A 62495-nucleotide genomic window follows, 5' to 3' on the forward strand; every position below is an offset into this window, starting at 1 on the left:
GAGGCACTCATTTTATTAAACAGCACATTCGTGCCTTTTGTAGATTGGCACTCAAGCACGCACACACACAAATGAACAAAATTAATTAAAATTCATTTCAGCATCTGGCTCAAGTTAAGCTCAGCTGGGTCAGGGCAGGTAGGGCCAGTTGCATCTTTCTCTAGCATCTGCTCGGCATCTGGCAGCCTAGTGGGGAGGAAAAGTAAAACATAAATTGGCTGCCATTAACCACACACAGGTGTAGACAATCATTCATTGCTCACTCATTTTCCCTTTCTCACTCTCTGATTCACAGCTGGCACTCAACCATGCCCCCTGCTGCCAAAACAGCAAATCCAAAAATCTATCACAATCATTTCTTTTTAAAATAGATCAAAGTTTATTATAATATGATTTCTTGTGTGTAAAATTACTTTATGATAGAAAAGAAGCCAAAAACATCAACACTAAAGTATATAATGAGCACATGACATGTACTGATGTTCTCATCAATGCCAATTAAGTGTGCAATGATGTTTTTTATGATATATTATGCACGGATGCAAGCAACACAACAATCTCTACTAAACAACATTGCTTTAACAAGTTAGTTCAGTCAGCAGGAACATATTAGGTGGATGCTCTGTCTTGCAAGTCATCAAAGTGTGACAGAGTAGAACAAATAATAGTTGGGGTGGGAAAAAATAGCTACATAGACCATGATAATATTATTCAAATTCAAATTTTATTTGTCACATACACAGTCATACACAGTACGATATGCAGTGAAATGCTTTGAAATTAAATCTATTATTAATAATAGGATATAACTAAATAACTTTTTGGTGGATCTGGGTTAGAGCTTTTGTTCCTGTCACTTATCATAGTCATTGATCAACATCGACATGCAATATAGTGAGAAATCTGGCATTAAAAAATTGGTTTTTGTGTATGGGTTTATTGTCATTTGTTTTACCACAGCACTGTTGAATTCTCATATCTGATCAGATAGAAATGTTAACAATTTTTTTTTAGTAACAGTGTGGCTCTGATGTGTTATCATTCATCAGAGAAAAGCATGCAATACCTGATATACAGTAGTCACATTTTTATACAAAGTGTCAGCACTTTGTATATTTTGTGTAAAACATCTCAGTATAACATATAGCACATACTGTAATATCATGTTGAAAGTTATCATATGGCATAATCTTTAATTATGATATGTGTTCTACTGTATGGGAAAAGTAAAGGTAGGAAAATACAATTGATTTTACTAGAGCTCTCATTATGTTGCTAATATAAAGACATTTTAGCAGCCTGTAAATCTGTCTCTTAAGTGTAATATGATAAGTTTTTATTTGGTTTATATTTATTTTGTAAAAACCTTTGTTTTTTTTTTGCTAGCTATCTTTCTTGACCAATATTAGAGATAAATAAAATAATTATGATTGTAAATAATTTTGTTTATTAGTATAGTTTATAAGTTTTTTTATTTATATATATTTTTTATTTTATTAGTTAATTAAGAAAGAAAAATTGTTTCAAAACTAATTCACACAAAACATGGTTACAGGTTCAATTATGCAATCGCTTTGAAACATAAAACTGGGTAATACATAGAAGACCTTTGACTTTCTAATCAGAAATTGTTAGAAAATTAATGTAAGTTTTTTTTTACATATTTATAACAGTGCAAGCTTACAGTATGTAAGTAGATGTGTCACACAATAAGCGGCTAACCAGCTAGCAAATTAGCTAGCAAACTTAGCACAACTTTGCTTATCTAGGAGAGTGTATAGAGACCCAAATGTATGTTGCTTCCTATTATTATAAGGCGGGTTAAAAAGGTTTTTAATGAAATAGTTCACATTAATAGAGGACAGTCACAGCTACTTTTCCTTTAATTTTCATGTACGCAACTCAAGTCCTCTAGCACCACCAACAGGGTGAACTTGACATTTTTTTTATACTTTAGAAAAACATTTTTTAATGATAAACACTTAAAGCACTTTCATGATAAACTGTAGGCTTGCTTGAAAATAAAGCTATTTCTCTAATTTTTGATATACAGGTTGCTTCATCCATAATGTAAAAATTAATTTAAAGGTAAGGCCACCAAAAGGAAGTAAGACAATTGTGTGACATATTATAAACTGTATGTAATACTTGTATGTATAAGTGAACATCTTTGTATGTGAGTAAATGACCATGTCGTAAGGATTAACAATTTCCCATTTTTTCCAACCTTTGTTCCTTCACCAAGCCTTAGAACCTGAAGGCAACTACATAGAGACAGATACAGCTCTTAAGTATGACTTCCGACCCAATGTAAAACTAAGCCAGCTGCCATTTTGTGGTGTTATAATGCAGGACAGTCATTGTGGATGGGATACCACAACATAAGAGGTCAAAAACCTGGATTCCTTTTGTTTTATACATTTTGTGGTTATCAGCATTCCAGCAGGAAGGCAAGTCTAATCCTGGTTCAAAGATGAGCCCCTGTTGGTGATAACTAGCGTATGTGTAGTGGCCATTTTATCTTAGGTAGCATAAACATGAAATAAACCTTGAGTACATTTACCACAATAAATTTCCAAAATACAAGATATACTTATGTTACATTTGCTAATTTAGAGTCGATGCAGAGGTTAAATTGTGCTTGGGCCATTGTTATGTTTTTATTAGCATTATTAAGATTGTCATGGTATGTTAAAAAAGGGTTCCTTAAAGCTTAAATTATGTACAGTAAATACTAAATACATTCAGTCAATCGTTACACAGCAAAGATTTAAGATTAAGAGATAAAGAGCAAGGAGGATGATAAATAGTTCAGAAACTGAAGTGTTTTACAGCAACATTAACCCTAAACTGATAATCTGCTTAAACAATGTCTCTGTTATTGAATAATAGTTTATTACATTTTATCTGATACAGTAGCTGTAAATATCACCATGTCATAAATCTGTTAGTACACTGTCCTCAATAGTGTTGTAGAAAAACAGCTAGAGCTTGATGAGCATCAGTAATGTTCAACGCGTAAAGTTTCTTAACATACACGGTTATTAGCGAGGGTGAATTTAGCTAGCAATTTATCATTATTTGGCCTGGCAGGAATGACTGCTAGACAAAAGGACACATGCTTAAATTCTGTATCATGTCACAGCAAATGCTCTACAGCCATCGTTTTTTTTTTTTTCACCTTTAAGTAGAAAACACACTACAATGGGGGAAAAACTCTCAGCAGAACAAAAAACATTAACTTTGAATACTACTTTTAGTTAGGAAAATTTCACATGCAAAATTACAATCTTTCGATAACATTTGGCACAATCCATGTGGTGTCAGGGACAGATGCAGCTGAAGGTCAGGCAATCAGCAAACAGCATTAAACGGAGCAAAGCAATGTTAGGAATCATTGTAGCAGAAAAAAGATCAAAAGCAGAATATCGGAAAACAAAGGCTTGGTATCAACTGGTAATAATTACACACAGCATGTATTGAGTTGAGAGTTTTTATGTGTGTGTGTGTGTGTGTGTGTGTAATTGAGTACATGTGTTTCGAATTAGTAGTCACGTTAACTGGAACATGTGTGATTGAAATGAGAGTGTACACTGTATGGTGCAATATTCTTTTAAAATTGCATTTCACTTAAGATTAACATTTAATTGTTTTCAGATTATGGGAATTTTTACACAAAACTTAATGCAAGATTGGCAGAATCAGTCATAAGAAACTTTTTTCCTCTGACATTAGTTGTACAGTGTTGGTATTTGAGATACTGTAGCCCTCCTGTCAGCTTAACCCATATTACTCTGCTCTTTTCATCAATAAGGTACTGTATTTCTGCCCAAAGATCTGTCACACTGTTTTTTCCACTAATCACGCACTACTTTGGATAGTGTGCATTCTAACCCTGAATTACATTTGGCCTAATTTTTTCCTTATAATTGAACAGGGCTAATATGCACCATGGTAGCGATGAACACAATACAGTTGCTGTGAGTCATACTGACATTACTTATGCAATGCATATAGAGAAAGAGGAACCCTTTTCAAGCTATTGAGCCGGATATATAATGTAAATACATTCCATTGTGTGAATTTGTGTGTGCTGTGGGTGTCAGTCAGATACTGCACAGCATATAGTGTAGAACCTAAGAGTCCTAATCATTTTTTAAATACAAACATCCCAGCTTTATATTAAAGACTACAGCCCTAAATAAACATGTAATCCTTCTCTTTTTGGTCTAAGGTTGTGATCTGAGATTTATAAGTGGACTTTATAATCAACTAAAACACTTTTCCTGTTATTTTGAATATTAGAACTTATAGCATACAATTATAGCAGGGATTGATTAATTATTATACTATTTGGTATCACCCACATGAAGATGAGTAACCTTTTGGGTCTGATTTTAAGGTTTCTTCCTTTTGACATCTCAGGGAGTTTTTCCTTTCCATCGTCGCCCTCGGCTTACTCATCAGGGACAAATAATTAATAATAATTTATACTTTTAATAATAATTGTTATTATAATTTATACTTTTTCATATGTTTTTCCTGTATCATGGAGTGATTTGAGGCTGGATGTTAACACAGTTATGGTTTCATTTAAAAACAAAAACACAAAACTATGACTTGTAAATTAAAAACCTTCTGAAATTAGCCTCAATATTAACCCAACTAGAAACACCAGATAAAAAAAAAAAACAGGAGACAGCACCTTGACCAGATGCTGACATAGAAGCACTTATAAATAAATAGAAGAATACAACTAAATTTAACTAAACAGTAAGAACAGGGAGTTTCAATAAGGAACAAGGACTACTGTAGGTAGACCTGGAGAACCCTAATACTGTAAATACATATGGTTGATTGTTGATAATTAGTCCTATTATAAAACTAAAACAAAATTTGAGGCAGTATAGTGATCAGCACTAGGGTTTTCATCTTGTTTTAGTTCTGTGTGCATGGAGTTTGTTGAGTTTGCACAGAACACATTCTCCCATGCTTCAAGGGTTTCCTCCAGGTACTCTTTCCTTTTAGGCATGACTGTGAGAGCTTGTATCCTGTAATGGGTTGGTACACTATCCACAAAGGTCCCGAACCCTCAAAAAGGTTTAAAGGCTTATGAAAAATGTATGAAAAAAGGATTGTTTTTGTGTCTGTGTTTTTAGTTTTACTTCACTATTGTTTGTGTGCATAGAGAATTGGAATGTACAGTAATTCAAGTAATTATCTGTTCTAAAATTACATTGTAATTAGATTACAGTGTTTTAGATTAGTGTCTGATAATGATCTTGGAGCATGTTGCTGCTCAGGTCTGTCCTGTTAGACCGATTGTTAAAACACTTAATAGCTCTAAAGGGCTAATCCTAGACTTTAGCCTTGGGATTTCCTTGTGCATTTGTGCGTACGGAACTATGCAGAGGAGAAAGGTGGGCTTTTAAAAAAGAGGGTCAATTGTATCCTGTATCCATGTTAGCAGTGATCCTGAGCCATCCTTTTGCCTCACTTCTGCATGGAGTTCTCATCACATGGAGACCACTCTACTGCTAATAGCTCCATGTGATCTTCCCATGGAAACACATGAATGCTGATGATCATGATTTGGAAACCATAAAAACGACATTGGACTGCATTTGATGTAAACAGTTTTACTATGATGGCCCAAGGCTTTATCAGTAAACAATTGGTAATCTCAACAAAGTGGACTTTATGTTAACTGAAATACATTTCCTGTCTTATAATTGCACATTTGCCCATATAGCACACAATTACAAAATGTGATTATTTGTGCTCGCACTAAGTAAGGAGTCACCCAAATGAGAACAGGATCCCTTATGAGTCTGTTTTCTCTCAAGCTTTATTCGTCATGTTGTCTTGGGAGTTTTTCTTTGCCACTGTTGTCACCAGCTTTCTCATTAGAGACCAATTTATAAAACTATACATTCATAAATCTCTTAAGTTTTTTTTTTTTTTTTTTAGATCCAGAATTATTCCTGTCTGCTTTGTGACAATGTCCATTGTTAAACATGCTAAAAAAAATAAAATTGAATTTGATACATTAATAAAGAACAATCTCAGCTACCTTCACATCAATTTTGTTGTACACTATTCCAGCTCAAAAATGCTATCAGTAGGGAAAATTTGGCTTGCCACAAGACAATCTAATTAAATTGTGATTATTTTCCCCCTTTATTCTTTTTCCAGGTTTAACGGACATTAATGTTGGTTTCAGTAATTTTCTTCCAGTATGATTTATTTCCAAAAGCTTTTTTTCTTTCTTTTTTTCTTTTTTTGCTTTTCTTCTCTACCTTTGTCCAACAATCACATATTTTTAATCACAGTACGTAGAGTGAGGCCACTAAATAGTTTTTTATTTTTAATACAGGGACAGTTTGTCCAAAGCAAGCAATTCAATGGGGAGCCCATTCTCAAATAGGAAATGAAAAGATACTGTATCTTAGCAAAGATGTGACTTTGTAGATATTTAAATGTTAATCTAAATGCACACCTAGTTAGGTAGCACTGTAAATAACACATTAGTTTATAATTAGCATCATTTATAATACATTTTAAAATGCTCAACATTTAATCTAGATTCTTGTTCTCCTGGGTTTACTTGCAGGAGTGATAATTATTTTTACCAAATTGGTGATTTCTAAAACAGAACATTATCCATTTTCAAAAACAAATAAAGTTGTTTATTTGATTATTCATATGTCTAAAAGTTCACAAATACATTGTGTGCAATACAGAAAATAAGATCATATTATGATCAATTTTTATCAAATTTAGTATGTCACTGACACACATCTGGTATGTTCGGATGTCCATATGGGGTGTCCTAGATTTTATTTTACTAAATAAATGCTCTATACTACATACAGTATACAGTATATCTGCAATGGCGTGATGTTTTCTGACCAAAGTGTATAGACGACTGTAGGACATCACCTTAAAGGCTTTAAGCTGCACTTTATGTAACAGGAAGTCAGAATTTTACATTACATCAAACTAAGTATCTTAGTTATTCTCCAGGGACCTTATTTAATTTAAGAAGAGAGAATCTAGAGGCCAAACAAATTTGTCAGTTTTTCAATTTTTTTAGTTTTCTATGGATTTTTTTTTTTGTCCATAAATTGCGAACATGTAGTTTAAGTCTGGGGGTGTGACTAATCTGTCTGTCATCGATTATTCGGACTTTTCACTTAAAAGTCATAAAATTAGCCAATTAATGCTATACCGCCCCCTGGTGATGACCCTTTACCCTGTGTCCCATACACACACACACACACACACACTCGCCTAATAGTCTTGATCATAAAGTATAAATGTAGAATTAAAATATATGATTAAATGTTATGTAAATCGATGTTATTTAAATTAAATATAAATGTAAAGCTTTTAATGATCTAGATTTTAATTAAACTTTTAATTTAATAAAATTATTCAACTTTAATTAAATATAAAAAAAAATATTACTAGATGAATTACTTCATTAAGACAAAATAACTTGGCCTAAAGAAGACATATAGTTTGTGCCAATGACAGCACATTTACACAGTCACTTCTAATGTCATTGCACTGGTTTCACATTTTGTACAATAAAATTCTTTATAATTTTATTTTCATACCATATTGAATATAATTTATTTAATTTTCTCCCTAGTCTATTTTTATTTTTATTTTGTACATACATACATACATACATACATACATCCTTTTTCTTTTTTTTTGCACAGTCTGGAGTTTGTTGCATTGCATTTCACTACTGTTGTACAACCATGTATGTGACAAATAAAAATCTTGAATCTTGAATCTTCACCTACTACGAACCTGGCTTAATAGCTTAAATTGATAATACCCATGCTGAGTCCTTCCTTTCATCTGCCCAATTTTCATGCCACACACTTCATTCTTAAATCTGGACAGAGTGTAATTACTCTTTTAAGCTAAACCATGTGTAAAATCTGGCATTTAAAACCCATCTCTGGTAGAAAAATGTAATGTGCTCTAATGTACACTCTAATGTACTGTAATGTACAGTAATTTTACATGGCTTGTGTTTCATGCTTTAAATTGACTCGGTATGTTTTTGTAAATTCTAAGAAATTATGCCTACTATCCTCTGCATATACTGTACCAGGACTTCTGTTTACAATACAGTATGCTCATATTGATCATCTTGTGAACTTTAATACTATTTGCCTTATTCGTTTACAGCTGTATACTTCAATGATTCATTTATTGCAGTCTAGCCTAGCCCAGAGGAAGGCAAGTTGCCGAGTGATGTATTTTGAATTTTTTTTTAAGAGCAGAAAGCCATTTTGTGTCAGTGGATATTGATGTAAAAAAAAAATAATAAATAAATAAATAAATAAATAAATATATATATATATATATATATATATATATATATATATGTTGTGCATTTTGAGATACTGTACTTTTCTATAGACATTTCTCATCAACAAGGCACTTCCACTGAAGAACTGCCACTTACTGACTTTATTTTATTATTTAATTTTTTTTGATGATCCCACCAAATAGTGGAATTTGTTGAGGGAAGTTCTCTTAACAGACATTCCCAGGGAACACACTTTAAGCACTGTGGAACGGAATGCAGCCACACCTTATGATCTCATTCTTTCATGAATAGCCAGCACCATTACCTAAAATTATCTTCATTTGTGAAGTGCCTGGTAGCTCCACAATGACCAACATTTTTTATAGTTTATATGGTTAGCCATTCACACTATATGTTAAAAAATTAGTTGCTCGGTAGCTTTCAAAAGACACAGCCACTGAAATCTACAGAGCTCAAAAAAAAAGCTGCGGAAGCAATAATTTTAGCTGACTTTGTAGCCATTTCCTTGTAAAATAACACCTCAGGCACTTTTACAGAGTTCTTTATGTTTTAGTCAATCGTTTTCCCTGGAGCACAGACTTTGTTAATATAATCAGATTTTTTTTTAAGAATTCATACTTTTTTATTTATCTTTCAGACATGGGGTAATACAATTTATTTATTATTATTAAAACTCTGTTGGTAGCAGTGCAACCCAAAGGGATTTCAGAGTATCTTAGTTCAAATTAGTTCATGATTTCAAATTTGTTAAAAAAAAGAAAATTTTGATAATTAAATTTAATTTAATCATGAAGGCCATATTGTGAATTGAATCGTGCATCGTTCCCCCCATATTATGTACAAAGGCTGTTGGTAGTGCCTATGTTACCCAACTACAGCTAACTTTGTTAAGGTGTGGAGGATAAAACTTTTTTATGTTGATTTTTCATGTCATGATTTTCCCTGATCTGTGGTCTACATATATTTTGTTACTTTACTGGTAGCCTAGTAATTAAATCAGATTTGAGTTCTTCAGCAACTCCTTTCTAATTAATATTTTGCAGGTATCTCTACAATTTAAACCAGATTTCCTTTTTTCTAAGGCTTGGACAGCAGCACATGAGCACTGTATTTTAAAACAGGTACATTTAACAAAAGTGTGTAACACAGTCACCTTTACATGACTATATGACTATTAATAAGACATTTGAAAGTGGTTATGGATGGTTAAGTGATGCTAATGCTAATATTTTTGAAGAGATTATCAGAATTATCTTTTAATAATTATCTTTAGGCAGCACAGTGCAGTCTACAGACATGCAGATTTAAATTGCCCATAGTATGTAAATGAGCATGTGAGTGTGTGTATGTTTGTGTGTCCTAATGAGTGAGTTAGTGAGTGAGAGTGAGTAATAAGCTTTTCTTTTAAAAAATTTAAGGCAATTATCAGACCAAAAAAGATACATAAAAAACGACAGGTTAGTTTTGTAGTTAGTCCATGGTCAGATAAGAAAAATAATGTAATATAAATGCATGTGTTTAGATAAATGTAAATGCAATAGAGAATCTGTTACAGGATCAAGGTGATTCATGTTTGGAAAACTAATCACTGTACTTATATTAACAACTGTGAAACTTAAGATGTCATGGGGTTATAAATGACGAAGGTGCGTAGGTTTAAAGAGGTCATAAGTGAACCGAGAGGAACTGTATGTTTGCTTTTGGGGATGTAGTTTTTTTCAGCTCTCATGCTCATTTTAATATTAGTTTAACACACTAGACGTCAAAAGTTTGGACACACCTTCTAATTATATGGTCTTTCCTCACTCACTCTGCTTTTTCCTGTATTCAGGTTTGTTGGGGGCCTGGACCCTATCCCAGGAGACTTAGGGCACGAGGCAATTAGTCTAATCTGCAGGTCTTTGGACTGTGGTAGGAAACCAGAGTACTCGGAGAAAACTCACTAAGCACGGAGAGAACATACAAACTCCATGCACACAGAGACGGGATCCAAGGCAAGGCAACAGTGCTAACCACTACACCACCAATGCCGCCTATGGTCTTTCCTGATATTTATAAATTTTACACTGTAAAACAATACTGAAGGCATCCAAAATATGCAATAATGTCCTTTGAACAGTTAATATTGAGATGTGTCTACTATTTATGCTCTGTAAAGCTTTCATAATGGCTCTAATCTGAGATGTTGTTAATTGGTAATTGTTTAAAGGCCAGTAACTCAACTTCTCCTCTGCAGCAGAGGTAAGGTATGGTCTTGTTTTCCTGGTATCGTCTTCATTCGAGCCAGTTTCAACATGGTGCATGATGGGTATCCAAATGCACTTGAAAATACTGTTCTTGCAAAAACTATTCCAGAATGTTGATATTACTTTTGTTATTTAATTAATGCCATAATTGTTATTTCATAGTATCTTATGCCATAATTGTTATTTAATAAATTAATTATTGCATAAATATTGTGTATTATCACAATACTACCATTCCCTTTCCCGGCAAAAAAAAACAAACAAAACATGATACTGCCATACCCATGCTTTAGAGTTAGGATGGTGTTCACTAAATTAAACGCCTGAGGCTTTTTCCTCCTCATATAGCACCGATCATTATGGCAAAACAGTTTCACTTTTTTTTATCTGACCAGACACCACTTTTCCAAAATGATGTTGCACAGGTTCAAATTTCAATCTGGCTTTTTATGCTGGTGTCAGATTTTTCTCTTAACAACCTTTAAGTCATTGTGATGTAGGATGCCTTTAGTGGTGAATGCACATATTTTGGTAACTGAGGCCTCTAACACCTTGACTACTTTCTTGTTGTTGCCTTGAGAGTTTAACTTTTTACACCCTAGTCCATGTATGAAAGCTTTAATGATGCCTCGTGTGATCCCAAAATTTTTACTCTCCTTACCGTATACAGATCCTTCTGGTACCTTAATTTGTTTGGAAATTGGTCTGGAGAAGGTACTATACTTGTGGGTGTTATATTTGTTCATATCTATAGGTTTTGGATAAGTTTTTTGGATAATGCCATGATGTCAAGGTAAAAAATGCAACATCTCTTAAGGTAAGACCATTGATGTACTTCGAGTTAAATTATGTACTTCGAGTTAAACCATTGATGTACTTTGCGTCAAATTCTAAAAATGAATCTTCTAAAAAATCAGTGCAGATGAGAATCATAGACAGAACATCAATTAAACTGACTGTTGTTATTGTTGTTGATGCTTAATGATGGCATGATGACTTAGTGGTTATCACTGTCACCTTGCGCCTCCAGGATTAGGGTTCAATTCCCGCCTCAGGGTCTGTGTGCATGGAGCTTGGATGTTTTCCTCGTAGGTTTCCTCTGAGTACTCTGGTTTCTTTCCACAGTCCAAAGACATACAGATTATTTGGCTTTTCCAAATTGCCCTCCATGTTGATGGATAGAATTACCATATACCACAAATTAAATTCTAATTAAAGTTTATTTGTCATGTACATAACTATACACAATATGATAGAAGTAAATTGCTTATATGACTGCCTATAACCTAAAAAAGGAAAGATGAAATAGAATAAGAAGGTAAGAAGAGATAAATTACACTAGAATTACAAATATACAATAAAATATGCTTCCTGGTGGCTTAGTTGTTATGCTGTCGCCTTGCACGTCCAGGTCCTGGGTTCAATTCACACGTCGGGTCTGTGTGCATGGAGTTTGCATGTTCTCTCTGTGCTTGGTGGGTTTTCTCCCACAGCACAAAAACATACAGATTGGGCTAAATGGCATTCCCAAATTGCCTGTATAGTGGTTGAATGTGCGTGTGAAGGTTGACCGACTGTCCTATCATGCTCATACAAAATACAGTAGTCACCATTGGCCTTCACAAGATATGGAATGAAGGAATGACAGCAGTAGTATGAGTGACCTATTATGGTCCATACTTATGAGTACCATGTGTGTTGTTTCATAGATTGTAAAAAAAAAAAAATGTATAAATCCATTTATGTATAAATGTATAAATCCATAGTATTGTTCTAGAATGTAGAAAATAAATCTGTCAAAATTTTTGATTGGTACTGTGAATAAATAAACAACAGGGTCAATAGTTTGAGAGAGGGTTTTTTGAGTACCTAGATTGAGTACCTAATATTATACAGCTAAATACTTGAACTTGGTGGTGACAATTATTGCAGTCGTGGCCCAATGCCAAGACGAGGAGGAGCCAAGAAGCGCTGGCGTTCCCGAAGCGACGGCGCGCAGGAGAGCAGAGAGACGCGAGCGAAGGCTGTTTCACACGACTCTCCGAGCGCTCCTCAGGGTTCCTCAACTCAATGCGACCGACTGCTACTCCGCACGAACTCTCCGAAGTCACAGGCTGTTTGGAAGCGAGCCAAGCTCGGAGCACTTTCTGACAGGTGTTTCGGTTCCACACACCCGGCGCTCAGAGGAGACTCGGAACTCAAATCATGTCCAACGGGAAAGATGCACCTGTTAGCGCAAAGTAAGTAGCAACAGCTGCTCGGGGGCTCGAGCTGCTCACGCGCTGCTGTGTACACGCGCTAACAGATCAGTATGTGGCGCCTGTCTTAATTAGCTCTGTTCTCCAGCGGAGTGACAATTATATTAAAAGTAATGGCTTTAAAGATGTCTATCGTGGAATGAAAACGCCTGATGTGACGGTTAACACTGGCCCAGTGGCATTATAGCTGCGACAGAGGTGTTAAAGTGCCTCCGCGGTGTAAAGTGCTGAGCTCGGGGTTTGGGGCTAATTCGGCTTTTTTTGTGTGAGTTTTGCAGTTTGTTCAGAATTTTCTTTTTCTACTCGGGTCAGTTTTCACACCCCCTCCTTCTTCTTCCTTCCTTGTTGTGTAATACAGTAGTTGAGTTCTCTCTCTCTGTCTGAGAGAAAGAGAGTGAGAGAGACAGTCGGCACTTTAATCCGAAGTGGAAAAAAAAGCTCTCTAAAGTATTGTTCTGTCTTTGTATTATTATTAGCACTGTCGCATTGCACCTCCAGGTTTAGGGTTCTACCCCCAACTTTTGTCTGTGCATGTAGTTTGCATGTTCACCCTTTGCTTGGTGGGTTCCTCCTGGTACTCCGGTGTGTGTGTGTGTGTGTGTGTGTGTCCTGTCCTTGCCACCCTTTCCAGGGTGTACCCCACTTTGTACCCCACCTTGTGCCTTAAAACTCCTGGAATAGGATTCAGGCCTCCTGTGATCCTGTACACATTATACATTACCATATCTTTATTATTATTATTATTATTATTATTATTATTATTAAGGCAGTATGGTGGGTAGCATGAGTATGCATGTTTTCCCCATGCTTGGTAGGTTTCCTCCTGGTACCCCAGTTTTTTTCCATAGTCCAAAAACATGCAGATTAGGCTAATTGGTGTTCCCAAATTGACCATAGTGTGTGTGCTCTGGTGTTGATTGGCAATCATGTCCTGGTACTTACCTTATACGCACCTTGTGCCCTAAATATCCTGGGATAGGCTCCAGGCCACCTGCCACCCTGTTTTGGATAATTAGTATAGAAGATAAATTATTAATAATAATAATAATAATCATCATCTTCTTTGTCTAGTAATTGTATAACCAGTAGTAGTTATTCCTCTATATATCCAAAAAAGGCTGCATTTAATAATACTCATAAATAATCCAATCTGTACACCTGCTCATTCATGTAGTAATGTCAACACAGCAGAGCAATGCATAAAATCATGGAGATACAGCCCTAAAGCTTTAGTTCATGTTCCAATTAAGCATCACACTAGGAAAGATGTGAGCTCAGTGACATTGATTAGGGCAAGACCGTTGGTTGCCAGGCAGGCAGTTTGAAGTACATCCCAACCAGCTAGTGGGAGATTAAGGAAAAAGAAAAAAACATTACCTGGTCTTTTTCCAGTCTTCAACGACCCAAACCCCCAATCCTTGTTCTGCTGTAGCTTTTCTGCTCACCACTGTTATAAAGTGTGTTTATTTAATTTATTTTAACCCTTTTATCAGCTCACGCCAATTGTGCCATTCTCCTCTGACCTTTATTCTTGTCTGATGAGATCTTCAGTTTTTTTGAATGCTGTAATCAGCCTGTCTGGCACCATCATCCAGTATAAAGTTGCTGAGATCATATTACCTCCCCAATTGTGGTATTTAAAGTGAATCAGAATGGGGATGCAAAAATAACTTTATTATTATTTGCACTTTTGACCCATACTGTATGCACTTGAACAGTAATTATCAGCTGTAGGCTGCTTACTCAAAACAAACATAAGACACCTGAGAGAAACAGAGAAAGAGAGAGATTGTGTACATGTGTGCTTGCATGCATCTGTGTGCGCATTTCAGAAAGCTCTACATCTGTCTACATTCCCACCATTTCCCAGCAATTCTGTGTGTGTGTGTCTATGTGCCAGTGTGTATATGTCAGTGTATACAAAGGCCTAAAATCTATAGCGATTAATTCTCTAAGAGTAAGTGTATGCTTTACGTGTGTGTTTCTGTGTGTGATGGTACAGGTCTTATATCAATTACAATCCCAATCTATGCTCTCTTACTATAGTAAATGTTTGCTCGCTCCAGTATTTACAAATAGTGTAAATCATTTTTTATTGAACCTCTTTCACTAATCACTAGCCACTTTCTTCTATTCCACTGGGGGCTTTTTATAGCCCCAGGTATATTCTGTCATAAGGCATAATTTATAATTAATAAAGGGCATGTTTCAAAGCGGAAGACATTGCTTATTAATTTTTCATCATCTTCTCACGCTCAGTGTTTTTATCAAATCCCAAATCTTCTTTCTGTAAAGAACAAAATGATTTAATAATTTGGTGCTGTTTTTATGTGCTTATCTTTACTCAGCTCCAAACGGACGTCCTTAAAGGCATGTCTTGAAGAGTGTATGGAGGCCATGGATCTGTTCCTTAACAACCACTTCAGTGAGAGTCTGGACAAACTGCAGCCACGGTGAGAGCACATAATTCTGTCTGTCTGACTTTAGCCTTTCACCTTCTTTACAGTTCTTTCAATCTTGCGTGCACTACACCCAGGTAAAAACATGATAGTCCAGCTGATCTTGATACAACAATCCATTTTGATTATGTGATTAATTAAAGTGAGCGAGAAAGAAGTGTTAAAACACAAAGATACCACTGCGATGATAATAAAGTGTGTTTAATCTTTTAAATGCCTAAAATGACTTATATACAGTTTAGGATTAACAGTGACATGGGTTTCTGCTGAAACGCTTCACTGTCTGTTTGATTATGTGCGTAATGCCAACTCCCTTGACCAGGATGTGAGGTGTTTACCCAGGTTCACACCCAAAGACACACACTCATGCAGAGACTGCATTGATCAGGAAATGAGAAAAGCTTCAATTCCATTCCAAGTTAGTTGGTATATTTGCCACTGATTTGTGCAGGATAAAAAGTTTTTAACAGCTGCATGTAACTGTTTACTTCTCTTTAAGAAATCCTGATTAATCTTAATGTGCTGTAACTGCAGATGACCGTGGGTTAGGCCACCTATTCCTTGAATTGATTATTGCACATTTGAGCAACTGGAGGCAGCCATTTTGACACTGTAGCATATCTAAGCTGTTAAATAATACTGGGTTCTCAAATGAGGGTTACATTTAACTACAGCAGCAATAACAACTGCTTTATATTTCAGTGCTTTTATTGCAAAAAATGAAATCTTTGACTGTAATAAAAGACCCAGCTAAAAATAATTTTCTCTAGTAGTATATTTGAGTAAATTAATATTCTAAAGCAAGCCTGTAAAAGATCTTGATTATTTTGAACAACCTGATACATGTTATATAATGGGAATATACAGTATTTACTATAAAGTACATTATTATACTATGTAGTAAAGTATTTTTTTATAGTATGTTTTAGAATTCTAATTCATTTATTATATAAAGGGAAATGTACATTTTCCATTTTTTCTTTTTCTAAATGCAAGGCTTGCTACAACGGAAACAGTTATATAACTTGCCTGGAAATATTTTTCTTTTCTGCATTAATCTGAATATTGTGGGCAGATGTGTTTTTTTTTTTTTTTTTTTTTGTGCCTTAACTTGCCATTGGAGTTGAGCATGTTAAGTTCAGTAGTAAAACGTGGAATGTTAAATGCATACAGTTCGACCGGGTTTATTTTAGCTTCACTGAGTAGGTTTGTGAATTTTCTGGATGAGAAGCTTCTGGATATTGGGTTGGTGAGACTTGGATTTCTGGGTGAAAGGAGCTTTCGGAACTTTGGACGCAGCAAACTTGTAGACCTCAATTTGAAATGAGTCTTGGAATGTTAGGAACTTCTGGGCCTTAGTGGGAGCTTATACAGCCTCATGATGGTAGGAGTTGTAACCTTCAGCACTATGGGAACTTGTGGGCCACAGTATTGTGGATATATTGTGGATCTTTGGTTAGTGGAAACTTGTTTTCAGCAGATTGTAAGCTGATTGTGGCCCTTAGGATTGTGGGAGCTTTTGGCCCTTATGATTGTGAAGCTTGTAGGTCTTGGATTGGTGGACATTTGTGGGCCTGAGGAAGTTGAAAATTTGTTGTCATCAGGGTAATCTTTGTCTGGATCTCCGGAAATAAAAGTTTATGAACATCAGGGGCTTGTGGGCCTCAGCTTAGTGGGAGCTTGTGGGTAACAGGATAACAGTAGGAAGAAAAATTCTGTATTTGAGGGAGGTATTTTGATGAAATGTACAAGTTTCTAGTGAGTCTTGCAAAGTAATAAAATTTAAGTTCTCTAGAATACATTTGCTGCATTTTAAGGGAAATAAATAAAAAAATATGCCATAGTGGGGCCAAAAGGAAAAATAAGGGACAAACCACTATAAACAAAGCAGAAACTATTAGGTCAGTGTGACAAATATTAGGTAGAGCAGGGTGTGATATGGATTTGAAAATTATGATGCACACAATGTTTCAAAAACAAAATTATAGTTGAGTCAATACAAGAACAGTATGGGTTAATTTTATATTTTATTTCATATCATAAAAAGGATAGAACGAAATCAATATACTGAACTATGCTGAGAATTGCTGCTTTCCAAATATAGCCTATTCTCAAGCTCTCAGGTTTCACCCAACCTGAGATGGTTTGATTCAATTGTTTGTCACCTTGCCTGAATGCAAGGTAAAGTTTCTCACCAATGTCTTTAAAACTTTTTTTCTCTCAGTGGAGTTGCCTCGAGGTCCTTCTCCCTCATCACTAATGCATCAAGAAGAAGGCATTTTGACATTAAAATAAATACTGCCACTTGTACAAATGAATAATGCATTTCAGTTTTTAAATGTAACATGACCAGAGATGACAGTAAATAAAGTACAAGAGACTATTTTCTTAAAAAAAATGTACTACCAAACCAAAAATAAAGGTTGCACACAATTAGTTTGATCACCTTACGCATTGATAACAGATTTATCAATGAATTTTCAACATTATGCAATGTCATATTTATTTCAATCAAAATTTGCATTAATTTTTGCCATTTACTTAATCACAAGGACATTAAGATTTTAAGCGATTGGATAACCTGGTAATTCAGTACATTTAGGTCATCAGCTGATTTAATTTTTTCCATCATGGGTTTAGACTTAGGATTGTTTCTACATAACAGTCCGAAGTCTAAACCCAACCAACTAAAGCAACTAGTGCACATTACCGCCACCAACTTGAGCAGTCAGCAGGAGAAAAAAAAAAAATACTGCTTTGTATGAGGCTCTTCTTCTTTTTTGTCTTTCGGCTGTTCCCTTTCAGGGGTCGCCACAGCGAATCATTTGCCTCCATCTAACCCTATCCTCTGCATCCTCTTTTCTTACACCAACTAACTTCATGTCCTCTCTCACTGCATCCATAAATCCCCTCTTTGGTCTTCCTCTAGACCTCCTGCCTGGCAGTTCCAACCTCAGCAACCTTCTACCGATATATTCACAATCTCTCCTCTGAACATGTCCAAACCACCTCAATCTGGCCTCTCTGACTTTATCTCCAAAACATCTAACGTGGGTTTTCCCTCTGATAAACTCATTCTTAATTCTATCCATCCTTGTCACTCCCAAAGAGAACCTCAACATCTTCAGCTCTGCTATCTCCAACTCTGCCTCCTGTCTTTTCTTCAGCGCCACTGTCTCTAAGCCGTAGAGCATCGCTGGTCTCACCACTGACCTGTACACCTTTCCTTTCATTCTCGCTGATACTCTTTTATCGCACAACACACCTGACACTTTTCTCCACCCATTCCAACCTGCCTGTACCCGCCTCTTCACCTCCTTTCCACACTCTCCGTTGCTCTGGACCGTTGACCCTAAGTACTTAAAATCCTGCACCTTCTTTACCTCTGCTCCCTATAGCCTCACCGTTCCTCTTGAGTTCCTCTCATTTACACACATGTATTCCGTCTTGCTGCGGCTAACCTTCATTCCTCTGCTTTCCAGAGCATACCTCCACCTCTCCAAATTTTCCTCCACCTGTTCCCTGCTCTCGCTACAAAGCACAATGTCATCTGCAAACATCATAGTCCATGGAGACTCCCGTCTTACCTCATCTGTCATCCTGTCCATCACCAGAGCAAACAAAAAGGGGCTTAGAGCCCTTGAACTCTTCTGTTACACCTACAGCACATCTTACGACAGTCTTACAGCTCTCATACTGTACATGTCCCGCACCACTCTAACATACTTCTCTGCCACTCCAGACTTCCTCATACAATACCACAGCTCCTCTATTGGCACCCTGTCATACGCTTTCTCTAAATCTAAAAAGACACAATGCAACTCCCTGTTACCTTCTCTGTACTTCTCCGCCAGCATCCTCAAAGCAAATACTGCATCTGATGTACTCTTTCTAGGCATAAAACCATATTGCTGCTCACAAATGCTCACCTCTGCCCTTAACCTAGCTTCCACTACTCTCTCCCACAGCTTCATTGTCTGGCTCATTAGCTTTATACCTCTATAATTGCCACAGCTTTGCACATCTCCCTTGTTCTTAAAAATCGGCACCAATACACTTCTCCTCCATTCCTCTGGAATCCTCTCACTCTCCAAGATCTTGTTAAACAAACTTGTCAAAAACTCTACTGCCACCTCTCCTAAGCACTTCCATACCTCCACAGGTATGTCATCAGGACCAACAGCCTTTCCACTCTTCATCCTCTTCAACTCCCTTCTCACCTCACTTCTACCAATATTTGCTACTTCCTGTTCCACAACAGTCACCTCTTCTACTCTTTGTTCTCTTTCGTTTTCCTCATTCATCAACTCCTTAAAGTACTCCTTCCATCTTCCCATCACCCTCCTGGCATCTGTCAGTACATTTCCCATCTCTATCTCTCTGCCTTGCCAACCTGTACAGAACCCCCCTCTCCCTCCTTACTGTCTAGCCTAGCATACAAGTCCTCATATGCTCTTTGTTTGGCCTTTGCCACCTCTACCTTCACCTTACTCTGCATCTCCCTGTACTCCTGTCTACTCTCTTCAGTCCTCTCAGTGTCCCACTTCTTCTTAGCTAGCCTCTTTCCCTGTATACACTCCTGGACTTCCTCATTCCACCACCATCTCCTTGTCCACTTTCCCCTTACCTGATGATACACCAAGTACCCTCCTACCTGTCTCCCTGATCACATTGGCTGTAGTTGTCCAGTCAACTGATAGCACCTCCTGACCATCCATAGCCTGTGTCAACTCCTCCCTAAAGACTTCACAACATTCTTCCTTTCTCAGCTTCCACCACTTTGTCCTCTGCTCTGCCTTTGTCCTCTTCGCCTTCCTCACCACCAGGGTTATTTTACACACTACCATTCTGTGTTGTCTGGCTACACTCTCCCCTACCAACACTTTGCAGTCACTGATCTCTTTCAGGTTACAACGTTGACACAAGATGTAGTCGACCTGAGTGCTTCTGCCTCCACTCTTATATGTCACCCTACTGTATGTTCCTGCCTCTTCTGGAAGAAAGTATTTACTACTGCCATTTCCATCCTCTTTGCAAAGTCCACCACCATCTGTCCTTCTACATTCCTGTCCTGAAGACCAAACCTGCCCATCACATTTTTATCACATCTGTTCCCTTCCCCAACATGTCCATTGAAGTCTGCACCAATCACCACTCTTTCACCTCTGGGGATGCTCTGCATCACTTCATCTAACTCACTCCAGAATTTCTCCTTCTCTTCTAACTCACATCCTACCTGTGGGGCATTACCACTAACAACATTGAACATTATCCCTTCAATTTCCAGCTTCAGACTCATCACCCTATATGATACTCTCTTTACCTCTAGAACATTCCTTACAAACTCCTCTTTTAGAATAACTCCTACTCCATTTCTATTCCTATCCACACCATGGTAAAACAATTTGAACCCTGATCCTAAGCTTCTAGCCTTGCTACCTTTCCACCTGGTCTCCTGGACACACAGTATATCCACCTTCCTCCTCTGCATCATATCAACTAACTCTCTTCCCTTCCCTGTCATGGTCCCAACATTCAAAGTCCCTACTATCACTCCTAAACTCTTGCCTTTCCTCTTCTCTCTCTGCTTTCGAACACGCCTTCCTCCTCTCCTTCTTAGACCAACAGTAGCCCAATTTCCACCAGCACCCTGTAGGTCAACAGCACCAGTGGCGATCGTTGTTAACCCGGGCCACGACCGATCCGGTATGGGAATTATATTCTTGATTCGCATCATTGATTTGGCAAATGTTTTACGTCGGATGCCCTTCCTGACACAACCCTCTGCATTTATCCAGACTTGGGACTGGCACAAGAAGACACTGGATTGCGCCCCCCCCCCCGTGGTTGCATTACTGCTTTGTATGAGGCATGGCATTTAAATAAACAAACAGAACCAAAAGAAGTTTCACAGCATTTCAGTGTTTATTAAATGCTTTAGTAAATTTAACTAATTAAAAACTGTAAGAAATATATCCACTTGAGACAAGTCACATAATAAATATTAAGCTGAATTTATGGTCTTCCTATGAGTCGCAGCTGAAATGATTTTTAGAAGAACTTCAGAATGTAACTGGACATACATCTATTGTTAACCCAGGACCTATCTTTAAAGATTTTGCGTTTTTGACCTTAACATCATAGGAATATCCTAGCAACTCATCCAAAATCCATGTAAACAAATATGATCCAACCCCCAGTCTAGTTCCTCCTTCAGATCAATTTCCAAACCACTAAAGATAACAGAAGGATCTTTAAAAGGTAAGGAGAGTAAAAATCTTGGGATCACACAGGGCACTATTAAAGCTTTTGTGTATGGACTAGTGTCTAAAAGGTTCAACTAGACCCCAAGGAATCAACAAAGGAACTACTTGAGGGGTCAAGAGCATTCTCATGACCAGAAGGGCTGTTGTGCTAGGAAAAAGCCTGCACTCTAACACCAGCATAAAAAGCCAGATTAAAGTTTTGGAGGCCTTTTGGAGGAGTGGTGTCTGGTCAAAAAAAAAAAAAAAAAATGAAACTATGCAGCCCAAATGATCAGTGCTATATGAGGAGGAAAAAGCTTGAGGCTTTTTATTCAGTGAACACCATCCTAACTTTAAAGCATGGGCATGACGGCATTATGTTCTAGGGTTGTTTTGCTGGGAAAGTGAATGGTAGTATTTTGATAATATGCAGTACCAGTCAAAAGTACCAAACACCTTTTAAATTAATATTTTTTTGTTTAGTGGTTTATTTTTTACACTCTAGACTGGAGATTTTAAAACCATAAAATAACACATATAGGATTAGATAATTAAGTTCTCATTCTACAGTATATCTGTATAATCTGTTTGGACTTGAAAGGTAAAAAAATGGTCTAATGGTGACATAATGTATGGTAACATGAAATGTGTGGTGTGTGTGTGTTTGTCTATGTGTGTGCACATGGGCGGTGTATGTAAACTCTTCGCCTCAATTGTATACTGCATAACAGTAAGCAGTGTGGGATTAGGTTGGTTTAAGTTGGGTGTGGGTGTGTGGGTTTGTTTATAATGCTATGTGATGTCATGTTGCAGATGCAAAGAGAGTATGTATCATGCTCTGATCTACGCTACAGTGTTAGAGATGCAGGCTATGATGACCTTTCAGCATGACGACATCGTAAACGCAGGAAACACAATGAAGAGTGCTCAGGACGTTTGCCAGAGGTACACACATGCATGCATACACTAACATGTAGACGTGTTATTTTGACCCTAAAATAGAGAGGTCAATCGATCCAAATGTACAAATGGTAGGATTTTTAAAGGCCTATTATGTAGAACTTTAGAAAACAACACTATGAGCTGAAACAGAACTGTTATTGTGTAATAGTAGTGATTTGCCTGTGTTTGCATGGGAATAAGGTACAGCTGTGTCTCAACAGCTTTAAATGGTGAACAGCTGATTATATCTGATCATTTCCTGCTTGATATAATGGATGTTGCCCTGTGGTCATGTGGAGGGTCTGTGTTTTTGTAACAGGTCCTGCTTCTGGAGAAAAATATTAGTTCTGATCCAGAGCATGGTGTATATTTTGCAATAAAAAGATTTCAAAGCCTCTTAACCAGTTTTATGTTTTCTTTCTCATCCTGTGCTGTAATCACATGGAAGATTGGCCACTGCATCTTCATGAATACTTTTCATGTCAGTAAAACCAAGCATGCATTTGTGTTGTCATTTATACTGTTCATTCAAAGGTAATGACCAGCGTCTTTGTTTGTGTCCCCTGTAGGTTTCGTAAGAGGTCTGGCAGTCTGTCAGCCAAAGCAGCAGGAGATGAACTGTCAGAGGGTAAGTATTATGAGTCTCTTTACATTTCTGAAAGTGTTGGAAATCTTGCAAAAGATCTATAATAATACCCTTCTATAAAGGCTGCACATTTAATGCTACATATTATATGTAATAAAATCTTCTATGTGTTTTCCGTTAAAATTAAAAAAGTTTTGTAAGATTTTTAATGCTTAAACTCAAAGTCCACTTTTGCTTGTGTATGCATGTTTATAGAGGAGCTCCATGCTGAGGCGTGTTATGCCGAATGCTTGATACAAAGAGCTGCTCTCACATTTTTACAGGTTGGTAGAGAGAGATTACAAGCAGTACCCTCCCTGCATACACAAACAGTCATATTACACATACTGTACACCGTTCCACTGAGAACTTCTCCTACACTCATTCATTCACATACTCACTATCAGGATTTCTATTTTTAGTTTATAAAAAGGACACCATACATATTCTGTTCCAAGGTTTTTTTTTAGTATGTACATTTTTTAAAAATGTAATTTAAGGTTCATGAACCCACCTTCTGCACACCTACATAGTAGTAAATCTTTAACAATTACACTCATTATTGATATTTTTTACATGATGAACTGGTGATGGTGCACATGGCCCATTTTTACTTTTCTGCTATTTGCTTACAGGACGAAAACATGGTGAGTTTCATTAAAGGAGGAATCAAAGTACGCAATAGCTACCTCATATACAAGTAAGTAGGCTTGCGTTTGACCTAATTATTTGGTATGCTTTTGACCTAATTATTCGGGTGTTTGCAACGCACCCAATAGGGAAAAGGGTTAAACTGGACTCATCACACCACATGATTCTTTTTCATCGCCCCAAAGTCTAATATTTATATCTATATATTCCTAGCAAATTCTAGCATTTTTTTTCTTATGGTCACACACCTGAGTTCTTATTACATTATGTCCATATGGAAATGCTCTCACTTTCACTATAAAACATAGCTGTTTTATTACTGTTAATTTTTTTTTACCATGCAACTTCAAGTGTTTAAGTGATCTCCATTCATGATTTGTTCCACAAATTAACTGTTCAGCACAATCCTTCCAGGCAAGCACGGGCACACATAATCAAAGGGGGCTTGAGCACTTGTCCTTTTTCTTTCTCGAGAAAACTCTAGTACAGGCAAAATTTTGGTTTATGGCATAGATAAAAACATGGAGGTATTTCTTTAAACCTTTTTTTAAGACAGGAGAACAGCTATTTTTAGTACTAATAAAACAGTATTAACTGCAGTTTGGGTAAAGCTTCTTACTTGTACTGTCTGTAAACGATAGTGATTACTCATATTCATACCTAGAAAATTTCTTAGGGTTGAAACATATTTATATCCTTTTATGGATCCCAATTCAGACAAGCCCAAAGTACACTGATCAATCATAGGAAATTATCATGCTGTTATTCCACACACAGGGAACTCCACTCCTTTATTGAGTCACATAGCTCCTTCAAAGGACCAAATCACAAGCACCTGGAGGGAGGGGTGGCGTTTGGAATAGGCGCTTTCAACTTGGTATGTTCCACTAGTTTCTTTGAGCAATTTATAAATAATTAAATGACTTGTAAAACTGACTTTCCCAGTCTTTCTCGCTCATTATTTCAGACACTTTCCTTGTTCCCTCCACGGATTCTTAAGGTTTTAGAGTTTGCTGGATTTTCTGGGGATAAGGTAACACATTTACAAACCTCTTAATGGCACTGTGTGTATGACTTAATGGAAATCTTTTACACTTTTTTTTATTTTAAAGATGTTATGCTTCATAATGCCTTCATTTATTTATATTGTATGTATATTGTATAATATAGAAACATCTGTACATATGCACATTTGTGCAGCTATTCAATCAGTTAATCATTTGTCACCAGCATAAAAAAATTAAAAATAAAAGCAAATACAGATCAAATCAGCTTCAGTTAATGTTCAATTCAAACATCAGAATGGAGAAAAAATATGGTCTCTGTAAACATGATCAGACATGGGTCTTGGGCTGGTTTAAGTATTTCATAAACTGCTGATCATCAGGGACTTTCACCAAGAACGAGAATCTGAGGCATCATTGGCAAAGACTCACAGAAACTGGACAAAGAAGTATTCTGGAAACTCTAAAGACTGGTATTTGTAAAGATCCCTGAAGATAAACAGAATATAAAATAATAAAAACAGCCTATTTGATAATAACGTCCATAACATGCACAAAGTCCCAGAGATCACACTATATACTATAGTATATAAGTAATGGAGCCTATCCCAGGAGGCTTAGGGCACGAGGCAGGATACACCCTGGACAGGGTGCCAATCCATCGCAGGGCACACACACATACAGTACACACACTCACGCACCACACACTACGGGCAATTTGGGAGTGCCAATTAGCCTAACCTAACCTGCATATCTTTGGACTGTGGGAGGAAACCGGAGTACCTAGAAGAAACCCACCAAGCAGAGGGAGACAATGCAAACTCCATGTTCACAGAGACAGGAATTGAGCCAGGCCGGGAATCGAACCCGGCCCCTGGAGGTGCAAGGCGAGAGTGCTAACCACTACACCACCCTGCTGCCATTCACAACGAAGAAATGATATTTCCAGGCGAATTTATGCAGAAATACAGAAAATTATAAAGCGGTTAACAAACCTGCTAGTGGGACTTGTGTATGATGTAATGAAAATCTTTTATACTTTTTTATTTTTATTTTATTTTTTTAAGATGCCCGTATTCATGTGTGTATGTGCCTGCATTCAGGAATATGGAATTTCCAAGCTGTACGAAGGGGCCACCTCCAACAACCTGCGTTCTATGCTATGTGCCCTACTGCTGCTCTGCTACTACACCTTCCTCTCATTTATTTTAGGTAACAGCAGTGCTTGTTTCTCATACCTGCTACAACAAGTACCCAAATTCTTTACTCATGAAAATATCTAATTACTACATCATGAAATTTTTTGCTCAAGTTAAGAAAGAGTATAGGGTTAGGAATATGAATAAATTGACCACTTTACCAAAAGTATTAGTAGAAGATTCACAAAAGGAAAAAAAAACATGTCTGACTAAGATCAAACACTGTTATTTAATTAAAGCTAAAATTGTGCCTCTTTCACCAAGGATAATTTAACATGCTTATTTCCAATGTCTTAAATATTAGCTGAAAAGGAAAATTAAGAACTGTATCTGGTCTAAACTTTTTGTTTCAGTGTGCTTCGGAGGTTACCATCGGTTGTTTATTGTTGGACAGTATGCCAGTATAATGTCTATCGGTCATTTGATTTAAACTATGGAAAGAATAGAAAAGTTTTGCTGTTGTTAAGGATAATCCTTTCCTTATTTTCAGTTTATGTTTTTATATAATGTCATGGTTTTAGGTCATGGTTGTCAACATATTATACATGTAGAAAAGAATTATACTATATATTTTGTTATATTAACAACCCTCAATGTTGTACATTTATGTTTGTATTACTTCTATATACATTTTGACTTATAGCCAAAATATTTAATAGAATACCATAAGATAAAATGAATCCTCAAAAAAAAATTTGGGGGTGTTTTAAAAGTGTTTTAAAGGGTTTAACTTTATTGTTGACCTTGGACCATGTAGAATAAATAAGCATATATGCAACATGTCAGGTGTAAAATTCGATGGTAACATTACAATAATAGCAGTGGAAGCCCAGGCCGTTGTTGCTCTGGGTTGCTGATTGGAGGCTCAGGGGTTGTCACTGTTGGGCCTCAGGCTTAAGGGCCTTGCCCAAAGATACCTAGATACAACTGGATACGGTCCCAAGCCTGGAGGAATTGGTGGCTTGCACCAGGAAGGGCATCCATCATGAAACGTGTGCCAATAATTCCTATGATCGGATGTGACGCCCCCTAGGAAAGGGAAATGACACTTGGTGAAAATAGTTGACCAAAAAGAAGAAAAGAAGGCACAGTTGTGTAGCAGAGAATGCTTAAATTAAAACAGCTATTTCTGTGCTATATGTGTATGTACTATATGTGCTCAGGTGACAAGGAAGCAATGATTGTATGTGTTATCCAGTAAATTGCACATAGAGATGTTGTCGTGGGGTTTTTTCTTCTGTGCAGGGACAGGTGAGGGAGATGTGGCTGATGCTGAGAAACTGCTAAAGCCATTTCGGTTACGATATCCACATGTAGGTGTCTCTCACTCATTAATTTGTAACTAGCTCTTTAAATTTTTGAGCAACATGCTATACTTTTAAAACCCATCCTCTTTCCACTACTTTTCTTCTCCAGGGGGCAATTTTTCTTTTCTTCGCGGGCAGAGTGGAGGAAATAAAAGGCAACATTGATGAGGTGAGTAAATTGAAGGTGGCTGCATGTAGGGAAAATGTTATTAAAATTATGTGCCGGGAAATTATTTCCCCTGAAGTTTTAACCTAATCAGATTCCCTCTGTTTTATGTGTTGTAGAGCTTTGTACATTTTCATAGTTGTATATCCTTTAGGTATAAATGTATTTGGGGAGGCGTTATAGTAATTGCTCCCAGTTATAGCAACCTTTATTTGAAATAATGTGATTAGCCGCGCTTATTTAAATTGAATCTGTAACAACACCATAAAGCTGCAAAGTCCATCGTTATCCAGAGACAAACCTAAATTTCAGCTGAGGACAAAAAGCAACTGATAACTAATAACACAATGTAAAGATTCTCACCTGAAAATCTTGTAAACAAATAAGTCAAGGCAAGTGAACTAAGGTTTTTAGGGTTCTATGGTATTATTGCATCACTATGTTTGTGTATTTTTCAGGCAGTATTGCTGTTTGAGGATGGCTGTAAAGCACAACAGGCATGGAAGCAATTTCACCACATGTGCTACTGGGAACTGATGTGGTGCTTCACTTACAAGAGGCACTGGAAGATGGCCTATTTTTACGCCGACCTACTTAGCCAGGAAAGCCGCTGGTCCAAGGTCAGCCACCAGCTCTTTCTAATGTTGCAGTTAAAATTCTAGGTATCATCTTTTTTTCAAAGACATGCTGTCTGAAGTGTATAGTTAAGTAGATATATGAGTGATGCGTGTCCATCGGTGACTGCTGTCCAGCAATCTCATCCAAAAGTGAAAATGAACACAGTTTGTTTAAAAAGCTAAATAACAAGCAGATTTTTACCTCAGGTGGAAATTAACTAAGTAAATTTACCTCATTGATTAGGTAAATATTTACTGTATCTGTATCTTACATGAGTAATTTTATCTATTATATACTTGTATCTATATCAATTGATACAAATATCAATATTTTATCAGAGGAAACATTTTACTTTTACTCCACATCATAGAGGACATATCTGTACTTTTACACCACTACATCATAGAGGACATATCTGTACTTTTACTCCACTACATTGTCTTTCTTTCCATAACCACAGTGTTTAGTGTTACAGTGGTGTTTAGAATCTGAAGAAGGAATTTCGCCACCTGCTGACCATAAATGCCTTTTCTTTGTGACATGCTCAATAATGTTACAGGTGTTTTAAAGAGAAAGGGGGGCTGGTTGCAGAAAGCAACAAAAACAGCACATTGACAATCAGAAGCAAAAAGAGATAGAGGGAGGGTACTTGTGTACTTTTACTTAGATAGACATGTAAATGTAGGACTTCTACTTTAACTTGAGTAATATTTGATATAGGGTATCTTTGCTTTTACTCTAGTGCAGGATTTGTGCACAGTACTGTACCTTTCTCCAACCCCAACTTTACCACTTGTTCCATGTCTTTCTGATTGTGTTTCGCACTCTCTTAGGCTATGTATGTGTACATGAAGGCTGCTTGTCTCAGTATGCTGCCAGGAGGAGAGCCTCGGCCATTTGGGGAGAACGAGATTGAACTTTTCAGGTGAGCACAGTTGCACTTTCTGTTTAACTGTAAGAAAGCAATCCAGGTTTGTTACACAATAAATTCAATAATAATAATACAATAATTAAATAATGAAAATGTAAATTATAATATGGAGAGACTCACTAATACAAAACTATGATTAGTCAGCTTTAAATAATATAATCAGCAATGAGTTACTGCAGTTTTTCACACATTATGCTATCTAGTTTAAATATATTTATCTATTCAATCATGTGCAAATATTCTATTGCACATAGAAGATGGGCCACAATGCTTGATGTGCATGGTGGGGTTTTTTTCATTCATTCATTCATTCTTTTTTTTTTTTGCTTCTTTGTTTTATTTTACATTTTTGTTGTGGCCTGTTCTTTTTGAGCTGTGCAACACAACCAGGTGCTGTATGCTCCCTAGTATGCCTTGTGTTATCACTGGCTTTCTTTTTTATCACTGGCTACATTTTCCAAACACTGTGTACTGATGCACCAGAGACCACAGAGCAAAGCAGCATGAAATGATTCTGCCAGACATTCATTAAGACACTTCAAAATATTAATCATATTGGTTTTAATGTGTGGTGTGTCTGGCCTGCATGGTCATTTGGTTTGTGGATATTTTTATTTTCATGTCAGTCCATTTTCTTTTCACCTTCCTTACTACAGATCTAATTGACCTTTTTATAGTCTCTCTCTAATGAGGCTCCAGATTTTGGCCTTTCATTGTTCTATTGCACTGCTAAATAATGCAGATTAACTGTGCTGTAAATTGGCTTTGCATTTTAAGTGTATGTCTATGAAGAAAGTAGGAAATACTCTTTTGTATTGTTTGGTTTGGTTATAAATATACAGTGGTGTGAAAAACTATTTGCCCCTTCCTGATTTCTTATTCTTTTGCATGTGTGTCACACAAAATGTTTCTGATCATCAAACACATTTAACTAATAGTCAAAGATAACACAAGTAAACACAAAATGCAGTTTTTAAATGAGGGTTTTTATTAGTTAGGGAGAAAAAAAATCCAAACCTACATGGCCCTGTGTGAAAAAGTAATTGCCCCCTGAACCTAATAACTGGTTGAGCCACCCTTAGCAGCAATAACTGCAATCAAGCGTTTGCGATAACTTGCAACGAGTCTTTTACAGCGCTCTGGAGGAATTTTGGCCCACTCATCTTTGCAGAATTGTTGTAATTCAGCTTTATTTGAGGGTTTTCTAGCATGAACCGCCTTTTTAAGGTCATGCCACAACATCTCAATAGGATTCAGGTCAGGACTTTGACTAGGCCACTCCAAAGTCTTTATTTTGTTTTTCTTCAGCCATTCAGAGGTGAATTTGCTGGTGTGTTTTGGGTCATTGTCCTGCTGCAGCACCCAAGATTGCTTTAGCTTGAGTTGACGAACAGATGGCCGGACATTCTCCTTCAGGATTTTTTTGGTAGACAGTAGAATTCATGGTTCCATCTATCACAGCAAGCCTTCCAGGTCCTGAAGCAGCAAAGCAACCCCAGACCATCACACTACCACCACCATATTTTACTGTTGGTATGATGTTCTTTTTCTGAAATGCTGTTACTTTTACGCCAGATGTAACGGGACACGCACCTTCCAAAAAGTTAAACTTTTGTCTCGTCGGTCCACAAGGTATTTTCCCAAGTCTTGGCAATCATTGAGATGTTTTTTTAGCAAAATTGAGACGAACCTTAATGTTCTTTTTGCTTAAGGCCTTGTTCACACGGGCGTTAAAATCGAGCGTTTTTTTTTTTTGCGTTCGTAGCGTCCGGTGAGCGCAGAGTGTTTTCTACACATAGGAGTCAATGAGAGTGTTCACACGGGCTTTGGTGACGGGCTTTGGTGACGTGCGTTTGTCCGGCTGCGCGTTTATACGGCATAAAAAAAAACCGTTGCATGCAGCTTTTTCTTGGCGTTCAAAACCCAACAAACGCAAGGAAACCGCTTCTAGTTCGTTTTCTGCGCGTTCATTTTACGCTTCGGAGGACCGGATATATCCCATGATCCTACATGGGAAATGCGGAAAAGGACAAAATAAAATAAAATAATTGTAAAAAAAAACTCACGCGGAAATTTTCGCATGTTTTTTAAACCACAAAAAAAACCTTCCTTTAATCCGACGTTGTGCAGTCAGAGAGTGAACCCGGTAGCGGCGGGCTTTTATATCCAGTTCCCGACACTGCCCCCACAGGTTAACACACAAACTACAGTTGGGGCTCCAGGCTGACGTTAGACAGAGACAAACGAACGCAGGTGTAGAAGTCAATCACGCGCCACTACAAAATGCAAGGTAAACGTCTAGGACGTTCAGAGCACGTTCGTTTATCCAAAAACTTAACGCCCTTGTGAACAAGGCCTTAAAGTGGTTTGCGCCTTGGAAATCTGCCATGCAGGCCGTTTTTGCCCAGTCTCTTTCTTATGGTGGAGTCGTGAACACTGACCTTAATTGAGGCAAGTGAGGCCTGCAGTTCTTTAGATGTTGTCCTGGGGTCTTTTGCGGCCTCTCGGATGAGTCGTCTCTGCGCTCTTGGGGATATTTTGGTCGGCCGGCCACTCCTGGGAAGGTTCACCACTGTTCCATGTTTTTGCCATTTGTGGATAATGGCTCTCACTGTGGTTCGCTGGAGTCCCAAAGCTTTAGAAATGGCTTTATAACCTTTACCAGACTAATAGATCTCAATTACTTTTGTTCTCATTTGTTCCTGAATTTCTTTGGATCTTGGCATGATGTCTAGCTTTTGAGGTGCTTTTGGTCTACTTCTCTGTGTCAGGTAGCTCCTATTTAAGTGATTTCTTGATTGAAACAGGTGTGGCAGTAATCAGGCCTGGGGGTGACTACAGAAATTTAACTCAGGTGTGATAAACCACAGTTAAGTTATTTTTTAACAAGGGGGGCAATCACTTTTTCACACAGGGCCATGTAGATTTGGAGTTTTTTTTCTCCCTTAATAACGTAAACCTTTATTTAAAAACTGCATTTTGTGTTCAATTATGTTATCTTTGACTAATAGTTAACCGCTTTTTGATAAGCAGAAACATTTAAGTGTGACAAACATGCAAAAGAATAAGAAATCAGGAAGGGGCAAATAGTTTTTCACACTGTATGCATACAACCTTTCTAAAAAAAATTATAAATGCACAAAAAGTGCCGTTATTGTTGTTACTGCAACTTATAACTTGTTACATTGTTCTTTGCCTCATTCTCAGGCAGGTGCCAACCTTCAAACAGAAGATAGCAGGGAAGTCTCCTCCTACAGAGAAGTTTGCTATCCGCAAAGCCAGACGCTACAGAGCCAGCACTCCAGTACCGCTTCCTGTCCCTGTGCTCGTAAGGCACCTCTACGTCCTCAGAGTGACTCATTATTAATAAATATAGCCTCATTCATTTTATATAATTCCCTGAACCACTGGAAAAGTGAAAGATAATTGTTTGCTTACACACACACACACACACACACACACACAGACACATTGTTTATCTGTGACGTTGTTCCTGTGACACACGTCCTTCAGACTAAAGTTAGAAATGTCATTACAGTAAGTAAATATGGTGACTGATTGTGCTGCGTGTTCCAGGAGATGATGTACATGTGGAATGGCTTCTCCATGATAAGCAAGCAACCGGATCTCACTGCAGGCATACTGGAAACTCTGCTGGAGGCAGAGCAAACCCTGCAGGCTGCACCCGGTACTGCACAACATCCTTACTTACTGTATACTTCACTATGTAGGATTATTGCCAGGTTTTAGCACTGATTTGATCAGCATATTTACAATAGTTTCAGAATTTGAGAGTTATATACAGACAGTTTATATATCATGTAAACACCTGCATGTATGCAGTTCATGTAGTTATCCAATCAGCCAGTCATGTGTAAGCAGCATAGTATTAAATCGTACAGATACCGGTCAAGAGCTCCTTGTAATGTTTACATCAACATGTAAAACAGTGTAATCTCTGTGAATATGTTATGGTGATTAATGCTAGATAGTTTGGTTTGAGTATTTCAGAAACTGCTGATCTCCTGTGGTTTTCACACACAACATTCTCTAAAGTTTAAAATGAATGATGCAAAAAAACATACACACACACTGAACTATGTACATTTTGATGGGTTGAAATGCCTTGTCAAAAACAATGGCAAAGAAAAGAGACCAGATTGGTTTGAGCTGTCTGCAACTGTCCCGTTTGGGTGAGTTTGGGCATGTGTTGTAAAGAATGCTTATTTGAGTTTCTGTAGACTTCCTGCCAGTTCAGACCTGTCATTATCCTCTGATCTTGCACTTTTAGCCTGCCCTTCACACACAGTGTTTTTTCTATTTTTTTTATTTACTTATGTTAAATACTTAAACCAGCTTGCCTGCTACCAAGAAACCATGCCACAAATGAAGTCACAGGGATCACACTTTTTCATGTTTTCCCATTCTGATATCTGAAGCTCTTGACCTTTATCTGCATGATTTTACCGACTGTGCTGTTGATATATTATTGGCTAATTATATAACTATGCATGTGCATAAGTGTTTCTAATAAAGTATACAGTGAGTATAGATTTGTTTCAGTGTTCACAGATAATTCATCACATTCCATGCGCCATTATTAAACTGTTCAGACAGACTGCTTACTTGGGTGAGCTAGATTAGATATAAAAAAATAAAAATATTTGACAGTTACTTATATCAGCATAGCTGGTAAACTTTGATTTATCAATTTCATTCATTTATTTGTTATTTATATATTATTTATTATTTTGAGATCCTCGCTGTATTTCACTTGTATGTAACCATACTTTTGCACTTTACTTACACAATATTCAGTACACAATATTCAAATACTACAATATTCAGTTATTGATTAAGACAAAAAATCTTTCAAAATACTAAAAGTTTTTACTAAAGATTAAAGATTTAATTGTAAGCTTTTTTAAACAAGAATCAGTTGACCAGATGTGTTAAGTAAATGTAATCTGTCTGTGTCCTAAAGAGAATGAGTACACTGTGGATGACAGCTGCCTGATTTCGTTGTTGAAGGGACTGTGTCTGAAGAACCAAACCCGACTGCATGCTGCTGAAGATTGCTTTAACAAAGTTTACAGCAGGCCAGTTCTCCTTTCCACTTACAATCAACATACACTACCAGTCAGCCTGGGCCTGTTGAGTGCCACAACAGAAAGGTGTTTGAATCCCAATGGTGCTACAGCTACAAGAAAAGTGAGGGAGGGGTGGCCTACTTTATACCCCTATCAGTTTCAGTGACACCAGCCAAACTAGTTCTTGAACTCACTAAGGTGGAATTTGGTGGATAGTGCTTACCTCAAAGTGTGTTTTGCTGAGCAACAATTTTAAAAGATGTGTCTTTGCCCAGGTTGGTGGCAATTGTGTGATGTGATAGCTGCCTCAGTTGGCTAAATTAATTAGGGAGAAAATCTGTGGAAAAAAAGATTGCAGCTAAATTAATCTTTAAATAATACATACATTTTCCTGTTCTTGGCTGACAAGTGGAATCCAATGTGGTCTTCTGACGCTGTAGTATCTAAGTACTTTGTGTTTTGAATCCTGGGATGCTTTTCTGGTTATCTTGGTTATAAAGAGAAGTTATTTGAGTTACTAATTCAGTCAGATCATTCTCTTTTGAGCCTCATCTTAACAAAGGCTTGTCCTCACAACAAATCTGTCTTTAGCTGTATTGTTGTTGTTTTTTTACTTTTACTTTCCACATCATATTGTGTGAATTCTACAGATGATGTAAAAATCAGAGGTGATGACTAGTTCCTAAAATATTCAAACCACCCCATCTGACACCAATAAACATTGAGATCAACTTTTTTCACCATTCTGACATTTGATAAACTTTTTACTTGCATTCAATCAATATTATATAAAATTATGTGTGTGTTGAATGTTATAAATGATGTTGGTGTGGCAGAATGTGGTGGTATGTTAAGAGGAGATTAATAATTTGCGTAATATGGGTTACAGTGAGAAGAAGCTAAAGTTTGACCACTACTTGATTCCTAATACTCTTTTGGAGCTGGGGCTGCTGTACGCTGATACAGGGAGGAGGGACCAAGCCATCAAACTCCTGCAGAAAGCCAAGTGAGTAGAAGCCAGAACTTTTTATTATGCTTTCCACTCCTGTGTGAATTTGCTTCAGTAAAATTTAAGGGTAAACAGTTTAAAGAGAAGCATTGATGGCTATACACTGTACCCTAGACTCATTTTGTTATTTTTGAGATGACCATCCAAATTGCAAAGTTTAAGATGAATTAAAGAAAGGATTACTGCTTGATGCATCCACTACGCATCGATACACTCACTGGTCAGAATAGCATACAGCTGCACAGATCCTGATGTAAACAGAACAATGTCTTTTGGCACACTGACTTATAATAGTCAGTTCTCCCTGTGACTGTGCAAGCAGTGTTGCTTCTGTTGGTGTGTTACAAAACTTAATGAGGGGGCTGTTTTATGGACACCGGGGCATGGGAAAGCTCGCTCAATATCAGAAAACCTTACACCTTTACTGTCAATTTTTCCTTCTTTCTCAGAAACAACTACAAAGAATACTCAATGGAGTCCCGCACTCAGTTCAGAATCCACGCAGCTCTGTCTAAACTGAAGGCTGACACGAGTGACCAGGATGAGATCACAGCCCTGTAACTCTTACCCTCTAAAGTGGCATGATGAGGACTTGCTCTTCTCGTGAACTACAATACCAAAGAGAGACAGTCATCCTCACTTCATAACTCCGTCCAGTAAAAAGGTTAAATATAAAGGACAGGACTCGGACAGACTTGTGGATGTCTTAGGGACATCTAAAACACTGCATTCACAGCCAATTTACATATGTATTTTAAAATGAGAAAAAAAGCTTAGATTTAAGTAATAGACAGTTCACTTGTGGGTGAAATTTCGAAAGATTTCCACATGAAAACCAAGTATTATGTAGTAATAAATCTACCTTTAGCTACAGCAGCACTTTTAGGACTGGGAAATATTTGTCAGGCTTCACTAGTTATTTTTGATTTGGTTGAAAATGCTTAGGTATGGCCGTTTTGGGACAATATAAAAGCATTGCAAGCAAGGCTGCGTTTTCTTTTTCGGAAATCAAATGAAGCAGTTCTCCAGGTACAAAAACATGTACAATCTTTCACGTTAAAGGAATACAAATTGAAGGCTCATAGCTACTGCATATGACCGTTCCCAGCAAAAAGCTAAATTTTAGAGCCAAATTTATACTGTTAATTGTTTTAAATGGACTTGTGTGCAAAAGCCAGGATGCATTGGCTACACATTTCTAAGATATGTTTATCAGAGTTTAAGCTGAAACATTTTTTTTAAACTGACAGTCTTAATATATTAATGTAATTTAATTAACATATAAATTTATTATGAAGAGTTAAATTAAAATAGAGGGGCGTTTAAGTCAAACCGGGACATTTGGCTGTACAGAAAAACAGAACACCATCAAGCTAGAAAGATTTCTCAGTATGGCTGAACAATAATCAGATTGACTGCTTTATGTCGTCATTACTGAAACACTGGCCTTCCAGGAACTGCATTAATGGCCCAAACATGTGTAAATGGCTTGGAGCAAGGTCCATACTATACAGTGAATCTTAAGTTCCTGTAAGTTACACCTCTGTTCCTGTTATATGGTGAGCAGTATGGGTTGCGTTATCCTGCAAAAAAGCACTGTGCTGTGCTTGAAATCTTCTGCAAATGTCAAACAGTTTACACCTTCATTAAGTAGAAATTTTATCACAGGTTTGACTTGAACACCCCATATATTAGATTCAGTTAATCTGTGAACCCTAGAAGTAGTTACTGAATTCTGTTTAAATGTGTGCAAATAGCCACATAATAACAATGAACATCTTGTATTAAGTACATTTTTATGTTTCTCTGTTTTATGCATTATAATTATTGTAATGCTTTTAGTCAGTTACACATTATGACTTATTAACGGGAAAAACATAAGTAAATAAAAAGATATAAAAAGTTTTTGTGGCTGTGGGATTGATTGCATATCAGTCTAAAATCTATATTATGCCATGGACACAGTATTCTGATTCCAAGTCATGTCATCTTATAAAACTAATATATTTATTACATCATTGAATATGCCATAGAATAAATCTTAGCAACCTGAGAAGTCAATGAAGCATAATTGAAGTCAGATTTCAATATTATAGCTGGACTTCTATTCGTCATTATTATTATGCTATTTGGTTTTATGGTGAGAGCTACTGTACATATTTTGGTTTACAGCAATACAATATTTACAGTATGATTACTTATTATGTAAGGGCTATTGGATCTGATTTGACATTCCAACATAACTGGTTACATAAACACTGATTAATAAAGATGTGCACTTGCATCAGAATATAACTGAACAGAAAAAGCTTTCCAATTTTCCTGCAAAATTCTGCATTCTCATCTTCTATACCACCTTATCCTGTATTCAGGGTCGCGTGGACCTGGAGCCTATCCCAGGAGGCTTAAGGCACGAGGAAGGGTACACCCTGGACAGGGTGCCAATCCATCGCAGGGCACACACATACTCACACACTACGGGCAATTTGGGAACGGCAATTAGCCTAACCTGCAGGTTTTTGGACTGTGGGAGGAAACCGGAATACCCTGAGAAAACCCACCAAGCACGAGGGGAATATTCAAACTCCATGCACACAGGTTACCTCAATGTGAGGAAAATGTGCACAAATAAGACTATTTTTTCCAACAAGTTAATGTTTATCTATTGAATGGATTATCAAAAGATTTAAATAATCCTCTCATTCAGATAAAAAATTTATGGTGGTCAGGCCGGATCAGGTCAGACTTTACCTGATGCGTTTCTATGTAGATTGGGTTGTTATATGATTATTGGAATATGTGGAGCCATGTTAACACAACTTGTGATTAAACAATCAAAATAAATTTAACACAAAGATTGTATAATGTGATTGGGGAGAGAGGAAACTGAAAGAAAAGATAACTGACTGTATGAGGGAGAGTAAGAAAGTAAGTAAGAGGAACAAATAAATAACTGAAAGGAACACAGCAAAGAAAAAGAAAAGTTGAATGTGTGGGGAAAAAAAGATAATTAAACATTTAAGGAAAAGCATTAATGTGAAAAGATGGAGAAGGAAGTACTAAGGATACACAAGTGAGACAGAAAACTTGCGATTAGTCAGCTGTAAAGCTCCAGGATTATTTCATCAATGTATTTCCGTGGGTTAATCCTAAGATGAACAATAAAAAATGTAAATGCAATTGACTGCAAATAATGAAGCAGGATTTACATTTTATTTATGGGTCTTTTAATAACATTAGAAAAGAAGTGATGAGGTTTTCAAAATCTATTCCGATGGTCAGACATGTTACTACAATGTCAATATATACAACAGTCTGTGCAATGCCTCAGCCAAAGTTTCTATGAGGATTCAGCAGCTGGTGCAGGACTCAGCCCCTGTTCCTCTTCTCTCTTTCGACGTTTCAGGAGCTTTCTCTTCTTCTTCTCCTCCTTTTCAATCTCTGCAAGCATCTCCTTGAACTTGGAACTGCGTGGGTCCAGCGCAAAGCCGAAACGCTCGCGAGCCTCAGCCAGTAGCCTTTCCTTTTTGGCCTTTTCCTCCTTCAGTTTTCTCTTAGCTTCATGCTTCTCCTTCCTCCAGTCTGCTATCATCTTGGGCATTTTCGCCATGTTTGCGGCAATCACCTTCTCTCTGTAAGGAGCATAAAGAGAGACCCAAAGCCACAACAAAGATGATGGTTATTTACCAAGTAGGACTTAAAAGTTTTGCACAAGAAATAAAATCATATGCGTAAAATATAGTTATCCTTTCACGTGTAAGTTTCTCTATTAGAATTTCATACGGTGCGTATGAAACAGTGCAGCTTGTTTCAGGCGTCGTGTGTGTACAGGGGTGTTTGTGCCGATTCTTCAGAAAAAAAAAAAAAGATGGATAATTTCGATGTGCAGCATGTTCTAATTTAGTCTTGATCCTACTTTATGGAATTGTACATTGCACTTATGAAAAAACCCTTGCAGTATGTGAATGTACATTTAGTAAGGTTAAAATATTTATCCCAAACACACTTAAAAAATTTAGTTGCCATCCAACTCAATCAGCAAGAATGGTTTAATTTATTATACAAAGACTTGTTAATGTGCTAAATGTATATCTTTTAAGTCTTATTTAAATCTAATTTCATGCAACACACTGACAATATGGTTAGCACTCCTGTCTTGCACCTCCAGAGTCGAGGGTTCGAAAGACAATTGATAGATAGATTAATGGATGGATGGATGGATGGATGGATGTCTAATTTCCATCCATCTATCACACCACTTAAACCTAACCAGAAGACTCCATGCAGAGGATACATCGTGTGACCGTAAATCCTCGTATACACGCGCACCTTATTTAAAAAAAGGCAGCTACATGACAGTACCTCTCCAGCCGTTTATCTGATTTTTCCTTCTCCTTCGCCGCGATGTTTTTCAGCAGTTCCTCAAGCGGAGGATGCCACTGCTTCTCTTCCAGGATTAGCTCCTCCAGCTGGGCGGCAGTGGGCCAAAGTTTCGCCGGATCCACACCGGAGGCAAAACCGTAACGTGCGAACAGCTTGCGGTCATATTTCTCAGTCTTCTGCCACACCGGGGTCTTCTCACTGTCCCTGTCCGGAATGTAAGGATCCTTTATATTCAGCCGGAGAGGTTTGGGGTTGTAACCAGCTATCAGCTGTACGACATTATTCCCAGAAACAACGGGGAGAAAAGATTTGCAAGTAGAAAAACCTAAACGCGGAACTGCCCTCCTGCACAACACGGACGCCGCCATGTTAGCTTGCGTCCTTCAGAGCGCGTCACTACGTCTCATACCGGATACTAGCGCACTAGTGTATTATGCGTCACCTTAGAGTGGCTGGTGACGTACTTTTGTATCCATACTGTTTAGTATGTTAGTGTATTGGCATACGATGAGAGGTTTAGAGCGCCCTCTGCCGATTGGAGTCTGTTTACTCATTTTTATTAGCAAGTCCATTTAATTAAGTCTATACATAATAATGATGATAAGTAGGGACAAATAGGGCCAAGGAATGTTATATGAAATATTGCAGTTACTGCTATAAAGCCACATTAAGGGGATTGGGGGCAGATAATGCCCTAGTATTTTTTAGCATAACATATGTGACAAACTTTGGTGAAATTAATTGATTACTTGATCACTCAAATAATAATAATAATAATAATAATAATAATAATAAACTGATAATGGTGTTGTTGGTTGATATAAATGTCTTCTGTCGTACAAAGTGAATGCAAGCTATAGTGCTGTGAAAAAGTATTTGCCCCTATTTGACATTTTTCAAATTTAAATGATTGAGATCATCAAACAAATTTTTATATTACACAAAGTTAACTCTATTAAATATAAAATGTTATTAAATGATAATTGCATTTATTAAGGGAAAAAAGCTACAGCTTTAAAGCATATGAATTTAAGTCATTCAGAGGTGGACTTGTTTAAACTGTTTCGGATCATTGTCCTGCTCCACAACCCAAAATATGAAAACAAGGAGGGAGTAAATACTTTTTCATGGCAATGCATATATCATTCAAGTGATTTATCTTAATTTTTTAGGTGGTTCATTTCCATTTCTGGATATCGAGTACTAATTATCTTAAAAAGGAGTCCTCCTTTTTTGTGAACATTTAAAATGAAATTAGCAGTTCTAGTTTACATGTTGTGTTTTTTACATGGTCATATTACAAAACTCCAAATTTTAATCCATAATGCAGTTAAATACTTAAATATGGCTTGGTTGCTGATTATTATTTATCTGCCCCTGATTAGGCCACTTCTTAGGAGTTATTGAAAGCTACTAAAAAGTAAAAGTCCTAAAAGTCCCCACACAGAAAGTCCTTGGATTGGTCACTGGGCCCAGTGAAGTGATATCGTTATATCTAAGCCTGCTTGTTTTTGACTGTGGCGGTACATGAGGGTAGCGGTGTACCAGAAAAAGATGCAACACAAATATCATTTAAAGGAACGCATTCAAAGTGCATAATGCCAGATTTGCTAACACATGTTCATCTTGAGTGGGAGATACCACGCTGTGCATGTTTGCAAAGAAATGACAATCACACAGAACATGTTTTGTAATGGTACAGTTTGCTAAAAATTTTACCAAGGTATGAAGACTTTTGGGTATTGGGTACATGTATTAATATCTACAGCATTCATACTGTGAATAAATGAAGTAAACCAAATTCAACCTGTATGAATTCCAGTGAGTACTTCCCCTAATCACAGACAGAACACAGTTCACTTTCTCAAGTTCCTTCTTTTGATAAAAACATGTTGCCTACTGTGGGCAGATGAGCTATCCTATAGGCACAACAGCAGAAAAAGGAAGGGCCTCTTTAACACCTACTTTGAATTTTCAGAATGCTTTATAGAGGAATTAACACTCAGTGAGAGAAAAAAAGGCCTTTTGTTTTAACCCCTGCATCCCTCCCACTTTAAGCACCCCTCCCCTCTTCCGCCTCTCTTCTTTTATTTTTGATTTCTTTAGAAGAAGGAGAAGATAGGAACAAATGTGCAGCTTTTGGAGTGCGGCTCTTGGAGAGACAGATGTCAGGGCTTTTGTGGCATGGGGAGAGACGAGAGATCTCACTCGTCATTAAACATGTAACGTTCCCATGGCAGAAAAAGAGGAGGAGGCGAGAGTGGGCATGACATGGGGCTTAATTTTGGCACAAGAGATCCCATGCCAACCGAGGAGTGTTAAAAAGATGCGCTGTCTGGGTAATGACCTGCTTCTGCTTAAGTTATCTTAAGAGATCACTATTATCAAATATATCAGTATATAACATAGCAATACAAGTTTTTTTGCCTGACTCTGTATATATATATATATATATATATATATATATATATATATATATTAGTCATTAAGTTGACTGAGGTGCTTTGATAAATACCTACAGAAAGATAGACGGACAGATAAAGAGAGATGAAGCGTATAAAGAATATTTACATTGTGTTATCATATGAACAGATGATCTCCAGCATTGTCCTCTGGCACGGCAGCCTGGTAGTCATTCAGGCCCTCAGTCAGGCTTCCTGTGTAGAGGAGAGGTCGGATTATACAAGCTGTGGACTGACTTTTACTGTGTCAGAACCCCTTAGTGTATATCATCTGAGGCCATCCATATGGCCCTGTGATTAAAAATTTACATGCCTCCACATTTTTTATACACTCATGAGTTATTTATGGTAAAAGTTGTGATGTGGATGGTCATATTCCACCTCATTGCGCTCTTTCTCAGTACTCTACTGTGCACTCTACTGTGTGTTTATGAACAAGGAAATTCTTATAATTAATCACCAATCTAATATTTTATTTAAGTTGATCAAAGCAGGAAATCAGGAAATATTCCAAAAAATATGAAAGCTATAAGCCTGTAAAAGTTTTGTTGACTGAGCAAAAATATTTCCTTACCGGTTCTTCGTATAATTAAAAGGTCTTTTATGCCTTTCTGATGGTGAAACACTGGTACGGACCACAATTTCCAATGAGTGTAAAAAATTTGGCGCTTTACAAAACAATCCAATGAACAGACAATGGTTGATTACGTAAACTTTTAAGGTTGCTACTGTATATAATTGTTGTAGAGTTGTTTTTTTTGCTTTTGCTTTCAAATTCCTGCAACACTCTTTTCAAATTTATTATATTTCCCACAATTTATATTTGGAGAGATAGGCTTGTCCTTGAAATGTTTAACTAAGGCTGGAGACACATGAAGAGGACGCCCCTCTATCCACTTCACTTTTTATTCTTAGGTTAGCTCATGTGCTCTGCATTCATGTTTATAAGTGGATCACTTCACAGTCTAGTCTTAACCTTCTGGCAGAGGCAATTTTTAAAGCTAAAATAATCTGGTATGGCAGAATAGCATTAGCACATCTAGAGGAATTTTGCCACAAGTTTTTAGCATTCTGACAATTTAAGTTACAATTTAACCCACTCCTATAAGAATGATATTTGTTAAAATTATTATTCACTCTATTCTCTTGCAATTAAATGTAAGAGTCAAACAAGGAGGAAAAAATTGCTGAAGATTTCTTGAAAATAATTGTCTTTTTCCAATACCTCTCAGCTCACACCATCACAGATTTAATCATACTTAAGCTGTAAATAGTGCATTAGCAGCTGTTTGGGTATTTTAGCAAGAGGTGTAAGCTTTTTTTCTCTTCCCGCACGCGCACTCTCTCTCTCTCTCCCTCCCTGTAGTGTTACAATCAAAAGAGATTGCACTTAGCTCTCAAATGTTGTTAATAAACAAAGAAAAGACAAGCTCTTCATCTGGCATCATTAGAAGAACTTGGCTACAAAAAGCCTTGTTCAGTGGGCAATGTTTAATGTAAGAATGCTAATAATAGCCAATTCCTGTAACAGTTAGCCACAAAAAACAACAAACAACCTTTAGCCACTGAAGGTTGTCCGGGTTTGAATTCAGCTAAAAGAAACAAATGTGTGTAAAAAAAAAAAAAAGAAGTAAAAAGTAAGCTTAAACTGTGCAGAACTTGGGACCTCTGTAAGTATTATTTGCAATTACAAACACCTCTAGTGATCTGAAGTGTCAGTTAGCTTGTGTGTTCACTGTTTCAGGCTGATGTATAACAGGTGTTCCATGAGCCCGTCTGTTCACATTAAGAAATCAGTACTGAGATATACCATATTGTGGATTTTAGCACACACACACACTGCGTTGTGAACGGCTGGTAGTTCTGCAAAGTGGACTGCACCGTTTATTTAGCCACAATAAGTAAAATCCCCAATTGTAGGGAGCAACCGTTCAGTTGAAAGGAACTTTATTAGCGTTAGTGCTTTACAGTTCCAAGAGTTCTTGGAAATACAGTTAAAGCTTGTTAAAGCTTGCATTGCGAGCATAATTCGTTCTGAAAGCACGCTTGTAATCCAAAGAACTTGTATATCAAAATCTCGATATATAAACCTATACCGAATTTCTCCATAAGAAATAATGGAAACTCAGATGATTCGTTCTACAATCCAAAAATATACATATGAAAATAAAATAATTTACAAATTAACCTGCTTTTTACCTTTGTAAAGAGTTGTGGCTGGTGTGATGGAGATAAGCAAGAGGAGACGATTATTGTGTAGGACAACTTTCACACAAACACACACACACATACAATAACAATCACTGCTGTCTGTTTGACTTACTGTAATTTTTGTGTGTGACTTTAACAAGAAACCTATCTGATGACACTTGCTGTTGCCTGGTTTTGAGGATTTCGCAGAAATGTTAATGTCGTCGTTAAAAATATTCATCTCCCACACTGCTACAGCCTTTTTCAGTACTTTTAAACCTTTTTTTTCACAGAGGTCATTGTTGCAGTACATTTACTAAAGAACAGTCACTACACTTGGGCACAAATTAAAGAAAAAAATGCTTTATGGATATACGTGGTAACAATGTAATAGTAAACAGTATACATGTGCATGAATGTGGACTATACGAGTGACGCACACACACTGAGACTGATGATTAAAGAGGATTATGCACAATTCTGCAGAGCGAGAGAGAGAAAAATCAGTGACTCATTTATGATCACGTGACAACGGCAGAGCGTTTACGTACTGCAAAACGTTGGTCGTTTATCAAGTTAAAATTTATTTAAATGTTTGCTTGTCTTGCAAAACACTCGCAGACCAAGTTACTCTCAATTCAAAGTTTTAATGTAGTTAAAAGGTTAAAGCAAAAAAAATAATAAGCTGATCAGCTTTAATTTAATCAGTGATATTATTATTATTATTATTATTATTATAGCTTGAGGCCCATATACATTTCTGCCTGTCTTTCTGTACAGCAGAACTCTCTGCCTAACTAATTAATACAAAGAAATAAAATGTTGTAAAGTTGAGTATCTTACGCCTTGTTTATGTTGTAGGTTGCACTTCTTTCGTCATCAGCCAAATACACTCCCTGTTTAAAGTAGATTATTACATCTGGCACATACATGACAGTTCAGGTATTTTCCATGCCCTCACCTCATAGTGGTGCTTCACATTACTCCTTTAATTATCACCACAATTTCTTAACTTTTTTAACTTCCCACAGAAAAAATAAACACATAATGATCTGTCCATTCATCTTTAAAAATTCAATTTTTAAAAGTTACATACCTTTCTTTGGAGTATGCCAAGCTGTGTTGCACATTTTTTTGTGTTTGGTGAGGATTCATGTGCTTTGTAGGGGCATTCTGATTGTTTCTGTGTCTTCCACCTACTCAGGACTTTACAATAAACTATTGCATTGATTGACTCTGTTGATGATGCGTATTAGCAACAACTACTTTGAAGGCAAAAGCGCTATATTCATCCATAAAAAAAGAAAGGCTGCTGTGAGGTGATCTGGCACAAAATGCTCATAATATCCTTTTACTAAACATTTTGATTTAATTTATGGTGCAGATTTACCTTTGGGCAAATGCAGAAGGACTGGCAAAGTTTCATTAAATTCTGTCAAGCCAGTTTTTTGTGATGCTATGACAAAATCGGTTTGACACACATACACATACAGACATACATATCACTGCAAAATACTATGGTAGTCATGCTGTCCTCAATTTTGACTAAGTCATCAACAGTGTCACCAGCAAAGCACCCCCACACCATCACACCTCCATTCTGTGCCATCCAACCATACATTTAGGACCAGAAGTCTGTTCATCCTCTCTATGCCTGACAAAGACATAGAACCAAATAAACAAAAATTTGGATTATTCAGATCAAAGGACAGTTTCCACTGATCTAATGTCCATTTATTGTGTTTCTTGGCCCAAGCACGTCTCTGCTTGTTGTTCTTCCAAAGTAATGATTTCTTTGCCGCAGTTCAGAAATGGACTCCACTGAACAGTGAATGATGAAATATGTCTGGCACTTAAACTTCGAGATGCCTTTACGTGGGTTATAATCTGAGGTGCTGTAAATCAGGGGTAAACCTACTGCTGTGAACATATTCTCTGCAACAGAGGTTGTTCTTGGTTTTCCTTAAAGAAAGAAACACTACATATAGGGAGTAGAGGTTCATGTACACTGTGGAATGGAGACCAGCAAATGATAAAACTGGAGCAAGATCCAAGGTTCTCCATGGACAGAAGGATGTTCTCCAGGATGGTGAAATTTAGCAGGGAGCAATAAAGTGCTTTATAGTAATGGATGTAATACATGGTGGCCAAGTGAGTGCTTTGATCCTGTCACTGCAGGTGACAGAAGAGATAAAGAGAAAGGTGGATTTTAGTAAGGACTTACTACAAGAGTGCTCTTACTTTGCTGCTAAAACACAATTAAATATGGTTTGAGAGACCGATTTTGAAAGATAGAAAAAAAATACTGAAAAATCGTACAACATTCAGGCCAATACATTAGTACAGTATTTATAGTGTGGATGGGCTGGATATTGTTGGCTAGTGCTTCTGGCACCTATAAAATATGATTTTCATACCGGATCGGTCATGGCCCGGGTTAACAACGACCGCCACTGGTGCTGTTGACCTACAGGGTGCCGGCGGAAATTGGGCTACTGTTGGTCAAAGAAGGAGAGGAGGAAGGCGTGTTCAAAAGCAGAGAGTGCAGAGGAAAGGCAAGAGTTTGGAAGTGATAGTAAGGACTTTGAATGTTGGGACCATGACAGGGAAGGCAAGAGAGTTGGTTGACATGATGCAGAGAAGGAAGGTGGATATACTATGTGTCCAGGAGACCAGGTGGAAAAGTAGCCACGCCAGAAGCTTAGGATCAGGGTTCAAATTGTTTTACCATGGTCTGGATAGAAAAAGAAATGGAGTAGGAGTTATTTTGAAAGAGGAGTTTGTAAGGAATGTTTTAGAGGTGAAGAGAGTATCAGATAGGGTGATGAGTCTGAAACTGGAAATTGAAGGGGTAATGTTTAATGTTGTTAGTGGGTATGCCCCACAGGTAGGAGGTGAGTTAGAAGAGAAGGAGAAATTCTGAAGTGAGTTAGATAAAGTGATGCAAAGCATCCCCAGAGGTGAGAGAGTGGTGATTGGTGCAGACTTTAATGGACAAGAGGCAGGAACATAGGGTGACATATAAGAGTGGAGGCAGAAGCACTCAGGTGGACTACATCTTTTGGCCATGTTGTAATCTAAAAGAGATCAGTGACTGCAAAGTGTTGGTAGGGGAGAGTGTAGCCAGACAACACAGAATGGTGGTGTGCAAAATAACCCTGGTGGTGAGGAAGGTAAGAGGACAAAGGCAGAGCAGAGGACAAAGTGGTGGAAGCTGAGAAAGGAGCTATAGCAGCTATAGGTGGTCAGAAGGTGCTTAGTTGACTGGACAACTACAGCCAACGTATTCAGGGAGACAGGTAGGAGGGTACTTGGTGTATCATCAGGTAAGGAAAAAGTGGACAAGGAGACTTGGTGGTGGAATGAGGAAGTCCAGGAGTGTATACAGGGAAAGAGGCTAGCTAAGTTGGACACTGAGAGGACTGAATAGAGTAGACAGGAGTACAGGGAGATGCAGCGTAAGGTGAAGGTAGAGGTGGCAAAGGCCAAACAAAGAGCATATGAGGACTTGTATGCTAGGCTGGACAGTAAGGAGGGAGAGGTAAATCTGTACAGGTTGGCAAGGCAGAGCGATAGAGATGGGAAGGATGTGCAGCAGGTTAGAGTGATCAAAGATAGAGATGGAAATGTACTGACAGATGCCAGGAGGGTGATGGGAAGATGGAAGGAGTACTTTGAGGAGTTGATGAATGAGGAAAACGAAAGAGAACAAAGAGTAGAAGAGGTGACTGTTGTGGAGCAGGAAGTAGCAAATATTAGTAAAAGTGAGGTGAGAAGGGCGTTGAAGATGAAGAGTGGAAAGGCTGTTGGTCCTGATGACATACCTGTGGGGGTATGGAAGTGCTTAGGAGAGTTTCTGACTAGTTTGTTTAAGAAGATCTTGGAGAGTGAGAGGATTCCAGAGGAATGGACAAGATGTGTATTGGTGCCGATTTTTAAGAACAAGGGAGATGTGCAAAGCTGTGGCAATTACAGAGGTATAAAGCTAATGAGCCATACAATAAACCTGTGGGAAAGAGTAGTGAAAGCTAGGTTAAGGGCAGAGGTGAGCATTTGTGAGCGGCAATATGATTTTATGCCTAGAAAGAGTACATCAGATGCAGTATTTGCGTTGAGGAAGCTAATGGAGAAGTACAGAGAAGGCATTTTGTCTTTGTAGATTTAGAGAAAGCGTACGACAGCGTGCCAAGAGGGGAGCTGTTGTGTTGTATGAGGAAGTCTGGAGTGGCAGAAAAGTATGTTAGAGTGGTGCGGGACATGTATGAGAGCGCTAAGACAGTGGTAAGACGTGCTGTAGGTGTGACAGAAGAGTTCAAGGTGGAGGTGGGTCTGCATCAAGGATCAGCTCTAAGCCCCTTTTTGTTTACTCTGGTGAAGGACAGGATGACACATGAGGTAAGACAGGAGTCTCTATGATGTTTGCAGATGACATTGTGCTCTGTAGCGAGAACAGGGCACACGTGGAGGAAAATTTGGAGAGATGGAGGTATGCTCTGGAAAGCAGAGGAATGAAGGTTCCTCGTTGAAGGTTAGCCGCAGCAAGATGGAACACGTGTGTGAATGAGAGGGACCCAAGAGGAACGGTGAGGCTACAGGGAGCAGATCTAAAGAAGATGCCGGATTTTAAGTACTTAGGGTCAACGGTCCAGAGCAACGGAGAGTATTCAAAGGAGGTAAAGAGGCGGGTACAGGCAGGTTGGAATGGGCGGAGAAAAGTGTCAGGTGTGCTGTGCGATAAAAGAGTATTAGCTCTACGGCTTAGAGACAGTGGCACTGAAGAAAAGACAGGAGGCAGAGCTAGAGGTAGCAGAGCTAAAGATGTTGAGGTTCTCTTTGGGAGTGACAAGGATGGATAGGATCAAGAATGAGTTCATTAGAGGGACAACCAAGTTAAATGAAGATAAAGTCAGAGAGGCCAGATTGAGGTGGTTTGGACATGTTCAGAGGAGAGATTGTGAATATATCAGTAGAAGGATGCTAAGGTTGGAACTGCCAGGCAAGAGGTCTAGAGGAAGACCAAAGAGATATGGATGCATTGAGAGATTTATGGATACATTGAGAGAGGACTTGAATTTAGTTGGTGTAAGAGAAGAGGATGCAGAGGATAGGGTTAGATGGAGGCAAATTATTCGCTGTGGCGACCTCTGAAAGGGAAAAGCCGAAAGACAAAGAAAAAGAAAAAGAAGAAGATCGATGATGGCAGATACTAGTTGAAAATTTTAATGAAACATTTAATCATGACTTGAATATTTGGAATGATCATTTAGTAAATTACTACAAGTTCCACGTTACCTGTTCTTATATTAAGCTCATTTTATGAATTTATGACCATCACTAGTAAAATGCTAAATGTTAATAATGGTATGGTGACTGAAATATTTGCTTACTTCTCATTTCTCACTTTTACTTATTTAAAATATCCTTGAATACAGTCTTGTGCAAAAGTTAAGGCACCCCTTGATAAATAAAAGATTTTGGTGATTTTTTTAATTAAACATAGTCTCTCTTGGAAATGGAAAAAATGCACAATATTTTCAGCTAAAATTGATGCATAGTTACTTTTTATGTCATAAGTAAAACTAAGATAAAAAATAAAAAACATTATTGTGGCACTGTGCAAAAGTTTGGGCACCCTACATAATCAGTACTTAGTAACACCTCCTCTGGCAGATATCACAGCTTGCAAACGTTTTATAGCCAGCTATTTCAGTTCTTGTACTTGGGGTTTTCTCCCATTTTTCCCTGTAAAAGGCTTCTAGTCCTGTAATATTCTTTGGTCGTCTTGCATGCACAGCTCTTTTAAGATCTAACCACAAATTTTCAATGATGTTTAAATCAGGGACTGTGATGGCCAGTCCAAAACCTTCAGCTTGTGTCTCTTAAGGTATTTCATGGTGGATTTCCAGGTATGTTTAGAATCATTATCCTGTTGTAGAAGCCATCCTCTTTTCAGCTTCAGCTTTTTTACAGATGGTTTGATGTTTGCCTTCAGAATTTGCTGGTATTTAGTAAAATCCATTCTTCCCTTCATTTTTTACTTCATCAGTCAACAGCACTTGTTTCCAAAATGCACCGGGCTTCCGTAGATGTTTTGTTGCATACTTCTGACGTTGGATTTTATAGTGCGGATGCAGGTAAGGTTTTCCTCTGCTGACTCTTTCATGAAGGTCTTGTCTGTGCAAGCATAGCAGTACAGTGGAACGATGCACCACCACTCCAAAGTCTGCTAAACCTTCCTGCAGGTTTTTTGCAGTAAAATGGGGGTTTTGATTTGTCTTTCTGACTAGCTTACGAACAGTTCTCTCTGAGAGTTTACTTGATCTTCCAGGTCTCATCTTGACCTCCACAGTTCCCCTGAACTGCTATCTCTTAATTACATTTCTGACTGTGGAAACTGCAAGCTGACAACTTTCTGCAAGCTGCAAGCTGTAAAAACTGCAAGATTTCTATCTTCTTGTAGCCTTCTCCTGCATTGTGGGCATCGATAACTTTAATTTTCAGAGTCTTACACAGCTGCTTAGAGGAACCCATGGTAGTTGAGTGTCCACAAGTGTGTGCACACAGTTTGAAGAGTTGAGCCAGCTGTTGCCATGAATCAGATCTAACGTGCACAGTCTGAAACCTTGTAAAAAAAGACTCTGGAACTCTTAGGATGCCCAAACTATTTTAAATTTTTGTTCCATTTATTTTTTCCATTTCTAAGAGAGACTGTGTTAACATCTTTTCAATTAAAAAAATCACCAAAATCTGTTATTTATCAAGGGGTAGTCAGAGACCCAGGTGTCCTCTTGCCATGTTACAGCTGTCACACTTGAAAAAGTAATATTAAAAAATCACATAATAAAGAGTTTTGGCATATGGATCTGAGAAGAAAAAGAAAAGGGATAAGAAGACATTATCTCTCATCCATCAGACATCAGTGAAAAAAAAAAAAACATAAGTTGAGACAACAATTCTGTGGTGGTTCTAAGCTTTAAGCTCAAGAGAGAAAGAAACGGCTTTGCACTGCAAATTCTGTCCAAAGTTCATGTCATTTTGTCATTTAAGCCACTGTCATCAAATGAATTACTTACAGTAAAAGGAAGAATCTCAAAGGAAGACCTGTCACTGGTAATAGCCAGAAATATTCTTGTGACTGCACTTCATGCCAAGAAAACATAATCAATCCTGCTGTGCATTGGTTTCACTATTTGCTTCATTGTCAGCGCTCCCTCAAGCCATAGAATTTAAAAGCACTTACTCACACTGTCTTCTCAAGAATGGCTCAAAAGTTCCCCTTGGGCATGGAGAACCACAGCCAGTCTTGCCCTAACTCTTTAATGAGATGATGAATGGAAACTGAGAGAGTGAAGGAGGCCCTAGGCTTCAAGGGTGGCTAATTTAAGCAGAGATTTATCAAAATGCTAGGCCTAGTGAGGACTGATCTGAAAGAGGGTGCCCACCAGTCTCCATTAAGATGGATGGGGTAATTACTGCCAATGTGCCTCTCTCTCGAATGACCATATTCTGCTACGTGTGAATTCTTTCTGCCTCAGACTACATTCAGGAAGGTATAATGAAAACTTTACTTCCATTTACATCCAAATGAAGATCATTTCGTATGAGCTAGACACTGAAACATCTACTTTAATATCCAATAATCTGTGCAGTGATGATATCATATTGTTCCGTTGCTTCCTCTTCCTTTGAGAGCAAATTTTGTTCCATGTCCCGTCAGTGTGTGTCCACATTAATGAGTAGTTTGACATTTCGCTAACTTGCCTCCTGCATTCTGTCTGCTTCGCCCTTCATCGCTTGTGCATCCAACCACTGGGAATTTGGCAGGCATTGTCAGCCAATCGGATGCTGCACTGTTCACTGAAAACAACTGCATTGCCAAAGGCATTTAATACTGTTAATGGTCAATAAGTGAACTCAAATGTCACCATTGTCTGGGTCTGTGCCCTCTAGAGGTCTGGAAATCAGTCTACGACCCTTTAATCTTTCCCTTTATGAGTATCTCTTTAATTGATAAGCATAAGAGCTCTAATAAAATGCAAATTAGGTTTCAAATGTGTATTGGTGTGTACTAGTCTCACTTATGCAACAGCCCATCATTTTTTCAGCTAGAATGCAGAAATAGAAGATGATCTCTAAAAGAACCCAGAGATGCCTTCGAGCTGAGTCATCGCCCATACACACACACACACACCAGCTATGCCCACTATAGCCCACTCTGTCAGCTCCATTGTGGAGGGTATTATGGAGATGGGGACTGGCAGAGGGGTGCAGGTGGCACCAGGCTGGCGCAGACGCCATCCCGCCGCTCCCTGTGCCTGTGCCACAGCCATCTGTCATCAGGCCGAACATCTGCAAACCCAAGGTGCCCTTGTCGCCCACTGTTACTGCAAGCCGCTTGGCGCTTCAATTGGAAGGCCGCTCGGGCAATGGCGCCACCAGTAAAGTGTTGGGTCTTTCACATCTCCAAAGAGCAAATTTACCTTGTGGCTGAACACTAATCCATATACTCTAGTGACACATGAGGTCTTCAGAGTCACTGTGTTGGCAAATGCCTTCTTTTGTGCTGATCTGAAACCACTTTTTCCTATTTTATTTGTGGTTGTTAGGAGATGACCTGCACAGCGTCCGTCCATTTTTAAGTATTATTCTTTTTTTAGTGCTAGTAGAGAAGAAGCAGGTCCAGTCCTACACCTGCAGTAATGGTCACATTTCCTATGACAAAGTGGCATTCATAAGCTTTAGGTCTTCTCTGGCGTTGCTATGGTTCCTGTGCCGTTTCCAGATTTTTTTTCACTCCTCTCCTACATCTCACTACAGACAGATGGCCACCCCCACCCTTCCCTTCATCAGTTCGCTTTGAGTCATTTCGAATGAAGCGAATTACTGAATATTGAGTGTGCAGTATGTTCAGGTAACGTCTATGAGATTCAAGGCGACGTCTCCCAGTGAGGCCTTGATGATTCTCCCTGCGTCCTCTACACGCTGTGCGCTATATATTTTTCACCAAGAACAACACAATTACTTGACAAATTGTACCTTTACATGTGCAAACATTAGTGTTTAAGACCAAGTCTGATGAACGGTTTATTTATTTATTTATTTAACAGAATATATTGTTTTTGATTAGGAGTAAATATGATATGAATATGAAAAAATATGTTACAATTAATTTTGTCATCTCATTAAGGAATTAAATAAATTAATTATACATAAATTAACTAAATACATTATAAACATTTTTAATTTTTACAGCAAATTACTACCAAATTACTATATAAGTTTCATAAGCTACGATTTGTAAACCACAGAAAATCAAAAATATAAAAAAAATATTTAAAAAAATTAAATGTCAACATAGTGAACAAATGTGTGCATAACATAATAAAGATAATATTCTAAATTACATATTCATGAGCACCATCCCTTGTACAATATTGAACATCGGCCTGCTAAATTAATTGGCTTTAGCCTGCACATGGTTTTTCAGTTACATCCCCAATAGATTAGCATAAAGTACTTATTTAATCCTATATCACTTGTTAAATCAAATCAGTCAAAAATAGAAAAATCATTCTCACAATCCTGCAGGAAATTTTGGTTAAATGAGTGAAAAATTCCCAGAGTGAATCAAATTATTACAGTAATTTATAGTAAATTTCTAATGCAAGATGTTATTGTCAAATCATTTGGTAGAAATGACACCAAATGCTTACAATAAAGGATGTGTTGCCCACAGAATCTGACCAAACAAGCAGAATGTAACAGAAGATTGCTAGATAAAAGCAACACCAGTGTCTTCTAGCTGGCTTGGTATTCTGAGTTTTAATTTTAATTTACTTTATTACCTTTTAATATTTGTAATCATTTTGGAGAATTTAAACAATTAATAAAAAAGTGCATAATATACCAACAGAGTAATTTGGTTTAAGGATGTCATCAGGCTACTAAATAATTTTGGTAAATTAATAATAGATACATGCAGATCTAAAATTTAAACTATAATTCATGTTTAATTCATTTAAATAGATTTTAATAAAAGTTCACTATTTAATTTTACAGTTAACATTGAAATGCATTTTTTTTTATGTAAAAACCCTTTCTTTATATACTTCAATGATAAATGACACAGATGGAAAATTCTAGACTACTACACAACGTTTAAGTAAATAGACGTTATAGCGCGCCTTGGCAGCTCTGGCACATTATATCAAGTATGATTCTTGCACAAATGTAATCACCGCAATGGTTTATATATATACTGATTGCATTAGAGCAAGGAGCATGCTTAATTTAATGTGTACCGGTTTCCTGCACAATGTGTGCATAACCATTTGAACACAAAGCACTCTTTTGTTTCCTGCCGTACTGCGGGATGGTTTAGCAGCAGTATAATAAGATCAGGTTTAGTGTTGAGTAAACCCTCTAAAATGAAGAGGTACTCAACAGGACACAGGACTATACAAGGAACATGTGGAGGAATATGTGAAGGAATATGGATATGCAAACTTAATTTATACAGTACCAGTCAAACGTTTGGACATAAATTTGGATTTATTTTACTACATTCTAGAACTATACTGGACATTTCCAAACTATGAAATAACACATTTGTGGAATTAGGTAATTACAAGAACAGTTATTTTAAGACCTGAAGGTCAGGTCAAGAACCATGATGAAACTGGCTTTCATGAAGACTAAAACTTACCTCTGCTGCAGAGGAGAAGTTCATTTAGAGTTACCAGCCTCAAAATACCAATTTACAACACCTCAGATTAGAATGATTATGAAGACTTTTCAGAGTATAAGTCCTCAACATAAGCTGCTTAAAAGAAATTAAGCAAAATAATCTAGATATTCTGGTCTTATGAAAAGGCAAAATTTCTCGACAGGCAAAATGTTTGTCTGACATTTTAATGCCTCTGAACTAAAGGTTCATTCACTCCCTTTTTGGTCACTGTAAATAGGTTATTTACAAGCCACTGAATATATTTTACACTCTAAAATATTGAATGAATTATGTATAAAATAAATGCAAAAATATATATAAAATGAATACAAATACTAAGAGGAAGACCCTTCCAAGCTCAATGTTGGAAATATCAAACATCATACTTTGTTTGTTACCTTTTTGCAACACCAATCGGTTGTTATGATCTTAAAGACTTAAATGAACCAATTCATAGGAAAACTTATATTCACAGCCTGAAAAGCTGTCTGTTTTTAATCAAAAGGTAAAATACATCTAAAAAAGATCTACGGTGATCTAAAGGTAAAAGAAATCTAAGAGACATTTTCAAATGCCACCTAGAGCTAGAAAAGCTGTGCCAATATGGCCTGGCGAACAATTTGTCTTTAAAAGAAGCACCTGCGAATTTGTACTCTTTTCCTTGGCACTCTTTTGAAATCCCTGCTGGTCATTTGTGATTTAGATACTGAGCTAGTGTCTATGCCAGGGGGCCCAGATTCCATCCAGGGGTTCAGAGCAGCGTCCTAAATCAAGTACATACAGTATGCTTATTTGTAATAACGGAACATTTTTTTCTCTTGGCTTAGGTTACTGTGGAATTTTTCAGACATGTTACAAATGTCAAGCTAGTCACCTTCAAAGCTCCTACATTTTTGTACAACAGGTTTATTAATTTTATTATCCCACAGACATGGAGGCATTTTTCAATAATTCTGCTGTGTAAAAAAAAAATCTCTTTACAAGACAAAATTCTGAACCTATATTAACAGAAAATCAGACACATTTTAAATTTGATTATCCTCACCATGGAAGTCTGGATAGTGACCGCTAGTCAAACACTTCAAATTTGGACTGGATATTTTATGCCATATGTAGCCTTTAAGTAAACAGATTAAAACAGATGCGATTTCGTACCAGGGAAAACAAGAAACTAGAGTGGTGTGTACCATTCTACACATCTTTTACAAATATATTAGCATTTATTTGTACAATACTGCAATGGTTCTCAGACTGGAATATGTGTAATAAAGCCATCTACATATTTTAAGGAATATGGCATGACATCAAAAACTCACCCATCACCAACACACCACAGAATTATTAGCAACTATTTGTAGGCATTTTACTAACCTAATTCAGTTGAACTCATTTGAATTTAATGGGTATAAATCAGCCCTCATTAATGTAAAAAAAATAATAATTATAAACCTATGTCAGCTTCCATCTAACTGTTAATAACACTAAAAATAATGCTGTGGATACAACAGGTAGGTAATGATAGGTAATGAAGTCAGAAATAAAATGGCTAAATGGCTAAACATGATGGAATCGATTTGCCTGAATTAACTAAAAGCTTAATTATGTTTATTTATATGCACACACAAACACAGTGAAGACCCCTATTAAACGTTAATAAGTCCAGCAATAAACACATTGGTAACTGGCCTGCACTTAAGAAAGCTCACCAGCTTATATTACAATTACTGAATATACTTAAGAAAACTGGTTTGAGGTTTGAGTTTCTACCAGTGCATAAAGCCTGACTGTGTGACTCTTGCAGAAGCCACTGTGTCCAATGATAAACATTATTATTATTATTATTGTGTATAACACCTAATCACCTATTGTGTATAACACCTAATACGCAATCTTCGTAGCTATATATCCACAATCATTTATTTCATGGCTAATTTCAATTTATTAATTTACACCACTGCTTCTTTTTTTGGTCTGCATTTTTGTTCGCAGATCACACTTAGGCCTGAACAGTGGGTTTGATTGTATCTAAATATAAAAATAGTTGTAATGCTATGACCAAATACCACTAATTCCTTCAGTATATTATATAATATTCTACTATAATTGTCTTCTTAATGGTGATAATGATATTGCTTTGAAATATTGTTTAAAGGCTTATGACCTCATTTGGTGGCTTTTCCAGCACGTTTTTGTGTGCATTAGTAACTTCTCCCTGAAAAGACTTGCAAAAGCTGCACCAAGTTAAGTGAACGTTTAAACATGAAGCTTTCATCCTACAGACATTGCACAGAAAATAAACCATCAGATCTCCACAGCGATAGCATTTTCTCATTCCCCCCGAACAGTTTTTTGTCGCTTTCCGGTTCTCTTTTTTTCCTCCCTTTCCTGCTTCGTGAGCTCACCTTTGGTGTGAATGAGCTCATTAACGAACAGCATGGTTCTGCTAAACGAGAGCCTCGGGCCGCCATAATGAGGGCTAATAAAGGCAGGCGCCGTGTGCGAAATGAGCCCTGTCACCTCGCGTTAACCAAGTTTGCATATAACACCGGTTCATCTGAGCGAAAACACACTCGAAAGCTTGCCCGGAAAACGGTTATTTTGATGAAAAATATTTTGGACTTTAGGCTCGGAGCTGAACTCACACTTTAGGAATTCGCAGCTCAGGCTGAAATTCCCAAGAAGGATCTAGTGCAGGGTGTGTGCGTGTGGCGGGGTTGTACTGTGTTTCGGTGTGATTGGTGTTCACTTCACCCCGTGCGAAGTTTTGGGCCAAGCAGCAAGCACTAGGTATGGAACATAAAGCTGGAATCTTCTCTTGTTTTTCCTGTGTTTGGGCTGCACTCCCGCGGCTCCGTGCAGAGCGCTGGCTGCAGCACGGCCCATATAACTTCCATAGGTGATTTATGGAGCTGCTTTTTTCCCCTCTCGAATGGGAGGCAGCTTCTCGGTTCACTCTAGGACGGCAGACCGCCTCAGTAACCTCACGCTAGTTTATTAAAGTTGGCTTCTTTCTCATGGTTTAGATCGTACATTGAATTCTACGTATGCTACTAAGACCTAGTTTCTTTCCTTTTGCTCAATTAACATATTCGGCGTTTGCAGGCTCTAAACACTTTAGCTCCCTTTCACTATTGTACTTCATCTCAACTTCAGCCAGGTGCCTACACGTGCAAGCTCGCGCTCTTTTCCGATTGGTGGAAAGCGCGCAGGAGCGGAGATGTGATTGGCTGTGAAGACAGTGACGGTAGAGGAGGGGGTGAAACTCAAAGCAGATGGTTGTGCTGGCACCTGTCTTGCTCCGAAATCTGTTTGGAGCTGTGTTCCACATGTATTAAAAAAAAAAAAAAAAAAAGCGAGCGAGACCTTCTTGTGCCAAGACAAAAAAAAAAAAAAAACAATCCCAGGTTTAACCCACTAAAATCTCTTGTTCTCTCTCTATTCCTCAGTCGAGACTCATTATAAATGGGCTTTACATGGTGTGGGATTATTCCAAACACGCTTCTATGTGTTTTTGTGTGTATGCATACTCATAACGAGTAGTTATTGACAGATAGAATGTAAAGTGATATCTATTCAGCATTCTGAGTTCCTTTATGCGTTTTCTCACTCAGTTAAATGGATGTGTGCTATTATTCAGAATCTTAAAACAAAGCATAAGATCCCCAGAATATGATGCATAATAAAATATAATGCAGAAAAATGGCTTTGAACGCTTCTTTAATTAAGTAATATGCTTTAAAAAGTGCTAACGCTAAGACTGTACGCCTTCTCGAAACAATCCAGGATCCGTGATTTAAGAAATTATTTTCTAAACACGTTATCCTTTATGTTTTAATATTTTACACAAAACGTGGCGTCCGCTGGCAAAACACGCACTTCTACTTCCTATTGATAACCAGCAGAGGGCGTAAGAGCATTCGCTTGGCTTGACCGTAGTGTACAGGCAAATAAACACACGCTTTAATTTCTTTACCGAAACTTCATATCTAACAATCAAATGTTAGTAGGGACAGAACATTACTGTTATATTTCCACAAACAGTAGCGTAACACGAATCACTTCTTTTTATAAAATCTCACAGCATTTTATAAAATCTGTACTTTCTTTGCTCTAAAGTTCAGATGAATAGGTTCAAGCTCTTCAACTAAAACCTGCACTCTAACAGCAGGCCTCTAAATCTTACCATTGTTTTCCTAACTCTTATGCAAACTTAGATAGGACAAATTATGTTTTGATTTTGCCTATTTCAGGCATGCATATTCTAACCCCATTACTCCAGGCATTAAGAAAATATTTATATCACTCTGTTGGAAAGCTGAAAAGGAACCATTAGGCAAAATAGTGGCCTATTCGTTTATAGGAACACAAACCACAAGTGTGTAAAATAGGCTGTAAATCATTCTTATATACATCTAAAAATTTATTGTTTTCTTGTTTTTAAACTTTCTTTTTTTTAAGGTTCAGACTGCAAGTTTAAAATCTACATTTGGTTGTGTTTCAGACAGTGTCTAAGTATTCTAAAAAGTAATAGAAAATTGTCTTTTGTTAAATTTTCAGACCAAACAGAGAGATAAAATTTAAATGGCATTAAATAAAAATAAAATAATTTACGATTTTAGCCCGATATAAATAAACCAGCTTGGCTTTTGAGTTTTTGAGCCTCTCTTAAACTAACTGCTTTTATACACTTTGTTTGTCAATGCTATAATGTTGCATGTAACATTTAACGTTCCTCAATAGTGTGCATATAATGTTCTTTAGAATCATGAAAATAAATATGTAAAAAATACTCTAAATTTTTTGTAAAAGAATGTGAATGTGAAAATCTAAGCTGATGTGAAAATCTATACTGCTAAACAAGGTTAGATATAACAGGATGTATTGTTTAGGAGGTTTTTTTTATTATATCATTTAAGCCATATTATGAATTGTATTGTTACAGCAGTTAAATTGTAATAAAGTCTGAATACAGGTTTTTATTAATGCTAGTCTACTTTTACCATTTAAAATGTTTGTTGTTGTTTTTTGTAAAATCTTCATAAATTTAGTCATCTCCCAATGTACTACTGCTACAATAATAATCATAATTATTATTATTATTATAATAAAAAGAAGAAGATGAAGAACATTATTATTATTATTGTTGTTGTTGTTGGTGGTATTGCTGTTATTTAATGATGACAATGATGATTGTTGTTATTGCAGCATATTTACAGTGGGCTAGCAAAAAAAAAAATCTCTCAATAATATATTTGTTTCTAACTGAATTACTTTACAATATTTTCTCCCCAAAAAAGATTATAAAATTATAAGATATTTTGTTTTACTGCATCGTTTAGACTTATGTAAGTGTTTATAGCAAGGGTTTATACATGATTTTAATGACAGGCCTCTGCAGCATTGCAGGTGAGAGGGCAGACAGTGACATTTTTGCAGAAGACCAATAGACAGCAGGTTGACAGGCCAATAGACAGACAGATAAAAAAAATTGCTTGGGCAAGAAAGAATGAAAAGGGTGAGATTATATGTATGAAAACCAGACTGGCATCACCAGGTGCCCTTTAGTATTTAGAGGATGCTGGCATGGCATTTGGGCATTTAGTGTGGCACTCACACACACCAACCCCCAACAATGATTTGCTTTATGAGGTGCCCACTGATGCCATGGTAACCTTCTTGTCCTGGGCAAAAAACAAGTGGTTGCGTGCCAAAAAAATGCCTGGCAACTTTTTTTTTTTTATTAACCCATTCACGTTGCCCAGAAACCTTTGAAACTTAATAAGCAGTGGGTAGACAGAATAGGCCAGGAGAGAGTTTCTGAGAGAACAAAGTGTACAATTGCAGTGTATCATGTTACAATGCACAAATTTAGTTTAGCTTTGAATGAGCAGAGTCTTGGTGGATTTTACAAAGGTGATAAAGCTATTTAAATAACATTTTACACACACATGTAGCAACTACTTTGGTCACCTTCTATAATCTCTATCGCAGTTAATTATGATTTTAAAACTTAGTTCTGCTTCACATTCTAATACTGACTCTTTAAATATTCAGGCCATGAATATTGTACACCATGTACACCATGCACATGTGAGTGGTAATACAATACAACATATTAAATAGCAAGGGAATTCTGTCTGTACTTAATCCTGAGCAAGTATGAAATATATGTTGCACACATTTTGCTGATTTATGAGACGTATTGACATTCTGGACATTTCGCAGTGTTAAGAGCCACCTTCAAACTCCAACTCTAAACACAACTGAGATGTGTTTTAGACTTGAGGTTAACAAAGGGATTCAGCATGTTTTATTTTCCTGAGAAAACTGGGAATCTACTAGCATTCCACTGTAACTAGGCTTATAATCACACCTCATGCGGCATTCAGGGTTTCTGCCCATAATTTGTGGTTCTTTAATGACCCTCAAGGATAGTCCCATGTACTTAGCTAAAATCATATCTGAAAAGTAGAGCAAAATAAGTATGTAGGTCCCCAGCTGGAAAATGTTTGCTTTATTGTTTAATAAGGGGCTTTGCGTTTAAAGGTTTCTGCATCACTTGTTAGTACGATACAGCTACAGGCGTTTAAACATTTTTCCTTTTAAGTTATGCAAGTATGAAAATCTTACAGGTGCATGATAGTTTAGTATACTTACCATTCAAAAGAATAATCTGTTGTTGGTTTAACTTTGGCTCTGCAGCACCTAAGGCACGTCATAATTGGCAATGAAATGTTTACTTTGATATCCACCACAGTTTCATCTGTTGCTTTGTCCTGTGTGAAAAATGTATTTGTAGAAACAATCATGAAAGTCTTTGTTGAAGTTGTCAGCTACTGGTGCTCTTCCTTCCTGTCCTCTGCTTAGCCTTGCTAAGGTGCCTCATGAAAAGAATTCAGTTTCATGTACATTTCAATTTTTGTTTTTGGAGGTGGGGGAAAAAAGAAAGAGGGACAACACACACAACTTCTCAGAAAATAACTGGAGCTCAAGCACAACCTCTCTTCATTCCAGCAGTATGTATTATATATATAACAAATAACATAGTCAATTACTAGTATCAATGAGTCAATTACTTCATATTACAAGGTTAATTACCTAATATGTAGCATATACTTAAGTATACTTATGGAACATTAACCTATTTAGCAGAAATTATTTAAAGTAATTGTCTGTGAGTTTTGGAAACCTTTACCCACTCCTTCAAAAATACAAAACATAAGAGATTTTGCTTGACATGTATTGCATGTATCATTTCTATAGAGCTAAAACGCAGGCTTTTTGTTTTTATAAAAAAAAAAATTATATTATATAATTATAAAACATAAATTAAAAAAAGTAAAAAATTTAACAAGAGAGGATTAAAAGCAGGTAAATTACTGATCTGTCTCATCCGTATCATTAGAAAGATTTATACGGTTTTATTTGAATTTTCTTACTGTGTTTAATGGCTTAATTGTTTCTGCCATGGTTATCTTTATGGTATTTTTAACTCATTAAATTAAACTTGAATATGAATCATTCTTTATATATAGTAAAACTGCCAATGAACAGTAAATGTACATACTACATGAGTGTGAGGACATCAAAGAGTAAATCAAAAAGTATGACCATTTCATATGGGTATA

General features: G+C 37.2%; 2 protein-coding genes across 3 annotated transcripts; one reads left to right on the forward strand and one right to left on the reverse strand.

Annotated features, from left to right (window-relative positions):
* Positions 1–12603: 12603 nt before the first annotated feature.
* zgc:158403 (tetratricopeptide repeat protein 39A) lies at positions 12604–37011 on the forward strand. Of its 2 annotated transcripts, none has more exons than XM_053515133.1 (18): positions 12604–12842; positions 15209–15313; positions 22378–22509; positions 23076–23134; positions 23348–23415; positions 23767–23831; positions 24560–24659; positions 24750–24815; positions 25854–25998; positions 27231–27298; positions 27402–27461; positions 27917–28078; positions 28910–29001; positions 32215–32335; positions 32584–32695; positions 33992–34106; positions 34987–35103; positions 35556–37011. In XM_053515133.1, the coding sequence occupies exons 1-18, from the start codon at positions 12808–12810 to the stop codon at positions 35665–35667; spliced, it is 1734 nt and encodes a 577-aa protein (XP_053371108.1). In that variant the 5' UTR covers positions 12604–12807; the 3' UTR covers positions 35668–37011. The 2 variants fall into 2 exon arrangements, with proteins under 2 accessions (XP_053371108.1, XP_053371109.1); XM_053515134.1 differs by having other exon boundaries at positions 25890–25998.
* Positions 37012–38310: 1299 nt separating this feature from the next.
* Positions 38311–39919, reverse strand: gadd45gip1 (growth arrest and DNA-damage-inducible, gamma interacting protein 1). Its single transcript, XM_053515023.1, has 2 exons — positions 39469–39919; positions 38311–38738 (listed from the first exon to the last, which is right to left on the reverse strand). The coding sequence occupies exons 1-2, from the start codon at positions 39855–39857 to the stop codon at positions 38447–38449; spliced, it is 681 nt and encodes a 226-aa protein (XP_053370998.1). The 5' UTR covers positions 39858–39919; the 3' UTR covers positions 38311–38446.
* Positions 39920–62495: the final 22576 nt, after the last annotated feature.

This window comes from Clarias gariepinus, chromosome 16 (genome assembly GCF_024256425.1).
Source record: "Clarias gariepinus isolate MV-2021 ecotype Netherlands chromosome 16, CGAR_prim_01v2, whole genome shotgun sequence".
Classification (NCBI taxonomy): Eukaryota; Metazoa; Chordata; class Actinopteri; order Siluriformes; family Clariidae; genus Clarias; species Clarias gariepinus.

What these genes read in the sequence shown, in the direction of transcription:
- zgc:158403 (XM_053515133.1), top strand. Translation starts at nt 12,808, where the DNA reads ATGTCCAACGGGAAAGATGCACCTGTTAGCGCAAA. An exon ending in CTGGATTTTCTGGGGATAAG is followed by an intron (nt 24,816 to 25,853) that starts GTAACACATTTA and finishes TATTTTTTTAAG; the next exon opens with ATGCCCGTATTCATGTGTGT. An exon ending in CTTCCTCTCATTTATTTTAG is followed by an intron (nt 25,999 to 27,230) that starts GTAACAGCAGTG and finishes TCTTCTGTGCAG; the next exon opens with GGACAGGTGAGGGAGATGTG.
- gadd45gip1 (XM_053515023.1), bottom strand. Translation starts at nt 39,857, where the DNA reads ATGGCGGCGTCCGTGTTGTGCAGGAGGGCAGTTCCGCGTTTAGGTTTT. An exon ending in TCAGATAAACGGCTGGAGAG is followed by an intron (nt 38,739 to 39,468) that starts GTACTGTCATGT and finishes TGCTCCTTACAG; the next exon opens with AGAGAAGGTGATTGCCGCAA.